The following is a 72,089-nucleotide window of genomic DNA, read 5'->3' as shown; positions in this document are numbered from 1 at the left end:
TTTTTTCTCTTTTTATTATTTGACACCATATACATGACTGTACTTAATCTCCTATACTTATAACAAAACAAAATCAATAGACAAAACTACTAACTACAAGTAGGAGTAAAAAAGTAAAATATACAACATTAATGTATACATGAATATATACTACACAACAAATATCAAAACACAAAAACACAGCAACAAAAAAGGTAGAAAAAAACTCAATTAAACACTTTAATTTAATATAAAATATAGCTTTCGTTGGCCGAGTCATTCCTCCTCGTAGAATTTAATCTAGGGCTGTAACTTAGTACACGATGTATGGTAGTACGGGACATATATATTTTATTTGATGTGGAGAATAACACGTCTGATGGTATATATTCTTTAAACGGTTCTATATATGAAAATGAATAAACCAGGAGGATCTTTAACTACATGTACACGTAGACGCCCTGATGTAGACGTTTTCTGTTTTGGGAAATCACTGGTAAGATAATAAAACTGTCGTTTTCTTTAGTTACTGTATTATCTTCTGAAAATTGACACGATCATGGCTTCCATTCTGTTTAAACTTTAAAACAGATATATTCAGTTACTTACGCTCATCTTGATCACGTAGGAAAGCACTACATCCATTACTTTTGCGTAACGTAGGTTTCAACATTGGTAAATTACGATAACCTTAACGTCAATGTCAAGCATATAAAATGGATAAATCATTCTTATCTCCATGGAAACATGATATCCCTTTTATAACTTTTAACTGAATATTGGCCTTATCGTACATTCAAGTACTTCTTTTTCAAATTTGCGTCATTTTTATCATAACATTGGTAATGTTTAAGAAGCAGACAGAAATAAAAACGTATACAATGCAGTTATATACAAACAAATGTAGATGATACGGGAAAAGTACATGAAATCCTATAGTTACCATTTTAATGTTGAGTGGGTTTCTAATAAAATGTAATCATGTTTTTATCTTTTCCTTTTTTTAATTATTATTTCTTAGGCGTCTATAAGAAACTAGATTATATTTTACTATCAGCCATAGTTGGAGAGATTCGAATTAAATGTCTTTTTTTTCGCGTGCCGTTGTATTGATATCGCGTATAATTGAAATGAGTAATACGCCCATTTAACTACGCTAGCACCGAGTGATTTTATATGTGAATTTCATGTAAAATTTGTTGCGAAAGCGTAAATTTTATAAACTATTGTTTACATGAAAAATTGACAAATAGATAAAAAGGCAAGCCATTAGCTTACCTTTTTTCAGTGGAGTCCGAGTTGCTCATTTACTTTTGATGCTTTGTACGTATTATGTTGGTTATTTGATATTCTTGGTCGTGTGTGTCTGTTTTTTCATGTCTGGACTTTGTCATTGGATTACATTCTTTTGATTTCCGCTGGAATCTTTGTTGCTTTGATTACTCTTCACATTTCAAAGCACTGTTTTTATAATGAAACTTGAAGATATCATACAGATTATGCTAGCGCTGGGAAGAATAATTATTAATACAGAAAGAAATAATGTAGCAATCTTATTAAAAACTACATTGCAGCTCTTGTTATTTGTCCCGCGTTGGAAAAATTGCAAGAGCTAGTTTTAATTAGATTGGAATTGTATTTATCGATCATTACCGACTTCTTCCGATGACAATGTAGGTAAGCCATCGAACCGATCGGCGACGGTATGATCTGCCTGGATTATTGCTGAGTCACTGCGATGACATTCAGGTTAGGGGTTGAACCGATCGGTAACAGTATGACCTGGCTGGACCATTACTGAGTCACTCCGTTGATATTCAGGTTATGAATTGAACTGATCAGTAACGGTATGATCTGACTGGAAAATTGTTGAGTCACTCCGATGACATTCATATTGGGAGTCGAAACGACTGGCGACGGTATGACCTGACACGAATTTTGCCGACTCAATCCGATGACATTTAGTTTAACGAATTTATTCAAGCATATAAGCACAAGAGAATACAGTAAGCACATTTACATACAAAGCTAATGGTAGGATTCGGGAGGAAGCTTAATTGCTGATACAAAGTTCCGTCTTATCAAGAGTAAACTTGCAAGAAAATGTTTATAAATCGAATGTTGAGTGGAATGATTTGCTAACCAAGTAATAAAAAAATATTTAATATAATAAACAGAAATTAAAAAAAATACTGAAGATATGCAGTACATGCAAGTTCTGCTTTAATAAATATTTTACTTTTGAAAATAAATTTCTGAACTTTAAGAGAAACTTTTACTCTTCGTTCAATATTTAGAAAATTTGAGCTAAACAACACTTCGTTTACAGTAATACAATATTGGTACACCAAGTGCTATAGAAAATAAGATTTCATTTCGTAATAGAGTATTAGAAAAATTAAAAGAGCAAAAAACAGGAAGATGATTCGATATGACCATAGGTGCAATTATGGGATTTACAAGATTACGATAGAACAACATAATTATGATCGTTAAGTGAAACACTGCTCATGCGCAATCTGGCATGTATTATTTGCCCTAGTCATGTACCAATATTTCATGTTAGAAGTCGAAACGACGACCGACGGAATGACTCTTTTTTTTAGTTCAAATGTGGATCCCGCAATCAGCCTCAAATGTAACTTAGATTGTATTCAGGTAAAACATAAAAAAACTATTAAAAAGTCATTTTTTTATTATTTATACATCATAAACGTTATTACATGTAAATGCAAAATAAGTCCGTTTTATTATGCATTTAATAAGAAGCTTAGCTATAACAATACAAAGTTAGTCATACAAATTATAAATTCCTGGTGCACATTCATAACTTTTGTTAACTACTTAGACAATTTTATTCTTCATGGCGTTGACGTAAATACAGTCAAGGACAAAGTGTTATTGTCGATTTTCGATCTTTTTACAATGGAAATCGTGTTTTCCCTTGGTTCATTCTGGTGCGTTGTAAAAATATTTTAATTGGTACATACTATTCTTTTTGGAAATTTGGCTGGTTTTCCTTACAAACTATAATGTAACATTAAACTGAAATGAACATTTTTGTAACTTAAATAAGTCAATCCCTCAGCTTTAAATACTTGATTTTCTTTTCCGATAAAATATGGTAACGGAATATATTTACAGATACTGACCGGGTCATTCTTGGATTAGCTTGACAATTTAAATACATGCATATTCCTATTCTTTCTTGTGCTTATACTTCGCTATAACCCATGCAGTGACTAACGTCCATTTTTTTCTAATTTATTCTTCAAACCTAGCAGACCAATCCCCTCTGAAAATAACCGCTTCCTGATTCATTACATATCACTTAGCTAGCTACATAGGCTCTGGTCTATACAGGATGTGAAAAAGATCACAATAGATGAACAATACTCATAACAAATCCGCAGAGCTACTTCTGTTATAATGCACTTATTTGCATAAAGAGGCGGGGTTAAGCACTGATTGTTACAAGAGTGTAAAGCTTTTGAATCTAATATGACGTGCATCGTACTATATAGCTCTTAAGACAACAGCCATGGTTAAAAGTGATAAATACATGACCAATATTCATGCAACTCATAGGCTGCATCTATTCAAAACTATGAAGAAACTAGTCGTATTAGAATCGAAATAAATCACAAAAGCTCCATTTCATCATTGCTTGACCCACGGGCTGACCATTTATGATGTTGTTTAACCCCTCGCTGTCGATGCGACATAAATGGCAAGCCCGTGGTAAAAACAATGGTAAAATGGATTTTCCATGATTTGTTTCTTAAATAGCGAATATACCCTACGTGCGGCAGATTAGGTTTTAACTTTTTAATAAATATTCCCTCATTCCCTAAAATTCTACAAATAATTATACTAGTAACCGTGACATGAAATTCATTTTGTGTAATGAAAATACTTGCACTTTTCTTTAACTTCAAAAGTAAGTCAACGTAATAAAACACGAGGTGCTTGTACCTTTATCTCACGGACAGTGCATTACACTCTCATTTCAGTTGTACTTAAGAACATGCACAGCCATCTCTAAGCACACTTTAAACCAGTCAAAGCTGTTAATATTTTATCAAAGTTAGCCAATATCTACCAACGAACCAACTTAATTTGTTACTAGCACCTCAATTTCAGAACTTATCTCTCCTTTGAAAAATCAATAGACTCGAGTTTAAATTGAAACTACTCTTAATGGTAAATGATAGGAAATAAAGTCGACAAAAACTTAACGTATATCGTGTTAAAAACCTTATACAATTGGAAATCTCAAGGGTTTTGTTATTGTTGGAAATTGGATTGAAGACATTTCAACAAGTCTTTAACTTGCAATTCATCAGATTACAAAGATGATATATTTTTTTCTTGTTTTTTTTTTATTATCACTTCTAGAATACCAGTCTTTGTATGAATCAGGCGGTTATGTATTAATGAAGTTTTTCTGTTGATATAATTTAAAGATGCAAAACAGATACAGCATGCAGTGTTGAAAAAATCAATTTGCATGTTATTGCGCTCGTATTCATAAATGGAAACAGATGGTCACATAATGTAGAGTGGCTGGAAAGTTGTTCTGTTCATAGTAATAAGCATTTACAAATGCGAAAATCCGAGCCACCGCTTAAAGTTTATTTAAAATTATTCCCATTTCTTGTAATATTGTTAGGTGAAATGACGAAAGTGACTAAATCGTGGCTTCGTAAGCAATAAAACTATCTTAAAAAGAATGCTGAAATTAAACGGCAGTGTCAATTTGCGTCCCTTTTGCTGGAGTATGTTGAGAATACATGTAAAGTTTCTTTGATAATAGTGAAAAAAAATGGTCGACAAGAAAAGGAGCATAATTGGGATGCCTATAAGAATACAATTAAACACGTTGGGTTCACATATTTTACATTCAAAACGATATTCGTAGTGATAATTTCTTCGTCTGTACATTTATTTATTACATTAGAATTTTACCTTACAGTTACTAAAATTTATTAAGTCTTAATAATGATGCGACTTCGTATCCCAACTTTAAAGTAGCAGTGTTAAATTGAAATTACTAGTCTTCCCTTAAGATGCAGATGAGGAAAGTACATGCATTTGAAGCGGAGAGAGAATCAAATTTAAATTTTCTGTAAGGGTTTTGTTAACGTTTTTTCGACGCAGTCGATATAGTTTTACTTTTTACCCTTTGCCCTAAAAGACGCTCTACCATGGAAACGCAAGTCACCTGATCGCAATTCTATTTCCCGATTGGCCAAATACTGATAACTTATTGGCGTTCGAAAAAATTGTATTGAAAATTATAGGTAAAAAGAACAAATTTTGCTGCGTCGGCTATCTTTTTCTCAGAGATAGTACTTGTTTTTCAAATACCTACATTAGAGGAAAAATTGAACGACGTACACTCATGACTGTGGGATACAGTTTATATCTACCCGTTATATTTGAGATATCTATGCGTAGTATACGATTCTATTCATACTGGCTTGTATACCTGCAGGAAGGAAGAAAACGACCGATTTTCTCACAAGGTTTCTATACCAATATTATATTGATGTACTGATGGTACTAAGATTCTAGACGCTGATTATTTATTTATACCTCATACAATAATAGAACACCTTAATTACAATCCATTCACAGAGCGCGATCTTGATTTAGAAGTATTAATTGTGAAATTGCATGACGGCCCTTGATCAAACGAAACTCAGCGACTTTGTTTTTTTATTTGTTAAGCCTTACATGTTTTATTGCTTATACTTCAAGGCCCATAAAGGTAGCTTAGCAGTGCTGCTTATCCGCAATAAATATAGGAACAAAAAGCTTAAAAGCTATACCAAAACGAGGCAATGAAAGACTGAAGTCGACGGTAACAAGTTCTCGATTTTCAAACCCCAATATCGTTTATTACTTAAAGCTAGGACAAATATGATATAAAAGGGGAGTATGGAATAATACGAAGGTAGAAACAAACGAGAAAACTGTGAGATAAGCTCAGTTGGTGAATCCCCCGCTCCTCTTCCCAGAGAACATTTAGGAAACCCCATAAGTAATTGAAGGTATTCAGACGAAAAAGAAAAAAAATAGAATGTGCACAATAGCATCATGTGAAAATGAATTTGTCAAAGTTTCATCAAATTCCATCCAGCGTTTTCAGAGAAGTTGCAGATTAGAACTGGGGACGGATGAACGGACGAACACCATGATCACTATATACCTCCAGCTTTTCAACAGGGGACAAAGTGAATACACACCATTCAGGAGCGAAGCAATACACATAATTTAGTACAAATGAAAAGCATTTAAAAAATTAATGAAAAAAAAATTTAAAAAAATGAATGAAAAGATAAACAAACGAAAACTTAAACTAGATAAGCTAGCAGAACTTGTAGTTCGGAAGGGTACATGTACGCAATTACTTGTTGCTTTTTTTATCTCAAGAGACACCGTAACATTTCTTTGACATGTAACATTTCTATTATAACGCGGTAAAGTATAACTAATATAACTTGTTCACCATTGTATATCATAGCTACATGTATGTCAAAACAATTGCACATCAACTGATGCACAATTCTTTTTTACGAGTCTTGAATTATCCGGAGATCATTATGATTCTTATTAGTGTTATTTATTATACCCCCTGCTTGAAAATAATCACGATGTCTGTCTGTTCTTCCGTTCCTCAGTCTGTTCCTAAGTCCGTTCGTCCGTCCCTAGTACTAATCTGCAAATCCTCTGAAACTGCTGAAAGGGAAGTTAATGAAACTAGTGGAGTCCAAGTTGCTCATTTGCTTTTGTTGCTTTGTATGTATGATTTTAGTTACTTTATGTTCTTTGTTGTGCATGTCTGTTTTCCATGTCTGGTCTTTGTCCCTGGATTGCTTTCTTTTGATACCGCTATAACCTTGGTTCCCTTGATTATTCTTTTACAGATTATTTATTTTATACTGCTTTAATTGTACACTTCCTACTTCGTTACCAATCTGAATGACTTTTGTTGTTTCCTGATGTAAAATATGGACTTTATCATTTGTCGACCCAGGATTTTGGGACCCTTCTAATCCATCAGATCCTTTATTACATGATGCCATGGTAACCTATATGCTTTCTTGGGTGAGAAGCGGAAGTATCACCAAGTGAGCTACGCTCACAGCTTTTTTCTTGTAGAAATCGAACGATGGGAGCTACTAGTATATCAAAGTCGGTTGCTTTTGTTAAATTTATCTTTCTAATATGTTTGCAACTTGTGACATCACCTACATGTATATATTTTATATAACGAGCTCTAAGATGGATATTAAGAATTAGCAAATTTTACATGTAATTGGGTTGAAATGAATTTATAATATATAATAAAGCAATTTGTTTACAAACACACATTTTCTGCAAACAAAAAAAATAAAATACTTTAACATGCATGTCAAATGTAGGATGTAAATAACTTAAGTGTAAGTGTTTGATTGTTTGTTTGTTTGTTTGTTGGGGTTTAACGTCCGAGCAGCAATATTTCAGCTATATTCAGACGATGAACATGAAAGTGATGATAAAATGAACATGAAATGATGATGAAATGGAAAAGGGATGGGACGCAAGGACAATGGGGTCGACAAATTTTGATTGCCACTGAAAATAGGGAGAGGTGGGTAGGGTCGGGCAATTTAGCCTCATGTGGCGGAGCCCTATGGTTCCTACTCCGGGAGAATACCACAGTTTTTCCCAACACGGTGCACCACTATGGTTTGCGGTCAGGTTTTCCGTATTATAGCCTGACAATCCCAGCATGTAACACGCCAGGGGTACCCCATTCCACCACCTGGGGCACACATCCCAGTTGCTCTGTGGGCAGAACGCCCTAGCCCCCGGCTAGGGTTCTGAGCACTATTTAGTCGCCTTCTACGACAAGCTTACCGCTGCTGCAGGCTTATTCTTTTAACACCCGGACCTGCACGGGGCGTAAGTGTTTGAAAGAATCAGGCAAAATGGGAAAGATCAGAAACATGCATGTCAAAACCCCACCAATGTAATATCACTCAAGGATTCTTTCTCTGTTTGAAAAGACCTTCATTTGATCTCTGCATTACTGGCTTTGTGCAGATATTTTTCGGTAGAATCTTAGAAAAATGATTTATCTGTCCTTGAAATGTTCATTTTACAGTGTATTTCAATGAAATTGTAACTCAATGGTCCAGCAAGATATGGAAAATCTTGTCTGTTTTCCTTGATTCTGATGGTGCAAATAGTCAACTAAACTGTCAAAATGGTGGATTTCACTGAGTGCCTGATTCTTACAAGGATTGACACTTAAATGTAAAGTTGATGCTGAAGTGAGTTGAATGTAAAAAATAAATAGAAATTTTGATTTTCAGAATTAATCTGTGGTCTGTTATAGAATCTAGAGCATAAAAGAATTTTGTTGTTGTCTTACACATATAAGTACCTGTCCATATAAAATTCAGGCACTGTCCATATTTAAGTGACTCATGGTGAAGAAAAACCCACCAAATAAACAATATTTTTTTTCAATCTACATATGTTGCATTTACGAGTAATAGTTTCCCTTTCCATATTTAGATCTGCACTTTTGAGAAATCATAGATTTATCTCGCACTAAAATCAACCAAATCGAACAGAATAACGGTAACTCATGCTAAATGTTAATTTCATGCACAATCTATATTAATTTTATTTGAAAAGCGTCATACCCATATGAAAAAGTATGACTGGTCATGTGGTCTGTAAAAGATTCTGAATAAAAAATATTTGTGAATTTGGTTGGATTTTGACATGCATTGATCACCTCCTGTCTAATTTTTTTTAAAGATTGCTACTTAAACCCAAGCAAGACGCTATCTGAATGCCAACCCCTGATATACAAATCACCATAATCATCAAAGGTCGTCTTTGTTTTTTTTCTAATCATTTTCCTAGCATAAAAGTGACAATACAGTCTTTTACAATGTAAGAACTTCCCAGTATTAGTAAGCTGCAGCATTTAGCGTCAGAACAGTAGGTCATTAAAGAGTATTTTTGGCATCATAATTGAATGCATTGTTTAAGTGTAATTACAAGTTGATGAGTCTTGCACGCTTTCAACTCATTACAATCAGGGAAGCCTAATGGGCTCTGAAATTAAAGCGATGCATGTAAATAAATATTACGAACATTTTACGATGAAAAGAATGTGCAAACTTTTAAGTTTCGTGACATCTACATGTACAATGTAACGGCACAAAGCAGATTATCACTTCAAGACGGGGAAGCGTTAAGCAACTATCTTTCGTCACTCCACAGATCAATACGGACCGCGCATCCACCCTTTCCGACACCCAAAGAAATAGTTGTAAAGGAACAAACAAACCATACGGATGAAGGAACTAGAATTGTGACTAATTGATATCGCGGAGTGATGTAACGCAACGTTACCCGATTGTCAAACCACGCATTATTTAAATAGTGTCCGAGAATTTCCAAAGGCTTGTCTGGCGCGCTTAGTTCCTCCGTCGTTGTGAAGTTTGAAAGTACTTTTACATGTAGCTCTCTGGTTGGTGGTTGATATTTCCTAATTATACTATCTTGAAATAAACAACAAAATGAGCTTCCATCTGGAGCATTTACATTCCAATACATCACTGTCCCACAAAAAAACTACATTTTTGAAGAAAGTAAATTCTACGTCGTAAGCAAGTCATACTGCAATTTGGATCATAGAACTTCATTGTATTATCCAGAAAATCTTAACAATGATGAATCATCTCAAAAATGTCACTGTTTGGGTTTTGTGACAATGTGCCTAAACCGTTTTAATTAAATAAGATTGACAAGGATGAAATTTTGTTTTTTTTCATGGCAGTTAAAATTAGTAAACAAGTTAGCAGGCTAATGCACTCTGAAATTCAGTCTTTTATTGCAACCCTCCCTCTTTATCAATGAACAATGCTTAAAAAGGTACATTTATAGTTATTGAAAGCCAGAATTGAAACTTCATGAAAAAGTCATAGCTTAAAGTACAGATATTCAATAAATAGAGGAAAAAATGACTATATTCTTATAAAATATCTCCCGCTTTGATAGATTATTGAACATAACAAGGAATATAATTTTTTTTGCTATTTTTTCTTACAGAATAGAAAAATGTGAGCAAGGCTCGCCTGATAATTCCTTTTTTCCTAGGAAACCCCAAAAATGGAAAAACAAAATTGGTGGTCCACAATGGCATCACAATTGCATTCAGCGGTTTTCAGAGAAGATGCAGATAAGATGGTGGTCACCCTTGTTAGACCAATGACACGGTTTATGTTTTGCACCAGGAAACCCCAAATTCATTCAGATGGAGAAAAAAATAGGAGGTGCAGAATGGCATAATGTAATAAAGAATGTGTGAAAGTTTCAGTTAATTTCGTCCGGCGTTTGACAGGATTACATGTACATGTAGGCCCACGTTAGATCTTGGGATTGATAAACGGACGGACAGATCAATATACATGTATATTTCCTTTTTTTTTTTTTTTTTTTTTTTTTTTTTTTCCTTCAAATTTTCGATACAGTAATAGTTTTTCGAACGCCATTGAATCAATAATGAAACAGAATTATCATCAGATGACCTGTGTTTCCATTTAGGAGAGTCTTTAAGGTCAAAGGGTAAAAAGCGAAACTCTACCGGCTGCCTAAAAAATCCAAAACGAAATAAACTCACACCGAATAAAAGAAGTGTACTTTCGATTTAAATGAAATCAATAATTATTAGCTTTATATTTAAATGAATTCAAATACCCTATTCCTATCCGTAATTTTATATCATTTTGTTTTATTTAGTTTTTGCATGAGTATTTACTAATTTTATGTGGAGCAAATCCTTTCATCAACTCTATTAATCAGTTACTGTACGTACTTAATTTAATATACATGACCTTTGTATTGCAAAAAAAGACGTTTGATGCAGAAAAGCGAGCTCAAAGTTTCGAAAGAATGATATTGGAAAGTGAGTTAACTCCCTTTGATGACGAAAGTGCAACCATATAAAATTTATACTTCAAATCATTGCCTCTTTAAACATGAAATGAATGCCTTTTCTTCATTTCAGAATTTCGCGTTTTTTAAATATATTTCATGGAAAGAGTTTGTGTGTGTGGCCCCGTGCAGGTCCGGGTGTTAAAAGAATAGGCCTGCAGCAGCGCTAAGCTTGTCGTATAAAGGCGACTAAATAGTGCTCAGAAACCTAGCCGGGGGCTAGGCGCTCTGCCCACAGAGCAACTGGGATGTGTGCCCCAGGTGGTGGAATGGGGTACCCCTGGCGTGTTACATTCTGGGGTTGTCAGGCTATAATACGGAAAACCTGACCGCAAACCATAGTGGTGCACCGTTTTTGGAAAGATACCACGTTCCTCACACGTTAAAGAACCCTGCTGTGGTATTCGATAGGAGTAGGAACCTTTGCGCTCCGCCACAGGAGGCTAAATTGCCCGACCTTACCCATCCCCCCTTTTTCCAGTGGCAATCAAAATTTGTCAACCCTATTATCCTTGTGACCCATCCTTTCTTTTTTTTCCATTTCATGTTCATTGTCTGAATATGGCTGAAATATTGCTGCTCGGACGTTAAACCCCAACAAACAAACAAACAAACGTGTGTGTGTGTGTGTGTGTTTTGTTTTTTTTTTTCAATATGATTCTCCAACTACTTGATAAATTCTTACAGAGAATAGCACTTGCTTATAAAACTCTGGTATCAAGATAAAACCAAACCATATAGAGGTAAAAATTATTCATTCGCGCTATGTCACTAAACACAAGTACTGACTATCCTACGTAAGTGAATTAACTCGACATTCTTGATCTGAGCACGTTGTTAAATAGGTCATGCAATTTATTAGTAATAAATCATCATTGAAACTTTCTTTCTCAGAACAGCATCGTTAGGCAATCACCAATAAAAATGATGATTCCGAATGTTATTGGAATTTTGGAATTGAATGGGAAAGGCCTTGAACCAGAGTTCATCAGTCATCACACAACAATTGGTTTTCATCTTATCACTTAAGCTTATGAAGTTAAGTCTCATCTAATTAAATAGCAGTCTTTCTGAAAATCAGACAGGGGGTGATTCATGCATGTCATAAACCCACCGAATTCACTTTTATTTATTGTTCAGAAACAGCTAAAGACCATATAACCAGTCTTAGTTTTTCGTTTGGGTGTTGCGCTTTTGAGATAAAATTTATATTATATACAAGTATATAGGCTAATTAGATTGTACATGAAATTATCACTTTGCAAAGGTTTGATTTGAATTGGTTGATTTTAGTGAGATAATGAAGTGCAGTTTTCTCAAAAGTACAGATCTTAATACAAGAAGGACTATTTTCACATAAAAATATAGTATATGTAGACCAAAAAAAAAGCATCGATTGTTTCGTGGGTCTTTCTACAGCATGAATCACCTTACCATAAGCAGTGTCTGAATTTCACATGCACTGGCACTTAAAAAGTTATTTTTTAACATTTGATGCTCAATTAAAATCATAAAATACTCATGGGTAGCAATGCGCTTCAATTGTTGCTTAATGTTTTCCCTTTCTGTCCCCTGTACTGGGATTACTGTTGCAGACATCAACACTGCACAGTAAAATGTGTCTTACATTTAGTCACTAATTCGCCTTAATTTATATTCAAAACAGGCGACACTAAGCACAGTAATTATCAAGACGAGCTTCATGTCTAAAATCTTTTAAAAGTGTAACTCAACATTTCTTCTAATGATCGAAAAACGATGACCAGAATATATTATATCATTTAGGCATTTGCTCAAATTGTAATTTAGAGGTCTTTTATAGTCAATCCCTAAAAGCCTGTGTCATTTTGATAGATATCGAGTATCACTTGGAATATATTGATGCGAAAACTACAAGATTTGGCTAATGTCATGTTTGACTTTGAAGTTGTTAAGATTTCTACTAAGAAGGTGACTCATAATTGAGTTTAACAGTGAAACCTGTCTAAACCGAACCCTGAATAAATCAGAAACCTGTGTCTAAATGTCACGTCCGGTTTGTTAGGGATTACATATTGCAGGTGCTTTAGTTTTTTATAGTTATTTTACGTGCTGTCTTATCTTCCTTAATTTTCTGTTTCATTAAAGTAATTGTATTTTATTATGTTGCTTAAAATCATTCACTTTTTTCCTAATGCGCAAGATTTTTACTTTTTTTTTTCTGAGAGGGCTGTCTGTAGCATCTAGAATGAGTTTCTAACGTCATACTGAATGTTGAAAAAAAAATAGCAGGCCCTAGCATCAGCTGATTAGGTTGACATCAATTAGTTTTGGCATTTTTGCATGCTTCAATTCCATGTCCTACATTTTTCTTATCAATTTGTTGGTCCATACTTAAGTTAAAATACTGTCTTTATTCGTTTTTAATGAACTGTAACCATTACTTGCACTTTAACCCTTCGAGGATAAGCCATATAATGCTATAACTTTTTATAACATAATTGCAAAGGAAATCTTGTTGTTTATATGTCACTGAGCATCAGCCCCTTCAACATACAATGCTCGGCGATAAAAAAAAAGTCTCTAGACACTGGTTTTAACTAAGTTACATCATTTGAATAAAAAAAACCATGTTAAATGAATTTATAGAGAAGAATTTAAAATAAATAATTTGTGTATCATGAAAATATCATTCAGACGATTTTATCAAAAGAAAAAAAATTGCTTTGATACAACAATGTAGGTTTTAGCTGTATGCAATAAAAAATGATCTCGAATACATTCTTGTATCTGTTCGTGTGTCTGTCTGTCTGTTCAATGACACTTTAGGTTTCCGGAAGGTAATTAAAGAACCACTCTCTAAAATCAAACTTACATGCACATACAAGCACAATGTCATATCACAATCATTATGATATACAAATATAATACATCCTTTGGTAATTCGATTACAATGTTTCATAAAAGTTTATTTACATTGGAATATCAAATGGGTTTTTTTCACTGTACGGATATTTGGCGATATCTTTGAAATGGAAATCAAGATAACCAGCGTTCGAACGGTAATCAAAAAGTAATATTCAATTGGTATTCAAGTAATATCAACTAGACAAAGACGATAGATACACACAATAAGGAACATGGATTAAACAAAAAAATACACGTACAAACATGTAGAAATAAAAGTAATCAGCAAACGACCTCCAATAAAACCTAGGAGCATGGGCAAGGTGCACCAGTAGGGTACCGAGCTTCTCATAAAATGTCATGCCCGGGATAGGACAAACGAAAAGTGTCTTCTCGAATTTGTTTGCATTCTTTAATCATGAGACATGTTTAGAAACCAATACGCGAGTTCTCATAACATTCAATCGTTTGAAAATCATTTCCGTTTTCTTTACAGATCGGAAAACAAGATTACAAAGGTTGGCCTACGTCTGACTTCTTTGTCTATATTGTTACTTACAATTTATTTTCCAACAGCAATTCATTATTTTCAAGTATTTTTCGTTAATTTCAATTTGTTTATACACTCCCGATATCCCGATTTATACAATATCATAGACACGATTGAAGCTTTTGGTTCTTAGCATGTTTCTAACTGTAAAAGAGGTTGAATAAGATAAATATCGCTTGAGCAACAACTTCATTATTTTTAAATGTCAGTCTCTGTAAGAATTAGGCAGTCGGTGAAACATTTTGATAGAGTAATTTAACTATTTGCACCACCAGAATCAAGCAAAACAGACAAGACTGTCCATTTCATGCTGGGCCATTGAGTTACAATTTCATTGAAATGCACTGAAAAAAGAACATTTCAACGACGGATAACTCTGTGAAAAACCTCATTTTTCTCAGATTCTATTGAAAATTTTCTCCGCAAAGTAGTGATGCAGAGATCAAATAATGGTTTTTTCAAAACGAGAAAGTATCATTGAGTGATATTATATTGTCCGATTTGTGGGGTTTTGACATGCATGTTTCTGATTTTTCCCATTTTGCCTGATTCGTACAAACACTAACAATTATGTAATTTCATTTGAAGGCAATGAGAAGATTTTAAGTAACCGATGTTCATGTGTGAGTTCTGTTTTTCCTCGTGTTCATAAAAGATGCCGAGAAAGAAAAAAAAACACATTGCCTTGTACTTTTATACAATATCATTTCATATTTATGACAAATGAATCGACTGGTAAATAAAAAAAATACGGAAAAACAATGATCATAATGCACGTGACTTTTTAACTTTACAAATGCTTAATTTGCCCATTTGTTTAGAAAAAGCAATGTATCTTTAAGAATCTATCCATGTAAGATCAGACAGATGCTATGATGTGGTTGGCACATGGTTAATTTTATCCCACGCCGCATTACAGGTTGCCGAATGGGGTTTCACTACACATACTTATGTTATTCGTTTGGGTAACCAGTCTACCTCGTCGGTTTAACTTCCTGTCAGACTGAAGCCATACTTTCAGTGCCTCTTAGGTCAAAGGTTAAATTTATATTGATTCTTCGTACTCTGCCGTGAGAAAGGTGTTATATGTACATATAAGAAGACGAAGTTGAATATACATGTGTTGAAAAATTTCTTAAAGCTATGTTTCTCCTCTTGTCCCTTTTCTGACAACCTGATGGTTCTTGTCACTTTTTTACGCTCTTTGACACTTCTTGTAGCTAATTAATAAGAGTGGTATAACTTCGGAACCAGAAAAAGTTTACTCTAAAGGCATTGTCGGAAACGAAAAAAAAAATATTTGAATCTAAATAGTTATTGAAGACCATTATAATTAACTCTTTCTAGTGAAGATTACACGAAAAACAACGAACTTTGTAAGTATGGGAAAATCTGAAAGACATGCGTTTATCTCAGACTGAAATCTGGTTCTCAGGGCTTCCAAGTTCATGACTTAAATTCGCATTAAATATCGTTATGAAGAATTGGTACTTTTATTAACATATTGTTTTAACAATCCGTTACACTTAGCGTGAGGATTTTCATGAAATGAAGTTCTTGACTTTGACTGTGCTTTAACTGTTCGAATTGCTCCAAATATGTCCCTACCAGTGCACCTGGTCCATGCTCCCAGTTTTTAATGGAGTCCGCGTTGCTCATTTGCTTTTGTTACAGTAACTTTGTACGTATTATTTCAGTCACTTTATGTTCTTTGTTGTGTATGTCTGTTTTTCATGTCTGGTCTTTGTCCCTGGATTGCATTCTTTTGATTTCCGCTAGAACATTGGTTCCCTTGATTACTCTTTAAATCAGCAATTTAATATTATCAAGGTCAAAAACCTACTTTGTTATGCATTCCTTGACGAAGATTCAAGAACCGGATGCGACATGTGACATTATTATTATATTCATGTTTCAAGCATATGACAATCAAACAAACATTTCTGTCACTCTTCGTCTACTTGCTAGTATTATGTTGTTGTCAATTTACTACGAATAAAACAAAACGTGTTTCCTGGTGCCATCAATACTCAATATCAATACTCTCCATGTTATTGTTGTGGATATGATATAATTGCATCCCTACCCTAGCGATATCAACCACATAAAGATTTGTTTCAATATTGCCGTATTTTTGCAATTAATTATAGACCAAATGGATCCGTCACCCCTTAATGGCATTCATTGACGGAAATTGGGAATTTGTGTGTCAATACTATATCAATTTCGCCATTATGAAATGGACATCGTCAATCACGTGTCTCGGTTAGTAGCTAAATTTGGTGCAAGAGACAAAAGCAAATTTTCTTTGAGACAGGCAGAAGATTGCTTAATCTTTCTGAATTACAGCTTCGTTTAGTCGAATTATGGGAAGGAAAACCAATGTTTGTCTAGAGTACGCACCGTGAATTTTCTAAACGTCTTTAGACTGACAGGTTTGGAAAGCCGGGCTATTTATACAACGTCAGGCTCAAATTAAATTCATGCTTCAGGGCACATGATTGGCTCTTTGTTTGCTTCCGGGTGGGTGCAGTTTGGCAAACTTATCTTCCGAATAAAGCTTGTAGGAGTTATAGACTATATATATTTCTGCCCTATGTTAATTCTAAAACAACGAATACAGTTCGTAAACTTGAAATAATTTTAGAACATGCCACTTTTTTTCAAGCTAAATATTTTACCCAATAAAGAAGTTACTGGTATAGTCTCTTAACAATTCCATATTGTTAACCATATAACTTCCTCTTTATTTTTATATCTTTTAACACGCACAAAATTGCTAAGTAAATACTTTCTAGTTTGACGATATAGCGCGCTTCTGTGAAGTTTTGTCATTTAATTAGAAAAATAAACGGAAGTTAAGAAACAAATTAATCAAACTTGAACATTTCGTGACATAATTTAAAATATCACGCACTTCCTGTTTTGAAAGTGTCAATACTTCCGTTTCCTCGGTGCGAAATGTATACCCCAAAATGACATAATGTTAACTTTCATTCGACTACGTCATTTCCGTGTGTTCTAGATTCTACCACGCAATTAGTTTAATATGAAATATAAATTAAATTTCAATCAGCTATCAAGCAATTTCTAAACTATTTTTTTTTGCATATGAATTAATTGATTAATTAACGACAAATCTCCCGAAAGATTACTATAAAATTCATATATCACTGCTCGAATCATGGTTCCCTTGATTAACCCTTCAGTACTTCCTTGGCAATGCATTATGATACTGCATTTTTCTTCATCGAATTAGAATATAGAATGTATTGCAGGTTACATCTCTTATTATAAGGAAAACTTGAAGTAAAAGATAAAAAAAAGTCCTTAATACGACTGGCAGATGATTTTGTATGGGATATTTTTTTAAATGTAGTTTTTTTTTTTTGTTTTTTCTTTGTTTTTTTGTATTGTTTGGAAGTACTTCTCCGTCTGAGAATCGGGCAAAATGTGAATAAGGTGTGGCACATGACGTTAAAAATATAACACAGAGTATTTATACCAGATAACCTCCAAAAATAACCATAAAACCATTTGTAAAATTTACCTTTTTAAGATAATTATAGGTTTTTCAGGCAAAAAAGTCCAAATTGAGAATCATAATTAGCCACCAATTGCCTGATTCTCACACAGAATAGTACATGCGGTGACGGATCCGGGGAGTTCCGGCATTGGGCCCCTTTTTGTTGAAAAATTTTGTTAGTCTTGTGCAAAATTTTGGCATATTAGTAAAAATATTTCTAGAAACCAGCTTTTCAAAAACTCGGGATCCGCTAACTCCTGGTAACTGTTGGACTCTTTCTAATAAAATGAAAATTGATTTAACTGAGTAAAAGGGAAATAAAGAAACCTGACACAATACACTGTATTTAAATTTGTTACATCGACGACCTCCCTGTTTGTATAGTCCTCAAACATATTGTAAAGAGTGCCTTCACAAATGCTCAGTCTGAAACTGAAAATAAGTCCGCTTTTTAATTTTAAGAAGTACATATTTTCATATGTACTAAACGCAATAAATCAGTTTAAGATTTTCAATAATCGCGTGTTTCATGTAGACAGTACGTAACACATTCGCCACGAAACCACACACGTCGTATTATATAACATTGTCAGCGTCTTAAAAACCATTACTGACAAATAAATTGCTACACTTACAAAGTATAATAAAGCTATTAACGAAGATCGGAAAATCAATGTGTATACATAACGGTCTAAATTTAATAACAATACAAAACAAACAAAAAACTACAAGCAACAACAACAACAACCCCTCCCCTACCCCCCCTCCCAAAAAAAAAAATAAAAATAAAAAAAATAAAAAAAGTTTCTCTGAGAATAACCAACATGCACAAAAACGAATCCAGTCATTTTAGAAGTCCGGGATTTTACTGGTTATATTTGGCACAGAAATGCAAGACTTCAAATAAAGGGGAATGGTTCCAACAACCAGACCGCCCGCCTTCCTTTTACATGCAAACCCGCTATCGCTGCACGTCATTGTATTACTAACGTGACACATGGAAACACACATTGTTTTGGATAACTTGATACATTATCAGTATATGTAATTAATAAGCGAATGAGCTCATAACATAACAGACAGTGCCTCTTAACGCCTATGCAATGCCCCAGTTAACATAATGATGCATGTTCGATATCGATATAATCACGGAATTCCGAATAGTATAGACAACCTTGATTTGTGTTCTTAGAAACTTCTTTCAAAAGAATAATATTCAAGTATAAAGTCTAGATAGAAAATAAACATACACAACACAGAGCATGACATAACCAAAATAACACGTACAAAAAAAAAAAAAAAATACAATGGATACAATGCTCACCCAGTCTATAATTTGACGTAATTACATGTATAAGGACACAAAATTACCAATAATTTATATCGCAAATTTCGAGGAGTAATATCTCATCAGCAGCATTAGAATTTAATATAAAGTGTGATTTAAATCCAACACGCGACCATTGAAAAAGAATGACGTTTTTAGGAAATTTAAAATTTGTAATACTGCAAATTTTAATAAATATGATAAACAGAATCTGATATACTTCGAGGTAAGACAAGGCTGACTATTGGATTGGTAAATACCCTTGTGGACCTTGGCACCACCAGCAATGACATCGACCCAATGGTTTATCGATGTATCCATCTGCACCATGAAAACTGGTTTTTTTCAGCATGTCAAGGTTTTCCATTTCTATTTCGTCTACCCTCGACTTGACTTTTTATGATGAACTCAGCGGAAGTTTCTGCAGAAACAGAGGACACTTACCCTACCGGTGCACCTGGTCCATGCTCCCAGTTTTTAGTGGAATCCGAGTTGCTCATTTACTTTTGTATGTATTATTTTAGTTATTTTATGTTCTTTGTTGTGTGTGTGTCTGTTTTCAATTTCTGGTCTTGATTTCCGCTAGAATGTGGGTTCCCTTGGTTACTCATTTAAATACAAAAATACAAATCATATGCATTGCAAATTACGATTACCCTTGTTTCAAGGAGTAACATCTCGATGAGATATGAATCCAAACTGAAGAGCAGCTTCCGTACCGTTGATGTTCCTACATTAAAGAGTTAAATGTTCTGGAGTTTGAATGAAAACATTACCTGGCATTATGGGTGACACTGTCTTCATTTATGAGAGAAAGAAAAACTTTTTTGGGACACAGTAAAAATGATACTTAACTACAGAACCTGTGAAAACGTTCCAGGCTCTGTATATACATGTACTCTGCCTGGAACTCTGTATATTTGTTTGAAGCCAGTATAGGTACCAAAACATCTACATGTACATGAACTTTCGAAGACTTCCCGATTTGCGAATTTTCATATCATGGGTTTTTACTTCCATTTAGAGTGAAATCAAACGCATGTCAAGATTTAATTTCTTACCATTGTCAAAACTGGCTTTTGCTAATCGGGGCCAACACAAATCGGCTTATAGTGTATGATGTAGTACGTATTTTTTTTACGACAACCATAAACGGAAATATTAACCTTCATAATTTTTCATAAATTTTATGCCACATGTAAGTACGCCATAAAGCTAATGATTTGGTTATAAATAATAAGACCAACTTAGAGGCCATTATATACTTGTACAAAAATAATTTGTTATTTTGTAGACAGAACACTCTAAATGCACAGGAGTTGTCCCGCTTCCTCTGTAATATCACATAAATACTTGGCGTTGTATCACTGAATTACAGCACATTAAAAACTGTTCTCTAAAACATCAATTTCCCCACAAGATCTTTGTACTTGCATTTTACGGCAGTTTTACTTCCAATAGAACCCATGACGCCTGTAAGTGCAAGCACAGTACTTATATATTGTATAAAATGAAATTACTTCTTTTATTAGAAAATGTATGCTTTAGTCAAAAACGCACACCGAATGATTTTTTACATTTCCTGCTTAATATTTGAAATGTTCATGATATTAATAACCAGTTTATTTAAGTAGCACACAAGCTAAGAATCGTGCAATATGTGATTCATGGGTAAAAAGCCTACATATTTTTATTTTTTGAAATTTTGTTTGAATTGGCATAGTAAACAGAAATAAACATTCAGTTTTTCATACAACCCGTGTTCTTAGGAGATAAAAATAATAAAGAATGCACTGTAGATTTCAAATTTGAGGGAAATAACTCTGTAAATGACACCCAAATACAATAGAATCTATTGGATTTTCAATGTTTATTATCTCCTGAGAGCAGGCAGATTTGAATGAATAATTACTCATTTCATAATATAGATCCATAAAACAACTTAATTACAAAAATTAAAAATATGTAGCCGTTTTTTTTTTTTTTTGTTTTTGTTTTTTTTTTTTTGGGGGGGGGGGGTGTATCACTTTTTCAGGTTTTGCATGATTCTTACAAAGACAGCTACTTAAAAACTATTCGTATTTTTTTTAAGTACCAGTCCATATAAAATACATGCACTGCCAATGGTACAGGAAAAACACACGGAACAAACGATGCGTTTTTCGATCTACATACGCCATACTTTCACCTTTCTTTGCACCTCTTACGTAATTTAACGAAATATAGTACGATAACTCTCGCATAGTACCTATGTTATGTACAATCTTCATTTTTTATATCAAAGGTAAAACGACTGAATGACAAACGAAAATCGGTTATGTGGTCTGTAACTTTTTCTGTATTAGAAATAACAGTTAATTTTGTGGGTTTTTGGTATGACTTGTATGAGTTACCTTCTGTCTGAAATTTATAATGACTGACACTCAAGATATCAAGATGACGATGTATCTGGTCGAAAGAGTTATCAATAGAACCAAGATTCTAGCGGTAATCAAAAGAATGTAATCCATGGAAGACCAGGCATGGAAGAATAATTAAGGGAACCAAGGTTATAGCGGTAATCAAAGAATGTAATCCAGGGATAAAGACCAGACATGGAAGACAGACATACACAATAAAGAACATGAAGTAACTAAAGCCATACGTACAAAGCTACCAAAGCAAATGAGCAACTCGGACTCCACTAAAACTGGGAGCATGGACCAGGTGCACCGGGAGGGTAAGCGTCAACTGCTTTTCTAGAAACACCCGCCGAGTTGCTCATAAATGTCAAGTCCGGGGTAGACGAAAGAGGAAAGGAAAACTATGACACGTTGAATAAATAAGTTTTCATGGCGCTGATGGATACACCATAACGATCCAAGAGTTCATGATGTCGACCAGAAAACACCTGTAGTGATGACTTCAATCTTGTAGCAACATAACCCTGTTCCAGAAGCCTATTTGTTAGAATTCTAGCGCGATACAAAAAGTCTGTGTAGTTTCGGCAAGCTCTGGCATAAGGTATGAGATGTTTTATGAAAAATCCATACGCGGGTGCTGAAGGGATGTTGCTACAGATGAAAGGAAAGTTAACAATTCTGAATGAAAGGTCATCACGTTTATCGTAAAGTTTGGTCAATAGTTTTCCTTTACCATCGATTTCTAAGTGTAGATCAAGATATGAGGCTTACTTCACAGTTTCTGTAGTATCCTTTATCTCAAGTTCTTTTACTCCATAAAAGCATATTTTGCAACCGTTTTAATCATATTGATTATAAAATCGCTTGTATGTTTCTTTCTTTTTATTTTTTTGTTGAACTGACCGGGTACGCCACCATATACGTGATTATAAAATTAAGGAGATACAACATTTCTATGTGAATATTTAGCAAATCTTACATGGTTAAATTTCGCCCCGTATGAATCCGCGCCTGATTTAAACAAATAACTTTTACACGATTCTTTGTAAGACTTGTACAAAATAAAATAATCACTGACGCATTACGGTTAATTATTTTTACACTAGTTAAATGCAAAACATACGAAGAAAAGCTAAGTAATCAAAATGTTTCATTTCCGATTGATCGAATAAGAATTAAATTACCTCATTAATCATAACTAATTAACAATGATATCATCGAATTATCCCTTGATATTCCGATATAAAATACTTCTTGGTGTTTCAAGACATCATTTGTATGCATATGTACTATTAGTAGCACTTCATGTCGTTACGGTCAGTGCTTGACTTTGTTTATTTTGGTGTGATTGTATCAATTTGATTGTCTTGAAATTCTCTCTATGATGAGATTGTACAAAAATGCTATACGTGCTCACCGTTCATGTGCGGTGAGTAGCTACCGGAAAGAATCAGTGCAACTTTCGGAACAAATGGGCAGGCTAAAAAGGAAAAGCATACTTCGCACCTTGATGAATGGATAACTTACGACTGGTCATTTTACAATAGTAACTTACAAACAGTAATGCAGTATCATAAATATCAATATACATATATTCAACAGTCATATCTGAGATGCTTACGCTATCGGATGATGAAGGACAGCTAGTTCCATTTTCAGTGCATAACCTACACAACTTATGAAATATTAACAGCCATTTGTATTTGAGAAATAATGTGTGATATGTTTGCATTGTAATTCATTTTCATCAAAGCCTGGGAAGCTTTCATTTGAAACAGATTGAAATCAATCCAAGTTACAATGATGGTTATATGAGATTAATGTAAAATGCTGAAAACAAACATTCCGACGATGTGTAAGTTGTGTGAGTTACCCTAGGTCTACCTCCTTAAAGAATACATCTAAGTCTACATTTTTAAGTACGAACTAATTAAGTAAATAGATAGAAATATGAATAAGATATTTGCTATACAGAGGAAGATGTTTACAAAATGCTGGAATTTTTAAGCGACAACATATTTGTCCAGTGTGGTGGACATGTTTTTCAACAAACGGTCGGCATTCCAATGGGAACAAATTGTGCTCTTTTACTTGCTGACCTATTTCTTCACTCTTACGAGGCTGTCTTTATTGCTGATTTGATCCGAAAGAAAGAATATCATTTGGCTAGATTCTTTAATATCAGTTTCCGCTATATAGATGATGTATTATCTTTAAATAATCCTAATTTATGGGATTCGATACATCGCATCTACCCCCAAAGAACTTGAGATATAGGATACTACAGACACTGTAAGGTCAGCCTTATATCTTGACATACACTTAGAAATCGATGGTAAAGAAAAAATATTGACCAAACTTTACGACAAACGTGATGACTTTTCATTCAGAATTGTCAACTTTCCTTTCATCTGTGGCAACACCCCTTCAGCACCTGCATATGGAATGTTCATATCACAACTCATACGTTATGCCAGAGCTTGCCGAAACTACTCAGACTTTTTGTATTGCGCTAGAACTCTTAACAAATATGCTTCTGGAACAGGGGTATGTTGCTACAAGAAGTCATCACTACAGGTGTTTTATGGTCGTCATCATGAACTCGTGGATCTTTATGGTGTATCCATTTGCACCATGAAAACTTATTTACTGATGGGTTCATAGTTTTCCTTTCTTCGTTTGTCTGCCCCGGACTTGAGTTTAAGAGCAACTCGGCGGATGTTTCTAGAAAAGCAGAAGGCGCTTACCCTACCGGTGCACCTGGTCCATGCTCCTAATTTTTAGTGGAGTCTTAGTTGCTCATTTGCTTTTGTTACTTTGTATGTACGATTTTAGCTACTTTATGTTATTTGTTGTGTATGTCTGTTTTCCATGTCTGGTCTTTGTCCCTGGATTGCATTCTTTTGATTACCGCTATAACCTTGGTTCCCTTGATTACTCTTCATTATAAAAGGAGCAATTATCAAACCGACCTGGCATTTATACAAATTTAAAATCAGGAAAAAAGAAACGTTTAGGATAGCACATGTAAATGTAAAAACACATTGTTCTTTATGATAACAAGAAAAGAACCAACAATGGTATAAACAAACGCTACGAATATACTGCATAAATGAATATAATTTGTATCTAATTCATCATTTTCTTTAAACTGTTGTCCGTCATCTGTTTAAGTTCACATAAAATTCAGACACTACCAATGGTAAAATGATTCATGGTAAAGAAAACCCCACCACACAAACAATGCGTTTTCAGTCTACATATGCTATACTTTCACAAACCAACAATATTTTCTGCATTCAGATCTGCAATTTTAATAAATCATACATTCATCTCCCACTGAAATCAGCCATATGAAGCCAAATCAAGAACGATAACTCTTCAAAAGTGCAATTTTCATGTACAATCTATATGGTTTTTATCTCAGAAGCGCAACAACCTAATTAAAAATTAAGACTGATTATGTGATCAGTAACTGTTTCTGAAAAAGAAATAAGACTGAATTTGGTGGATTTTTAACATGCATGAATCACCTTCTGTCTGATTTTAGAAAGACTGGTACTTAAGTAACGACGCACTCGTCGTCTCTTCCTCTTGCTACATGTATTGTCTGTTATTTGTTTTATAGAATAAATATAGTTCGTGTTAATTGTATCATTCGTTCTTCCGATGATAAACTATTCCATAAACTCACTAAACTATATTTATTGTTTTTATTATGCTATGATATTAGTATAATATTCATATGACAACCACATTATACTCAATACCTTACAACTGTATAGAATTACAGATTATTGCATGTTATTCATTTGATTAATAAATTGCAGTTTTACATCGTATGGAATATAGTTCATGGATTTCAGGACCAGAACATCTTTGACCGTATCGACCATGCTTTTGATTAGTTCCACACTATGAGCCAGCTCTTTATTGCGCTTACTCAGTTGAGCAACTACCCACATATTCGAACAATATTCTGATTCTGAGCCAACCAGTCGTCACTCTATCTCCAATGGGACTCATGGCTGGAGGAGAAGCATTGAATTTGATTGTATTGGGTAACTTGGCGAGTGAACAAACCCAAAACTTTCTTCACTCCAGACAAGCACACTACATATGCACATTAAAGCCACCATCTCATTTGATTGACGAGGTATCTGAAACTTTTATGACGTAAAGGACTTTTTTTCAACGCTCAGACACTATACAGCGTAACGCCCGATCGATTATAAGGATTTTTCTGAAAGAAAGAGCTATTAAGATGTGACTAGTATAGTAAACCAATAATATTGATGATAACATCTAATTTGGGGTCAGCTTTAGCCTTCCTTGTGGTATGAGGATTACTTCATCGTTCATGGAAGAACAATGGGTGGCCTTGGGCTGACATTTCAATTCCGGTAGGGTTGTTGCTTCTTTGACTTATACACCATTACCTATTCTCGTTAATATATTAATGATAACATTGGAACATTTATAAGTAATGTTTTGATAAAAACAAAAACAAAAACAAACATCTGGCAACAATATACACGAAAACTTGCATTCAATATTCAACCATAAAATCATATTTTACACTGATCTAAAGCACAAGAATTTACGCTAGTAGATGTATGGGAACCACGAACCAAGTAGGTTTAACGACGAATTACATTCTACACACTGCCAGCTCATGAGAGGATGTCAGTTTAAAAAACAAGGCAGCGGGTTGCACATGACAAATTTAGTTTAAAAAAAACAATCACCCATTCTGTATAAAAAATGCATCCTTTCTCAAAGTGGAATGTTGGTTTTTTAATGCACTGCAACCATTAAAGAGAAATAAATTACGTAGTCTTTAATATTATCATATTGCGTGCGGAGTGAATATTTCCTCTTTTTTCATCTTTTCAAAGATACTACAAATGCATGTTCTGCATCAGTTGTTTACTTACACAAGTATGGTAAAAGGGAGATAATACAGGTTGAAATAAATGTAAGAAATCGTAATATGATCCAAAAACGATCGATGAAAGATAGAATCAAAATGCCATGGTGTTGAAACTGGGAGGTCATGAGATATGTGTAGGTATTTTAAAATCTTTATAATCCGCTGATTGTAATTTGTTCTTTCTGTAATGCCAAAAAGATTAATTATTTACAACGGGAACAGCGCTTTCACCGCTACTAGAACTACACATCCACACAATATTAATGCTGATGATTCAAAATTTCAAATTAAATTTCGTATTCCTTGCTTTTCTTCTTTTTTTTTTCTTTTTTTTTTTTTTTTTTGGTTTCGTTTCATTCCGTTTTTATTTTTTTTTCTTAGTGTGTAATCTTGACAACCTATTTTTAGTTTTAAATGTAGTTAAATACGTTGAATCCATACATGGATATCAAAGGCATTGATACATGTAAAATGTAGACCATTGAATTAAAATTTCGTTGAAATGCACTGTAAATGAATGTATCAAGGGCAGATAACTCAGTCAAAAACCTCAATTTTCAAAGATTCTATTGAAAAAATTCTGAGCAAATCCAATGATGCAGAGATCAAATTATGGTCTTTTCAAATAGAGAAAGCATCCTTGAGTAATATTTTATTGTTAGATCAGTGGGATTTTGATATGCATGTTTCTGATTTTTCCCATTTTGCCTGATTCTTACAAATACTTACACTTAATGTTTTCTACTAGTACAATGAGGTATTGAGTTGTTTTGCCCCAATTAAATGTTCAACCGAGTTGATTTTTGATAGATTGGTTCGCCCCTATTTATTCAATAAAGATTATACACTATGTTGCACAATTCAACAATTTTAATAAACAGTTGATAAACAGTAGTTAATCAGTGTCAATTTTTTTTATAGTCCCATTAAAAAAATACTATTTCATTACAATGTAAGTAACATTATTGGGAAAGATGGACGAAATTTTTCATAATAATTAAAAACAAAGTACTCTTTTCACAGTCAAATAAGGGGAAAATACTTGATGCAAACAGGAATAGGGAGGAAACAAACCGGGGCAAACAGGGTGTGCGGCAAAACAACCCTCACTACAAAAAATACCATAATGCTTTATTATTTTTTTCAAGAATAGATTTGAAACATCATTAAAACAAAGATTTATTGGATATACAGCCTCAAAGCCAGGTCATACTAACTAAAAGGCAAGTGGAAATGTCTGGGGTGAAAAACCAAACCATTCACAAAGCTCTATTTTTAATACCTGCTTCTTTAAAGACATATATACAGATCTTCCTGCTAAAATTGGGACATCATTTTTGTAAGGATTTTATCTTGAATATTTACAAAATTCTATCTCCCGCTATTTCATTGACTCTGCATTCAACCCATAACCTGAAATCCTGGGTCTGCCCTAGCATTGTTGTTATCATCATCTGTGGGATGAGTCTTGTTACAGTTCTATCAAAGTATACATGCCTCTTATACTACACCCGTACCAGTTTTCTCTTCGATTTGGAACAATATTTCAAAGAAACAATAGAATAAGAACTATTTATTTTATTTACAATTCAGAAGTAATTGAATAACAACTAACAAACTGGATCCAGACAAGACATGAAATAATTCCAAAAATAAAACAAATTAAAAAAGTAGACAAGGTCGGGACGAGCGTGAAAATTGGATCCATCTGGGCTGAGAATCTAGGAGTTTTTCATTCATGGTAACAAATTAATTTAATATTGTGGCCTAAGTTCTAGTCGGCCAATGTCACTATTTCAAGTGAAAAGTCATGGTTTTAATTCAAATGTTTCTATGATCGTACTGTATAAGCTTTGTGGTTTATTTTTTTTTAAATCTGCATTGCTTTTTTATTTATATTTTGACCAGAAAAAAAAACCAGCGCTTTTTACTCTAGTCTGACGCCCCCGGACGCTTTTTAGTATGACCGCTCTATTCGATAAGGAAACACTAGTCTAACAAAAGATAAAAAAAATAATGTCATACCTATATTTCGATAAAGCTATGCATCCTGTACTCGTTATCTCAAACCTACATGCTCTACGCCAATCTAGAATTTATTAGCGATGTGTGAAAACACTTGGAACTTAAACACGCATTTATTGGTCATTCGGTTCAGGAACAAGATGACTCGGCCTTGTGTCAAGTCGGCCTAACTTTATAAAGTACTTTATCAAGTCTTCGTTTCCCAGAACACAAGAAACTTACTCTTTCCAGCCACAATTCCCCACAAAACGGGGTAGTGTAAAGTGCAACAACCCCGAATAACATCGTAGATTTACATGTTCCCAGTGACAAAACATGTAAAAAATATAACGACTATATATTTTATTTCATATACCAAATGAACATTTAAAGCGTGTTAATATTTTTCTGCTTAAAAAAGCGGGACAGACGAAGCAGGAGATAATAAATACTTTAGTTCAGCTCTCCGAATACAGATGTAACACCCGATTTGATTGGTCAAACTGTTATCAATGAATTAATTACGTTATCTATGAATTGACTTCGGTATTCTATAGTTAACACTTGCTAACCCTTAGATAACGCTAATTTCGTAAATTAATTCATATATAACAGTGTTTTAAATGAAATTAATCTAATTAATTATCAACAGCAAACGGTAATGGTAATTAATTTCCGTTATCTATGGGTTAGCAAGCGTTATCTATGGGTTAGCGAGCGTTATCTATGGGTTAACAGGTTGCTAACCAAATAGATAGCAGAATTTAATTATCGATATAGGTGATATTGAGAGTTACAGTCGGCTTACCCATGGATATCGGGGTTTTGGTTAATTTCGCGTGCCATATATATGTATATGAATTTTTCTTTGACAATTAATCAATGTATTCATACGAAATAATCAGTTTGATACATTTTGATATTTATCCTCCAGATCTCTTTCGCGGTGGAAGTACTTTTAAGGCAGTTATCAACCGGAAGTCCTTTTGATTAAAATCCTATGGTTTTACATGCAAGACTCAGAAGTCACATAACTTCCTAGTAAAAATCATAGAATTAAAATGGGCAAAGCGACTTATACTTGTATACGAATCATTTGTGGGCATAGGAAATTACCGGACCACCCCTTTTTTATCTCTCTCTCTCTCTCTCGCTCTCTCTCTCGTTTGCTAATTTGTTGATTAGTAATTGTTCTCAGTATATAGTTTTACTGTTATAGGAAAATTTCAATTTTCCTTCCAAACTGCGTGCATAGCATGCACATTCCCTGTACCGTGCAACGCGTACTGCTTTGATGGATGAAATAATAACTCAAGTTAAATTGAAAGTGGTACCTGTATGGTGCATCAAATTTGATTAAAGTGCAAAGTAATATGCTATGACTTGTAAGTTAATACTTGCTTCTTTAAAGACTTATCTATATAAAACCTGAATTATAAGTATCTGAAATGTTGAATTACAGAAAAATACTGCACGCCAACAATTTAAGCGAATCAGATTTCTTTCAAAAATCAATTGCTTACTTGCAAATGTATTGAAACTTATGATTGCTCTTGATTCCTTTGGTGGTATCAAGACTTTAAAAAGAAAAAAGTATTACTAATAGTGGAGTGTTAGATACAAAGTTCATAAAGTCATTATATGAAGAACGAAGAAGAATACAATTCACGGAATTCGCCGAGTTTTAGGGGGTATGTGCGACAATTTCAGTTGTAAGGGGGGTGGTGGGGGCGTAAGAAGTATATTTATAAGCCAAATGAAGCGAGACGAGAATGACTTGGTGAAAAATCAAGAGTGAATGCAATATATAAATCTGTGTCTGATTTGTGATTACGTACATGTATATTGTATACTTATAGGAATAGTGTCAATAATTTACATACATTATATTGAATAAAGAATCAAAGGTAAATGTTTACAGGTATACAGTTTCGTAATAAACATGTAAACAATTGTTTACATGGGTAATAATGTTTTACAGGGTGTCCAAAATTGTGTACAACAAAAACATAGACCTCAAATACAGTAATAGACAACGTTGCACATGTTTGTATGGGGCAAACATGACGGCTATGATTAATTAATGGACGTGTGTGGTTTTGTGTTAAGAAATCGGTTTATTCGACAAAAACAAGTATAAAAATCCGAAACTACACCGACAGGTACAAATACCATAATCATTCATCAATTGTATGATTGGTACAATAAAATACTTTAAACTTTGAACTTGTAACTCATTGTTCGGTGTAAGGAACGTAGATGTACATTTGTACACTTAACATGTCATCGGAAAATAAAATGACGAATTTATCGGAGTTTCTTCTTTTCGAAACGTTTGTTAGAGTAATCAAGACAAATTCAAACCAGAATTCAGCGGTAATACATGTAAATGTACTATATTCCCGGGATGAAGACTAGACAGGTAAAATAGACACACACAACAGAGAGTATGAAATAAAAAATAACACATATAAAGAATCAAAAGTAAATGAGCAAACCGTACTCCAATAAAAGATGGGAACATAACCTGATGCACTGGTAGAGTAAGCGAACTCTGCCTTTTTGAAACACTTGCTGAGACACCGTGTGCCATGGTAGGCGAAAGAGGGAAGATATTGTCATGATGCAGATGAAAATATAATAACAATCATTGAGTTCATGATGACGACCATAAAAGGTTATAATTCTGCATTTTATAATGTCAACACCAAACAATTAAAAAAATGTGTGGAAATACATTTTTGTAAGATATCATTATTTTGAAGTGGCAACCATTTGAATATATGTAGGGTTGATTTCCAATTAAAGTTCTGTATAAGATTTAGGGGACAGAGAAAGTTTGACAATTACTAAATAACAGAACCCACAAGGAAGGATGAGAAAATTTAGAATAAAATATATAAATTTGCAATTTGCTTGAAAAGAATTCAAATCTAATTAGCATATAACCGTTTCTTCCATTATGATTGGTTGGGTACCTTTTACAGTCTCCACGATGCAGTTTTCGCTATATAAATGTACAGTGTAATTTTGTTGACATATCGTAAATAAAACATGGCTACCGACAAAAATACAGGAAACGGCATTTCTTGCTATATTCCTGTCAATTTCGACATAATTTTTTAGAACAACAGGCTTAAAAGAATATAATAATCAGCAGGTACTTTTCACATATTTTGAAATTGGACTTAAAACTGTGTTTCTTCAAAATTTATGAATGTGTAAGGCACGAATTTTGACTAACAGAACTGATATGAAAGTTCTTCGTGTAATATTTGACAAGGGAATCTGCCAGAGAATGAATCACAAGCTACGGAAGCCTGATAAAAGCTTTGTATGTTATTCAATATTTGAGAATAAAAAAAAATAATTGACTTCTTTTAATGTCCAGGATCTTTTGTTTGAGATGCGAAACTACTCACACAATGTGAAACCTGACTCTATTTACAATCGAATCACGTGCAAAGTATCCTGGTTACCGAGGTGTCATTCTCTACTACTTAAGCTAATGGCCACTTGCACGTGGTGATCAGTCTAGCCACATGGGTCTTCATACTTCTGCTTATGCGCAAATGATGTTTTTTTTTTTCGCTTCCCAGAAAACTGCAACCAAACTAAATGATTTTTAAGTAAAATCTTTGAATTCATATAGATTACTGTTTTGAGGACTTTTACAAAAAAATATCAATATAATATAATATTTTATAATTTTATTGAATTAAACTTAAAATATGTTCATTTTCAATCATACGAGAGCACGCATTAATCGAAAGAAGGTTTCAGACATCACAAACCATGTTTCAGATTTTTATTATCTTTAATCAGCGATAACTATTAATAACCAGATGCACCTAATCCAGTTTTTAGTGCAATCCGGGTTGCTCATTCCTTTTTGTTTCTTAACGTGTGTGTTATTTTGGTTTATTGTTGTTCTTTGTTGTGTCTATTTTTCTTGTCTATTTTTTTCATCCTTGGAATTTATTCTTTTGTTAACAGCTCAAATCTTGGTTTCTTTGACGATTCTTTGTACATATATGTATTAACTATACAGATCTTAATGAAAATTGATTAATAGATATGAAATCAAAGTACTTTAAGGTTTAAAGTCAAAATCTAGGACCTTAATTGTCAAGATAATTTTAGTCAAGATGTTAAGAAAGCAATTATTACGTTCCTGAAAACTTTTCTTAATGCTTCTTTATACATTATTCTACATATATGCATGCTTACTTTCTTCACAAACATGCTACTACAGCCATATTTTGCTAAAAACAAAAGTGTAAAAATCAAACTTCAAAATAAATGTACAGATTTACCAGAACAGATTGTTGCACGGAAATGCAACTATGTTGTAGCCTAGATATCTATAGCTAGTGCAGTGCAAGCTAGCAATAGTTTGTGACAAATTGCCAGATTTGAATGAAAATTTTAATATTCTATGGTTATTAGTGTTGGTATTTAGCTGGATTTGCTGGATTATGGTATAAAATATATCAGTTCCTTTTTTTTCAAGAAAGTTAATGCTAGCTTGCACTGCATAATACATTAAGGAATAGGACTAAGTGAATTTCAGACTTCAAATCTTGTTTTTGACAGATGTAGGTTTATTCTAAAATATGTAGTTCACACTTTTGTTTTTTATGTTATATAGAAGTTATAAAACATTTGTTTTCTAGTTTGACTTGTGCTTGTGTGTTAAATAATACAAAGATGCATTTAGCATGTTTCAGTGCTAAATTTAATGTATTAGAACTATGAATGAAAACATGCTATTAAAGAATGTGCTGAATACTGTCTTCAGTTGAACATAAACCACATAAATGGTGTGCATGGATATTTGTTTTGTTTTAATTCTTAGCTTTCTGAAATTAATACGAAAACAGTTTTCAATTACATGTATCTCTAACTTCTCTTCTAAAGGAGCCCAGTTCATACACATTTAAGGATTCATGAATAATGTACTTAAAAGTTCGATCAGAACATATTTTTTCTCTGTTCCCTTGATATTTATGATTTATAATTATTGTTATATTTGATATTTCGCAAAGTCATGTAATTCGCACTTATCACTCTTTCATTCATTGAGATCATAAACACGATACAGAAATTCGAACGTGTCATGTACTTAAATAAATTGTACTACACATTTCAGGCTATAAGTTAAACGGAGCGACATCAGTAATAAAACTGAATGACAAGTATTAGTTAGAGTCGCACTAAATGTGTCTTTAAATGTCCAAAAACTTAAATGAAGCGGAAGTTCACATGCAGAAAAATCGTACTACGCATGATTATTTATAATGCCCGGATGAAATAAAATCAACTTCAAAGTGCTTTGTTATTTGTCTTTTATTTATGGTATTGTGTACGTATTGCACTAGAAAGGTAAACACTAGTGCATTGTAAGCTTCAATAGTCATTTGACGATAACACATTATAATCATTTTGTGAACTGACCCTGGCAATTTACATAAAACAATTTTTTTTACATTTTGTTTTGGGAAATTAGGGAAAAAATAGTGGTTGATTATTTTTTTTTTATTTTGATGTAAATGGTATGTGACCGATAAAACTACTTTTGATGAATACAAGTTTCGACTGCAACCTCAATGATCTCGTTTTCTTTCTAGTTTATGACGCATTAAACTTTACTCGAAAGTGTGAAAATTGTTGACTGCAGCAGACACTGATCTATTTGTCTTTCTAGTCATTATATACTTAAAACTTAATTCATACAAAATTCAAAACATGTTAAACATATACACATTACAGAAATACCTAACGAATAAAACAATATTTTTATTGGTCTACACACGCCGTTTGAATACTCAGCTATAATCATTAAAGTAAAAAGATCAGTAAAGTTTGAGGTTTTAATTTTTCATCGCATGAATCATTTCCTGCCTGAGATTTAAAAATAAAACTGCTTCTTCAAATATTTATTTTGTTCCATAAAATCTCTCAAAGGCCATAAATAAATATACCAATGTTTCTGGTTGTTATGTTAAAGCCAAATTAGGATTTAACAGTGATATTATATATCAGGTGGTCAATAGTTCATGCTCTTTTTGGAAACAAATTGAATTTAATAATTAACGTTTCATAATGTGTTGTTCTTGTCAACGTACTGTAAGACGTTAAAACCACAGAATTGAAAAGTGGTGTTTTGAGATGTTTTTTTTTTTCATATTGCTTTGTTTTTAATGAGTAATCAAGGGAACCGAAATTCGAGCGAAATCAAAAGAATATATTCAAAGGATAAAGATTAAACAGGGAAAACAGACACAAAACAAGGAACATGCAATAACCAAAACAACAAATACAAAGCACCAAAAGAAAATCAACCAAGAACTGAGATCATGGACCAGGTGCTCTACATTTCTTGAAACATCCACCGAGTTACTCATAAAATGTTAATGCATCAACAAGACACATCGATGCTACTCACAAATGTTTTACTATATAACCACATTTATGTAAATAATAATGTTTTGATCAATATACAAACAAATTGTTGCAAGTAAAATCACTTTTATTTCAACTGAAGTTCACATGTATCGCACGTGCAGTACGATATTTACAGTTATATGATAGTGCTACTTTGAAACCTTCCTCTGCTACATGTGATTCCCTTCATGGGTATAATCGACTCATGCTCTGAACAGCGTCTGATGTTCGAAATTCACTCTAGACGCTGCAGCCAGCCCTCACAGAAAAAGCAAGAATCTTGCAAAGTCGAAAAAAGTAAATGCTTTTGCGCGACTTTATCCGATTGTCAAACCAAAGGAGGTTTGAATTGAACAATGTCCGAGAATTTCGACAGGTTTGTCTGTAGCGGTTAGTAAGAGAGAAAACGAACGTCTGCCGCTGCGTGGATCTTGTAGTCGACTGTGCACATCTGCTTTTTTACTTTGTATGTATGATTTCATTTAATTTATGTTCTTTGTTGTGTATGTCTGTTTTCCATGTCTAGTCTTTGTCCCTGGATTGAATTCTTTTGATTACCGCTATAACCTTGGTTCCCATGATTACTCTTTCAACCAACAAAACCTTCTCCAATATCAAGCATTATTATTAATTTTAGGCAGATTATATTTCTATATAAAAGGACACCAACAACCTTATATCAAAACATTGACACCAACAAGTATTTCAGAAACTAATGGTCGTTTAATGGGGATTGTCAACATTTCCCTTTGATCAAAAAAGGCAATCAAGTTTCAGCAACCTGTTACATCACGTAGACAAAACACCAAGACCTTGACACCATGCATTTATCCCTATATGGGCCTCATTGGGGGGAATCCCCACCATTACAAACATATATACATTCCCTGTTCTCCGCTTTGAGTGATATTTATAGGAATTCGTGGTCTCCAGTGATCAAATATTGTCACGCTTGAGTGCACAATCACAAATGGTTTATGACAAGGGTTCTATGTGTCTTTACCTTTGTCGAATAATGGTGTCTTAAAGCACATTGGATTTTATTTAGAACCGGTAAGAACTTAGAATTAAGTCATGCTGTTTTTCAGACTAATTCGTCTGTCTGTCTGTCTGTCTGTCTGAATACACACATTTATTTGTTTTGACTTAGTCCGGTATTAGAACAAAGATCGGATAAGGTGAAATGCAACAAATACACTAGCGTTCAACCTGAAAACAAATTGAAAATACAATCGTTAACTTCGCTTATTGTGCTTGTTGTTTACATATCTTCTTCTTCGTTTCTAAAAATTTAAAGACAGTCTTCTATTCTTACTGTGTTATATTTCTCATTTGACCTCCTAAGTGCAATTGAGTGCAAGATACAGTACAACCTTTTTAAACCAAACCCATTTTGAACTTTTGGTTCGCTTTAAATAGGCGTTTGGTTGATCAATGTGGAAAATACATTTAACTTGATAGAGACTGTAAACAGGATTTCGGATTAATCAGGGTTTGATTTAGACAAGTGTTATTGGACCCTTTAATGTTTTACGAAAATAATAACATTGGTATCAGTACACTTAAAGAGATTTTGAAAGATTTTCTTCACGATATTAAATTACTTATTTGACATACATGTAACAGTGGCATATAGCCATGAAATATGTAAACCTTTAATTAATTCTTCCCCGGACGTGACATTTTATGAGCAACTGGACGGGTGCTTCTAGAAAAGCAGAAGACTATACCTTATCGTTGCACCTAGTCTATGTTTCCTTTTTTCAGTAGGGCCGATTGATCATTTATCCTTTGATATACCACTTTTAATAAACGTTCGAATCCTGGTTCTATTGATGTTCGTTACATAAACGATGGCACAACTAATGGCATGACGTCGTTTCTATTTTACGTTTATGCGGACTCATACTTTTATTTTAATTAATAGTTAAGATTTTTAATCAATTATGAAAAAAACAACAATACAAAAACAAAACAAAGCAAAAACAAACAAAATAAAACAATAAAACAAAACAATAAAAGAAAACAAGTTGAAGTTGAATAAAATCAGCAAACAAGATGCAGATAAGAGAAAATAATTCAAATGATTAGTTTGTTGGCTAACCATAATTGTCGCTTTTGTGTTAGTTTTATTTTTTTATTTGTACAAATTGTATTTGTGACATGTTTCCGACGACTTTAGCTGGAAGTACTTCAATGTTTTTAAACTACTAAATGTATGCCATTTGTCCAGTTTACTCGTAAAGAAGGATAATAACAAAATTACGGAACTTATAAACTCTTGGTAATAGTCAAAAGGATTTTTGAAAGTATACTGTGTATAACAAAAATATAAAAAATAAATTAATAAAAAGCGGAGGACGCTTACCCTACCGGTGCACCTGGTCAATGCTCCCAGTTTTTAGTGGAGTCCTAGTTGCTCATTTGTTTTTGTTATTTTGTATGTATGATTTTAGTTACTTTATGTTTTTGTTGTGTATGTCTGTTTTCCATGTCTTTGTCCCTGGATCACATTCTTTTGATTACTGCTATAACCTTTGTTCCCTTGATCACTCTTTGAAATAGAAGAATAAAAACAGGAAGGTTGGAAAGAACTGCATAGAAATTGTAGGTTACACAAGATTTTAAAGTGCGTTATACCTCCCGCTTTCGTTTCGGTAATTATTTTCAGTATATTTCAACACAAAACATAAAATTGCCAACGGTCAAAATTGGTAAAATCTGAAGTCAAATGAATGCAGAAGATATGAACATAAATAAATGAAATCGAAACGAAATCCTTAAATTTGAAACTACGAAATACCAAAATAGCTGTTTTATTTAAACTCCTTATTGATAATTATAAATATATATTTTTATGTATTTTATTTCAGATTCGTATGATTACACTATGAATTAAATACTTTTTTAGTGTTTATGTATACAAAATATATGAATTGAAATTCATATTTAAGTTTGTTAATTTTTCTTCCGCGAAATATTCACAATGTTCCCAGTATACCTATCCTTTTCAGATTTATTTGATTTTAGGACCGGGATTCCCAGTAAATAAATATTGATTTATTTTATATCTAAGTCGTTGCAGATTCCCACATATATTATGAAATGACTTGTGTGCAATAGCGTCTTATATTCATTATCTTTCGTGGAAATGTCAGATTTTTGTAATAAACTTTACAAAGAAAATCAAAAGTTGAACAGCAAATAAGTCAATTTATGACGTTTTTCATTTTCTGTTATTTTAATGCCAAAATCTTGCTGTTTTGACATTATGGCGTCATATTACGAGACTTCCTGTCTAATTAAGATATGGCATCGATAGTAACAACCCTAGTATATAGTTCCACATTTCTCTGATTTTGTGTTATCAATATTATGCATAAACTGTAGCAGAAAAACGATCCATGCTTATGATTTCTTCTCATCAGAATAAGAAGCAACAAGGAAAGAAAAAACATACATACAGCCATTAAAATAATTTGCTTTAAAAACTTGAACAAAGTGTTAACAGTTGAAATTTAATTTAGTACATCTTGTATATAAAGTATTTTGTATCTCGATCTGCATGTACCTCTGTATTTGAATATTATGCTGCCATTTGTACTTACGTTCATCCACAAATGCAGAAAAAATGATAAACGACTTGTACATGTATTAGCGTAATATCTACCTTCAAAAATGTTTTAGACCTGACAAAACAAAATGTGAACATTCTATAGAACGTTTGACTTTCTCTAGGTCTTGATTATATTAACATTAATTATGAGAATTTAATATTCTCTAATAATTCATTTTATCACTATCTGACTGACAGTTTGATGTGTTTGTATGTAAAGTTATTGATGACCTGTTTCGACGGATTGTTTTATTAATGGGATGTCTAGGAAACTACTGCGAATCCAAAATATATTAATTTAACATAAGATGAACTATATTTTTGTCTGACCTGGATTTTATTGGTGGCCAAACACAAAACTTAGAAACGTTTTATTTGTTATCCGTAATATTTTGAAAAAAACGTAAACTAAGCAGATATAGAATAAAACTGGAGTAATGAACAACAAAAGGCTTTCATATAGATTTGATCATATCGTAATAGACAGTTTTTGATCAATTTACTGTTATTAGGACCATAGATTTGAATAGAGTAAATTATAATAAAAATATGTGCCTATTTTTTTAAAATAAAAATGCGCAAAAACATTGTCCAAAGCATTTTTGTATTTGCTAGTAGGCTATAATCAGTTGTCGGAAGTTGTCGGAAAAGATATGTTCGTTCCGAAATTGACACAAACACTATTGCATTGTTGTTAAGTGTGATACCGATTATCCAAGAATACATAGTTACTAATTAAAATTAATATCGATAAGTTTTAATGATACGGTTGACGGGAAAAAATCGGGACTGAGATTTATATTGTACTTGCTAAATTGTAACTTTGATCGATACTCGATGCAGTGAATATGAAATATTGCGTGGTATACATATAAAGATATTTAAATGTTATTGATTACTTTACAATTAAAGGGTTATTGCTTTCATATCAGTAAAGAAAGCTCATTCAACTTTATATCCGTTTGGGAGAGTAGTGTCCAATACAAATGCTTTAAACAAAAAATGTCAAATTGAATAGAAGTCAGAATATATTTACAGCTACAATTTAGTTGAATCCAACCAATAAAGAGTACTGGGATTTATTTTGCCAATGTATGTACATGTACTACTTTTTGTAGTATTCCCGACTTGCGGACCAACATTTTGTCAACATTTATCTCCCTTTGGAGCATTTGTCTATTCGGAACACGTAAGGTTTTCCATCCGATATCGACGATAGAAAATCTCGAAAGTCAAAAGGGAATTACTCGTTCTGCTAACCCTGCCATAAATTGTCTTTACCCGGGATACAAATGAAAATCGTCCTTATGTAACCTACCAACAAAATGAAACACCCTGTAAATTTTAGAAACACCGTTGTGTTTGTCTGCTGGGGATTCCATTTTCATTCGAGTTACCTCTTTTTTCTGCACCCGAATTCGAACATCGATTAGACAGACTTCGAAATTACATCTGCTCTTACGGGAGGTAACTCTGCAAAAACAGGATAAAATATGGCTGCATCCCGAGCCCCGCAAGTAGGGAATAAATTGTCAAATATGTCAAATACAGTATTTCCTGAGATACGAATATTTCAAGGATTATTTTTTCCAGCATAACACGTGCATGAGCACATACTTTCTGTTTTAGAATGATTAAAAAAATTTTTTTAAAAATAATCCCAGAACAACTTAAGGTGTAAACATTTTATGGTGAAGAAAACATCTATAATATATTATTCAATTATTGCACTTCTTCTTAACAAATATTGCGTTAACAATGCGTCAAAAACTTCCTTCTAATAACTACAAGACACAAGCTTCGAGTGATGTTCAGTAATCTTGTTTAACAATAGTTTTAGGCGTAGTACATCCTGTTTGATCTTCACATCGACATGTACTTGGCTTAACGGTTCATATCATCACCACAGTTGTTATATTTTTTTTTTGCAGTTATACAGTTTTTTTTATAAGAACGTTATTATTTAGTATTGTGTAAAGGATTTTAAATATTATCATGCATCGAGTTCGAGTCATATTAGGAAAAATTGTACTTGTACTGGAGTAAAGTGAGTTTTGCTGGGACTTTGACACTAGTTCGAGTTATACGAGATTTTGACTCTACCGAGTTCGACACATCGAGGTTCGACTGTATAATATTACTGCTTTAAAACCTGTCTTTTATATACATCCTTTGTAAGCATAAGATTATTATACAGATTATTTAGTAGCTAATATTCAGTATTATAATTTCCTTACTTAAACATTCTAGTACACTCTCCCAGTCAAACACGTTATTTTATTTTCATTTGATGATCCGCACAAGTTGCATGTTTGATTCAGAATTTGTATGGCAGTTGCATGCACTTTTTGTGATATTTTGAAAGAATAAAAGAAAGCTACTTATTTTCTAAAAACGCTACAGATGCTTCGTTCTATACGTATTAAATAGCAGTATTATAAAAGTCAGACAGGAGGCGATTCTTTCATGTCCTATTCAGAAACAGGTACATACTACATAACACGTCTTAGTTTTTCATTGATTTATCGCATTTTGTAACATAAAAATTATACAAATTTTACACGAAAATTTCAGTTTGCATGAGTTATCATTCTTGTTTTGATTTGATTTGGTTCAATTGGGTGATAAATTTATGGTTTTCTGAATAAAATTTGAATCTGAATACAGACGCCCTATCGTTACGTGAAAATATAGCATATGTAGAACAAAAAAGCATGGTTTATTTGGAGAGGTATGAATCATCTCAGCCATTAGCACTGTGTTTATTTATTTATTTATTTTTTTTTTTTTTTTTTTGGCTGGTACTTAAACTCAGCATTATAATCAGTGACTAAATCTAATTCAAAATTACGTTTTAGATATTGAAATTAATCTCGTCTCATTTACAACGACTGTTGATAAAGGAGTGTGTAGTCAGTTATCTACACAGGGGAATTTAGGACAACATCAAGAAAAATTATGACCGAGGTAAACTTGCTCCGAAAATTCATTTTTTCTCAGTCACTAATCCAACCACGAACTTTTACGCTGACAATTTGGAATGAATGATTATACATTTCATCATATAAATGTATAAAGCAACGTATTAACAAAAAATAAAAATGCATAGCAGGTTAATTATGACACAATATCATTCCTTTATTGTTTTCCTTTGAAGACTCAGTTGGAAGGAGAAGGTAAGGGACAATCCAGTAATAGTAATAGTAACAAGAAGTAACTGATTTATCAAGAAATAATCATAATACCGACTCGGTTTGCCTACCTTTGTTTGTACTGAAATGAACACATTGTATTGCATTAAGAACAGAGGGATTGGACAAAAAACTTGAAACTTTGTTTAATAATATGTATTACGTGATTCCTCATGCGTTTATTGTAAACGTACTTACTATTTTTGTACCAACTAGATAAATGCGATCATTGTGTGGATTGCGTTTTTCCTGGAAGTACAGTTCGAATTGTAAGCATGTATGATAAATATGATATGTCAAATGAAAAGCACTCGTCTTCAATCCTTTTGAATATTTATTAAAAATAATCAGATAATATTAAAACAGTAATCTTTATTTTACATGGAAGCCATTGAGTACTTAATCGTTTGTTTATCCCGGACTTTTTATGAGCAACTCGGCGGGTGTTTCTAGAAAAGCAGATGACGCTTACCCTACCGGTGCACTTGGTCAATGCTCCCACTTTTTAGTGGAGTCCGAGATGCTCATTTACTTTTGTTACTTTGTATGTATGATTTTAGTTACTTTATGTTCTTTGTTGTGTATGTCTGTTTTCCATGTCTGGTCTTTGTCCCTTGATTACAATCTTTTGATTACCGCTATAACATTGGTTCCCTTGATTACTCTTAATAATGTCCACCAATTCAATTTGCAATGTGTCGGTAATTGATTGAATTAAAGATTGATTAATTGATGGATTATTCTATTAATCTATTCATTTATTGATTGATTGATTTGTTGTCGTTACATGTCATATGGTCGACATGTTATGCATTTACGGACTACGATGTTTGATCAATCAAAAAGACCCTGTTTGCATATAGGCATATCAACATCTTGGAGTCAATAATCTTTCTACGAGGCAATCGGTCAGAACTATCTCATATAAACTGCGTGCTTGGTATAAAAACATTAACACATTTAAATAGCTTTGGTAGTACCCGATAGATGATCAATCCCACGACCTACTGCACTCTAGATATACGTGCAATCACATGGCCAAGGAGGTGAAATGTATCTGTAGAGTGAATCTTATGCATTTTCCGCCCGATTATGTAAAACTATCTATTTTTTTTACCTGGTTGAGAAAAAAGGTAATGTTACCAACATCCGCTTATTAATAAGCTTGATATTACATGTAAAGATACATTGATTTAATGACTATCAAGTATAAGTTATTACAACGCTATGGAAATACAAAAGAGTCTAATCGCACTTTATAAAATCATAACGAGCTTGCATTGGAGAGAGTATTTTTGACCCTAATATATGTAAGGTTCATATCAATGATCTGGATTTTGACAGCTATAGATTTCTATTGATTTTCTGTCTACACTATTATTTTTTGGCTAAACAAAAGTACCAAAGATAAATCTTCTTTCCAATGAAAAATGCTTATCTGTTGTTTGGAGCAATAGTATCAACAGCCGCAATTGTGTTCAGAGTTATATATATATATATGAAAGTCTGAAAAATTCCTAACGATGTTAGAACTGTCAAATTTGCGATGCAAATTTTTTGTCGTTCCCTCCGCGGGACTCGAACTCGTACTGCTGTGACATCTATGGCAACACCGCCTGCACAAAGTCCAGCGCCCTAGACCACTCGGCCAGCTAGGCTATATAAAAAATATAGCTTTCGCTGGCCGGGTCATTCCTCCTCGTAGGATTAATCTAGGGCTGTAACTTAGTACACGATGTATGGGGGTACGGGACAGCTCATTTAGATGTTAAGATGTTGATAGAGGATCAAATTAATGATGCATGTCACAACAAATCAATATTATTCAACGTCTCAGAGTGTGACGACTCTATTTGCTACACTGCTCCATCGGATCCAATTGATGCAGGGACGATATATAAACGTATAGAAAGGTCTGAAAAATTCCCAACGATGTTAGAACTGTCAAATTTGCGATGCAATTTTTTTGTCGTTCCCTCCGCCGGACTCGAACTCGTACTGCTGTGACATCTATGGCAACACCGCCTGCACAAAGTCCAGCGCCCTAGACCACTATAAATATATATAATGCATTCGTAAAACATGTGGTATGGTTACGTTCTAGATTTTGACTTGTATTGGACTTTTAAAGTATTTAGAGAAACGAGGCAGAAGGGATGAACGTAATAAAAACGTCCTTACAAATTTATAGGACGATGGAATAAGTGGAAGATTAAGACTATTGATAAAAACAGTCGGTGGGATGTATATCTAGGTCCATTTACATGATTTATATGCCATTGTAAGTTTACAATGACACTTGCTTATTGCGTTAAGTACCATTTTGTATTAGAATCAGGCAATAGGTGGCACATCACTTTTTTCTCTATTTGATTTTTTTATGCCTCAAATGCATTCAATAAATTAAAAAAAACACAACCGCAAAGTTATCTAAATGTATCCTGAAGCATCTATGACTGATGCATTTTCTGACTGCTTATAAAGGGGAATGTGCTGGAAAAATTGCCAACCATATTTCCAAAGTTCATTTCAACTAAATTTGACTTCCCAATATCTTAAAAGGGCAAACTTCATAAACACTTTGATGGCTGTTTCTGGATGTTTTCATGTATAAAGACTTCGATAATGACATAAAATATCTGCTTGTTTTTTCTTCATGTGTGACACCGAATACACCATTTGCCTGTTTCTTTAAAGGAACTACTTAAATCCAATTTAATGATATAGATTAAAATGTTTACAGTTGCACCACGCAGTCAGTATAAAAATTAAAGATGGTACCTTGCAATAAATGAAACATATAATGCATGTAGACAAGTTAAATAAAAGCTTAAAAATATAAGTATGCAAACAATGTCTATGACATTTTCAAACTATAGACAGTTGACAGAATGATTTGTATTTGCTTTTATAGAATCATATGTTTTCTTGGTCCTTTGACACGCAAAGTCTTTTTCTATTACATGTTTAAACTTTAAAATGCCAAGTAGGTCCCATAACAATTATACATATGTTTTTTTTATAACGATAGAATAGCCCTGAAATGTGTAAACTCGCCTTCCGCAATATTAAACCTATGGAATGATATAGAACTTCGCAATATAAAATTTATTGCAATGAAATATTTGACTTTATTCTCAATATAATGACTTTTGTAAGCCTTTATAGTTATTGTATAAACCGGATGTGACGTACATTACGAACTGACGATGCCAACTAACAGGGCTCAATTCATTTTTGAAGACGTGATTATTGCTTAAAGGAACATTATACGACCAACTACTGGAGGTACATTTTTGGTTTTAAGACGTATTATATCATTAAAGGAAACATTATACCGGCTTTTGTCGTTACGTAACAGGCGGTCGGAAAACCGCAAAAACTAATAAAACAAGCGCACAGGATTAACAGACATTTGAAAAATGCTACATTATTTAAAAAGCCGATTGTGTCTAGGAAATCATTGTGCAAGATTTACAATATAAGCTACAAGTTGACAGCAGTTGGGAATATATGCAGTACTTCCAGATATTGTAAAGTAAATCTTTGAGGTAATTATAAACTTATTATGCATAATATTTTATATATATATTCTCCTCAAGAACGAGAATTTAAATGAACAAGACTTTATTATTAAACTGATGAATGCTCTGTTTGGTCGGATGCAAAAATGTATTTGTTAAAAACGCAATTATGTATGAAAATGTCTAAAGTACTTTTATCTTATCTAAAAGGGGTGAGTAATCTAGCAGTTATTTTAAGCAATGTTTGGTACAAGCCTAAATTATAAATTTTTACTTGAGGCCATTTTCCCAGTCTCTAGTATATAGACAAGACCACAGGAGTTCGTGTGATAATTAGGGTCATTTAAATCGATTGAATTTTTCATGATTGCTTAATGATATGTTATTACAAGTAATTTTAATCAAAGCAATCGTCCTTGAAACGAAAGACAAAAATATTATTTAGAATCGAAAATGTAATTCAACAATTTGAAATTTTGTACATCGAAAACAACAGTTTTGTTACATTTGTCGCAATTAAAACAACATTGGATAAATTAGAGTCTTTGGCATATTGCCACAAAATCACCGGCATAAAAGCGACTGTGTTTTGTGTGTGTTTTTTTTTCTTCTCTTAAACAAAGAAAAAATTGTGACTTTGCGATACTGAGGACTTTTTACCCGATCTGTGTGATCATAATTAGGATCCTTCATCGGTCAGCGATTTGTCGATCAGTCAAACAAACAGAATAAATCCATGATCGTTCCCGTTTACATCACAATCGGGTCCGTTTCCATAAAAATTCTGAAATTTACATTAACCACTCAACAGCCTTTTTAATAAGAAAACCGGCAATGGACCAACTATTGGTCATCGGTCCGTCAGCGATCGTTCAATCGTCGGTTTTTGATCTGCCAAATAGTTGTGCGGATCGGTTCAGGGACTGTAAAAGCTGCTTAAATCTATGAAATGCTGGCAACATTAGCTAAATTTAAATTTATTTTATAGTGACTATAGTTAGATTGTAATAGAATTTTGATCTTCCTTTATATTTGGCTCTAAACCTGCTAATGAGAGATTATTCCTTGAAAGTCATGCGTGTTCACCATACAAATTTTTTTCTTACTTAAATAGAATTGTATTTTTGTAGTAAAAAACGTCCAAAAGCAAATATACCTGTAAAATTCTGCCTGTTCAGGTAACATGATTACAAAGATTTCTCCTTTATCAGTTTATAATCACTTGCAATATGACGGATGTTGCGGGCGGTGCAGGACAACTTTGTCCTTCCGGAGTAACTGGTCTCACTGTAATATTTTTGTTGAACATTTTATTGCTTGTGCTTTAGTTTTTGTTCGTTTGTTTGCTTATATTTGATTTTTTACGCCTTTTGTCCTTGCCGTCAGTTTTTATATGTACACAATTTTATTCGGTTCGATATATACATAATGTAGAGATAATGTATGTTTTTTGCCCATATTAACACACAACGTATTTTAAGAGCCTTATAAAATGCACAATCTGAACATTTCAATCCACTATATGTTATTTTAAGTGCATTAATATTCAAAGTAAAATATTATACAGCGTGATTATTAATATTGTATACAAATTGTTGAACTTCAAATAAAAAATATGGAACATCACGAAGATCATGTCGATTTAATGTCATAAGAAATATAAGGTCACGCATTGACCATAATTGTCTTGTAAGTATCTGTCCTCTTAAAAATCATGCAGGGAGTGATTTATAGGTTGAACAGTTACATTATGTTTTCTAATATATTATTTTGTACGCTTCAGGATATTGTAATCGGTTTTTTATGCTCAGTTCAAACTATAACTATAAGAAAAATTTATTGAATTTGTATCCTTTTGTATAACCCGGAATTTGCTAATACATTACATTAAAACTTCCATCTTCAATATATTAATTATAATACTTCGTTTGAAATATACGCATTTTATCAATTGTAAAATCGAAAAGTAGATTAAGCTATTTTGATTATTGAAAGTAAACTATTTCTCACACAAAAAAATGGGAAAAATGGGTATGAAAAATACATATCTAACAATATAATATGAAAGTTTTGGCACATTTTTAATTCAACATGAAATCAAATCTTGGAAGTTAGTACGTCAGATAAAATGATATATCATAATTAAAGCAAATAAAATTTCGGAAAATCATATAGATGGCTTTTATTTTTGTAATGTTTCCAGAAATTAGATTTTTTTTCTTTCCGTTCTGGAATCGGTTTTGGTCTAGTATGTGTTTTCCTTTTCCTGAATCATTTGTCTTGGTTTACGGTTCATTATTGCCGCTATATTTCAGCACATATGTGCAGCATAAAATTGCCACCAGTCAAAATCGGTAAATGTTAATTAGTCTTGTTTTATTTTTATTTCATCGTACGTCATTGCATAAATTTAACTCACACCAATATCTTCAAATCTTTCAAGTCAAGACTGACCAGAAAGTTTTATTTTTCGATTACTATTTTTTGTTTAGTAAATTGCGTTCAGTTCGTCATTCCCTCCAAAAGTTGAATGATGTCAAACGTGATATTATTTCACTTGATTTCCGTTCTCTTTTTGTGAACATATTGTTTAGTAATGAGATTATTTTTCGGAACTATACAAGTTCAAAATCGATCACATTTATACGAATCACATGTTATTTTTCTAACTGCTTACACGTGTTACATGTACAACGAAAATGTTAAGGCCTTTCTCTTGGTAAAACATATATGTTTTCAATATTCCTACAATCTTTACATGGTTTATTTCACCTAAAACACATGTTATTTTGACATAAGTAATTTATCACATTAAAACGGTGGTCGGAAATACAACAATTTTAAAAGCACGTACAGTTGTTCTACACAAATGCAGGAGCGGATCAAGAAATTTCAAAAATGGTTCCTAACCCCGAAACCGCCTTGTGGCTTTTGACTTCTGTTAATCGCAATGGCCTTATGATAGACAAATAAAAGTAAAAACTACAGGAAATTGAATCTTCTTGTGAGTAGCAAAGTTGGACTTTTCAGGTTTTGGTTTATTCAACGTTTTTTTATTTTTTTTATTTTATTTTATTTTTTTTTTAGAAAACTTTAATTCATTTTTTTTTTGTTTATATGATTAACTTTATATATGATATTGCTTTTCAAAAATAATTTTGATTAAACCATATTGTTTATTTATTTAAAATGCGGGAGTACCAATTTACGTTGCTTTTTCCTTATTTTGGTTTCTTTCGTTTTTTTTCGTTTTTGTTTTATTTGGTCTTTTTATTAGTTTTTGTTGTTTGTTGTTTTGTTTTATTTTGTTTATGTTTCTTTTATTATTATTTTTCTTTTTTGTTTCTTTCTTTTCTTTGTTTTATCAGGTACAAAGTATTAAAATTGATTTAAGGTTGATATTATTAAGTTACTGTGAGAAAACTAACACAATTTAGCGGACGTGTATGGGTACTGAAATATCGATTTCTGTCAGTTTTTAATTGATTTTAATTCTAATTGAATAAAACGCTATGAATGGAGATGGGTTTAAAGACCGCATAATAATTACAAAGTATAAGCGTGTTCCAAGTAGACTTGCGTGTTCCATGTAAACCTTTCCACATAATATCCAAATAAATTTCCTGTCAAAAGTCAAAAATACAATACATTGTTCCGTTATTGTTCTAAACACATGTACTTGTGGGAGTCTATTATAGGTATATGTTGTGACTAGCTCAGAATAACAATTAATTACTGGTAATTAATAGTTAACTAATGACAAACAATACGTCATTGTATTATAAGCTACAACTCTTTATGTGTCATAGCTTCATATGTTCAATTTGTATGACGAATTGTAAAAAGCAAAAAAGACATGTTTTGCTCTACATGACTGTGTAAATTAAAGGTAAACAAATAGTTGTTAATTGGTGTGATTTACAGAATGTGAAGATCGAACGTACGTTACCTTTTCTACTACCAGCTATATCTATATATTTATTTTATGAATATTTTTACAACTTCTTCCAGTTGGGACAAAATGCAAAAAAAAAAAAAAAAAAAAAAAAAATTTAAAACTAAAGTTCTACAACGTATGATCTTTGATTTTAAATTTTAAAGTAAAATAAAAAGTCACGTGAATGTAAGGCAGTCCTTTATTAGTTTGTACGTGGCGAATGTGCTTCGGTGTCATGTCATCCTAGTAAAATGGAACTAAAAATGACATTTTACAACTGTTCACTAGATTATCTCTGTCATTCGGGGTTATAATGTGTTCCAGGCGTAATGTGGAACTTATCAAAATGTCAAGGTCAAAGATACACTATTTTTTTATCATTGTATTAATAACAGGTCATTCAAATTTAAAAAAATGAATTCATTTTAAAATTCTTTCAAGCAGCCCCACCGCCATTAAATGGTCATCACCTTAAGTCGTGAAAAGAAAATAATTATGATATGAGTTTGAACATACAAACATGAACAACTTAGCTAGCTGCTAATAGTAACCTTAAGTGAAGGTATCCGACGAGAAGATTTGTGCACAGTTTTAGAATTGTGTACGGAAGCATAAGGTAGTAATTTTCAACTTCGCATAAATAGTGTCTTCTATCGGTGAAATAAAAATAAAACTCATCAACCTCCGTCAAAAACTGTGATTAAAGTTCAATCATTCCGTTAATGACTTATTACTTTACGAGTTAAAATTATGACAGCTGTCGTACAAAGGGGGATAATTAAAAAATAAATATCAATAAATTTTGATATTGTCTCTATAAATCATGTAATGCTTGAAGGTTACGAAGATAGATAAGTACAGAACTTCATTACTGTCAATCAATATATTGCAAAAATGAATGAAAACAGTACAATTATCATTTTACAAAACCAATTTTAATCAAATTTCAAATTAACGACTTATATTCATACAATATGGGTATGTAAATCTATATGATTGTGTATTAAACACATAAATCTATTTTTTATTTCTTAAAAGACATACTTTTTATTAACATTGCTTCAAGGTAGGTTGGTACTATTTGGTATTATAATTTGATAAAGAAATGCTTAAATTTATCCATAATATAAGCAACCTAATTTTTTGAGGACTGTGATGGTTTTTAGGAAATTACGTTCTTGAAGTTGTCCACCCACCACCATATTCTTAAAAAGGTGTAAAGTTTAATAATTTTGATTAGGCTGAATTATTTAAATTTGAAATTCAATTCTGAAAGTATATGTGTTCACACGCAGAAATAAAAGACTGAGTATTAAGAGAAGCAAATTTATAAGGTATAAATTTTCGCTTTAACGTAAACGTGAGTATATAAATTTGATTTTTACTTTACTTTTATACGTCAATGATAATTATTTCAAGAGTAATCAAGGGAACCAAGATTATAGCGGTAATCAAAAGAATGTAATCCAGGGACAAAGACCAGACATGGAAAACAGACATACACAACAAACAACATAAAGTAACTTAAATCATACATACAAAGTAACAAAAGTAAATGAGCAACTCGGACTCCACTAAAAACTGGGAGCATGGACAAGGCGCACCGATAGGGTAAGCGTCCTCTGCTTTTCTAGAAACACCCGCTCATAAAAATCAAGTCCGGGGTAGACTCTTATTGTTATTTCTTTCATGATTTGGAATAGTTTTTGTTCTAATCCTAAGTCAAACTATATGAAATAAAAAAAATAGATGAAAAATTTAATCAAGAGTTGACATCAAAATGCTCTGCATGAAAATTTGCGAAACGTGTGTAGATCTTTCAGACTTTTTATTCAAATAAATATACATGTATTGAATATTAGTTTTATGGTCGTCTTCGTTAACTTGTGGAGTGTCTTTACCATGATATCTATTTGTTTACCGTGCCTTAGTTTACCCTTCCTCTTCCATTTAAACGGACGTCAGATTTTATGAGCAACCCGACGGGTGTTTCTAGAAAAGGAAAGGACTCTGTCCCTACTGGTGCACCTGTTCCATGCTTCCAGATTAAGTGCCGTCTGGGTTGCTAATTTACATTTGTTTTTTTTTTTTTGTTTTTTTTTTTGTTTTTTGTTTTTTTGTGTGTGTTTATGTTTTAAGTGTTAATTTGATTATTGATTGTTCTTTTTGTGTGTGTGTCTAACTTGACTTTTTAGTGGTCATCATCAAATTAAACTCTGTTGACAAACGTTCGAATCCAGGTTCAAATAAAGGAAAGCAAACAAATCTATTTAGATATTAGTTTTTGCGGAACATTCCAAGTTTGGAAAAATGCATTTTAAAAAATGATTTTAAATTTACTTGTAACGACATTTCAGTTAAACTTTAAATTTGGTATGGGGGGTACGGATGGTAAAGGAAACATTGATATCTTTATTATTCAATAACGTATTCTTCCAATGCAAAAACACATTGATTCTTGTATAATTAGTTTATATACTGTGCATGTTTCTCTATATTTTAATCATTTAAATATGACATATATATTTCTATTGAAAGTAGGCTATATTCGTAAATCAAATATTGCACTACAGAAAAGTATAGTCTTCAACTTATATTACAAGGTCATACTTCATCAGTATGCTGTACATGTCTTCAAACATAAGGAAAAAACATGAGAACTATATGTGTGTTATGATAGGGTAAATAGATAGTAGGGATTTACCGAATATTTCTTCTGTAAAAATGTTTGATAATTCATACTGTAAAATAAATTCTGCAATATTACTGTCGGACTTTCTCCCGCTGCCAAAACTTTGCAAAACACGAATTTCTATCCGCCGTTCGCAAAATAAAAAATATATTTTGAAAATACGAATAATGGAGGAAATCTATATCATAAATAGGATAATAAATAGGTTAGCGTGAATTACCAAAATATGATCACTAGTGCCAATAACGGATTTAACTCATGCGCGGAACACGTTCCACACAGGCGTTATTCGGGTCTCATTATCATGTCTTGGTTTTTTACTCTTTCCAATTATGTTGTTTATCCTTTTATTATTCAGTGTGATACTGTAAATGAATTGTGGACTAATGTAATGTATTAGATATAATTACTTACGTACTTTAAACCTGTATTTTAACTCGTGGATCGTTATAGTGTATCCATCTGCACCATGAAAACTGATCTATTCAACGGGTCATAGTTTTCCTTTCCTCGTTTGTCTCGTTACCCTACCGATGCACCTGGTCCATGCTCCCAGTTTTTTAGTAGAGTCCGAGTCGCTCATTTGCTTTTGTTATTTTGTATGTATGATTTTAGTTACTTTATGTTCTTTGTTGTGTATATCTGTTTTCCATGTCTGGTCTCTGTCCCTGGATTGCATTCTTTTGATTACCGCTATAATCTTGGTTCCCCTGATTTCTCTTTAGCAAAAATTAAGTGTAAGTCTTTGTAAAAATCAGACAAAATTGACAAAAATCAGAAACATGCATGTAAAACCCCACCAATCTGAAAATATATCACAAAAGGATATTTTTCCAATTTGAAAAGACCATTTGATCCCGGCATCACTGGATTTGCTCAGAATTTTTTTCAATAGAATGTTAGAAAAAACAGGTTTTCGACAGTTTTCTACCATTGAAATGTTCATTTTCAATGCGTATTAGTGATATTATAACTCGGTTTATCAAAGTGATATAGAAAATCGTATTTTTTTCCCTTGATTCTGATGCTCAAATAGAGAGACAATTTAAACGTCAAAATGGTGAGTTTTTTATACCTTGTTTCACCAACTGCTGGATAATTACAGAGACTCACACGTAATTACTGTAATGCTCATTTTTCAGTCGTTTGTTTTCGCGATTTTTACAGTAACAGAAATATTGCAATAGATATTATTGTGTTTACGCCGAAGATGTTCGTGAGCATTATATATAAATTTCCCCGAGGGTATAATTCTTTTGTTCTAACCTAAGACTTACCACACGACGGAAGTATTGGTATGCTCGTCGAAAAATCCGCAATTAACACAAAAGGGTCTATAATTTCTAAATTTAAAGTACATACACATTGTCTAAGCATGGAAAATTGAAATTGTACAATGATTTTCGAAATTAGGACAAACATATGTGGGTTTTCCTCTGTAGAAAATTCCGTAAAAAAGTCAATTTGCTTTTAATGCAAACCCTTCTTTTAAGTTATGGTCCTTGGAAATAAACCTTCAGAAATCAAAAAAGTTGTATGCGTTACTCTTTGTGGTTCATAAGCCTAGTTTTTTTTTTTTTTTTTTTTTTTTTTTTTTTGTTTTTTTTTTTTGTTTTTGTTTTTGTTTTTATTTATAAAACATTAGGACATACGGTATTTTATTTGGCCGTTGCTATGGCTTGTTTACACACTATGTAAAAATGTGATAAATGTTTTGCCTACCCCCCATTATTGTTTGAAGTGTTGATTAAGCAAATCTGAAATACAAAATGAAGAACTGGCATATTTTGAAGTGCAAAAATAAAATATCTTCTAAATCATATTAAATTGAAAATATTCAATCCCATGGCCAGTGATCGTCACTTCGTCACCAATTTTTCTCCCTAAACGGGGGCGGTCCTTGTGACGTAATGCATATGTACTGTATATTACATGTAAAGAAAAATGATGGACGAGGAAATGTATGTTAACAGTGCATTGTGATCAAAATACAGTAAAACAGGTTGTACACCGTAATGTTTAACACTTCTATTGTCTTGTACAATGTAGTACAAGCACTATAAGCTGAAAACCAGACTTCATACAACAAAAGTAGTCGCCTATTGAGAGTCCTGTAAGGAGTACGTTATTGGTTAAAAGATAACATTCTTTCTTTCTCTATGTTACCGGAATGCCTTAGAGTATTTAAAGAGTAATCAAAGGAACCAAGGTTATAGCAGTAATCAAAAGAATGTAACCTAAGGACAAAGACCAGACATGGAAAACAGATATACATCAAGTAACTAAAATCATATATACAAAGTAACAACAGCAAATGAGCAACTCGGACTCCACTAAAATCTAGGAGCATGGATGAAACTCGACAATGGAATCAGGTACTTTTTTCGAACGGTATGTAGGAATGTCCAGGGAAGGCATTAATTATATTAAGACGGTTAGAAGCAGTCTCTATAGATGTAAATAAAGCTAAGTAGAAATGTTCACTCTTTTGCTGCATGAGGTAATTACTATACAAAAGGAAAAGGAACAGGTTAATCTTTCAGAAACTACGATTAGTCTTTGGTCTACTCTTTGAAATTGAAACAAAAATATATTTTTTTGCAGAAAGGTTAAGCTTCTACATGTACCTCTTTATCTACCGGAACATACATGTATAATGGCAATAGTCACTCTGCAAACGTTTATTAATTTTAAAACGGACGGAGTGTTTACGACGTTCCTAATATGTAAGTGCTTATACATGTATATGCTTTCATTTTTAAATTGTCATTACCAAGTCCGTATCATTGCAATGGTTGTTAACTTTCCGGTTTTTATCCTGTTATCGCTCTGTTGCTATGCGGATTTTCCATTTGGATATTCGTTTTGTCTTCTGCCTTTATGTTATCAATTCGGCAATTTTGTTATTACGAATTCCTGACGTTTTGCACATTCCAGATTGCCCGAGACATCAGCGATAAAACAAAATAGCGATGCATTATTAACAAAGAGTCGTGCTTTTTTTCTGTGCAAATAGCTCCATCCCTCATAGGGAAAGCCTAAAATCAAATTAATCTTTAATGATACATGTAACAATGTTTATACGTGTATTTTGGATTATTCATCTAATTCCTGTACAAACAAGTCGAATGGTACGACTTCAGCAAAACCGAATTGTGGGTTTTGTGAACAAGAAATACAATTCAATTTTTAGCGTAATTTTATCTTTAGGAAAAGGTCGCTGGTAAGTAAATTAACCGCAGTCGATTATAAATTCAAACACTGTTGACTCTTGTATATCGACTGATAACTAAACATTTGTTTATAATTGAATTTTCTATGCAACAAAGACATTTCAAATTGTTTTTAAATGCGTGTTTGAAAAACCACATAATTTGTAAAAGTCGGGAACACTAATGTAATATTTACAATATATATTGTATTCATTTCACATTATGATAGATGGTATATCGGTTGTAAATCTTACACCTTATTGTTTATCTTTACAGTTTTATGGCCAAAATTCCCAATATCTGACTAAGGAAGTGCTTTAGGAACAAAGGACTAAATTTCCAATAAAAAATATGGCTGGCTGTCATATTATCCGTATCGTAAGTACTAGATTAGCGCTTTAATGTAGGCAAGTTGGTCAAACATGGCACACTAGCACGGAATCGATACTTTGAATTCTGTATATTTTTTATTATTTTTTTGCAATCATGTAAATACCACTTTTAGAGTTTCGTCTTCCGGTGTTCTCTTACTTGTTTTTTTTTTCAAAATTTAGTGCAAAAGTAATGAATAAGCCTCCAAGAAGTTATAATTTCTATATTTTTTTTAGGAATTGCGCAATTTAGCAACCGCAAAAAGTACATTTGGTCTACATGACATAGTCGATTAAATGTTGCCTCATGAAAATACATTGAAGATAACTTTACGAGGATATAAATTTTGATTACACATTATACTCTACCAAGATTTTGAGTAAATGTTAAGCAGTGCATCGTAAATCCCTTTTATACGCGATAAAATGAGAACAAAGTTCGCATAATATTTGAATTGAAAGTGATTATATTTACAAAATAGAATAGTAGAAATACATATTATATAAATAGTCTATATTTTTGTATTGTATTGTATTGAAACGATCGTCAGCGACGTCGTATACATGTATGGGGTGTGTCTGAAACAAGAATGGCGAATTGTCGTGATATAAGAAATGAAGTGGTTTGTTTGAAAGTTGTAATGAAGGCGTAGAGAGGGTTTTCAAAAAGTCTCGCAAAATCCCGTTGGTCAAAACATTACTCATAACAACATGACCGTGCATCATCGACAAAGTAATTATTCGAATAGAAAAAGCTCCAACTCTCCTATTGAAAGCCTAAAATCGTAATATGAGTTAGGCACAACCTACAGTCGAGCATCACTCTTAAACAGTTATCTTACATTTATTAAGTCAATGAAAAAGTGACGATATCTGAAAGGGGCGAGGAAAGATAGGTATAGGGTTGAAACGGTTGTCTATTTACAAAAAAAAAAAATAATTAAGCGTACCGGATCAAAATACTGAAAATAGATTTTCTTTTTTTTTCTTCTTTCTTTGTTCATGAACTGCTTATTTTCAATTTTAAATCAATTTAAATGCTACTTTCGCTCTGAATTCACTTCCTTGACCCATTTTTATGGAACCATCTGATACCTATTCCGCTAGGCAGGGCGTATATCGTTAGCTTTGCATGCGATGCTCGGTATTATTATAAGATTTTTTTTGCTTTTGGTAAAATATCTCTTTTGCCAAAGAAAGACTTTGCAGTGTGCATTTCCTCAGGGTTGCATTTGTGACTCACCGTCTGTGCAGAAAAAAATCGATCGTGTTTCTGTTTCTTTTGTAACAAGCTGTTACCTATCGCAATATTAGCTGACTAAATCGACAATGAAACTCTGTTAATTGTTGTTAAGTATAGTTATTTATAAGTACCATTCTTAAAAAAACGAGTTTGCATTGAGATAAGCACGAACAATAATAACCCTGATGCTTACCTAAATATGGATCTGGGCATCTTGAGGATTATATAGAAGGCATTATGAAGGGAGATAAATCTTAACTTACAGAAAAAAAAAAGTATCTAGCTATTAATATATCAAAACACTCTTTTTATTTTCAAAACTGACAGCAGCTATATATAAATATAACAGTATAATTAGACAATTTAATGATGAAAAATAAATGTCTAGGATATTTTCTCTGTTTTGGGCATTCCTGACTCTTTAAAATATCTGTACCTATTAAACTTCACAAATAGACAAATGTGGATATTTTCCCACATTGGCCAGAGGGGAAGGTTGTGATCACGCCAAAGTATCTTAACTCCGCCGCACTTTTTGTGCCTGTCTCAGGCCAAGACTTTTTTGCCTCTGTATGTCTTGTTTAGTTTTCGTTTCGTCTTGTTTCTTGTTTACTTTACTGGGGTCTATAGGGGCAGCTATCTCCCTTTACCAGTGTATAATGTTGTGCTGGCACGGGTTGTAGCATGTCCTGTGGTGTGTGGGTTTCCTAGTTGTTTATTGATGACTCATAGGTGGCCTGGATCTAACCTTTTTCATCCCGATAGGTTGTTCTTTCTTTGTCATATTCGCCATACCATTCTCCTTATATATATATGCAAACGAGTTTTATATCACATATTCAAGAGGAATCACTTCAATGTCTGTTTATTTTACATACCTTGGCATTCTATATAAGGAATTTTTTACTTGTTATCGAACAATGACATGTATATTATATTTAACAGATAAAAGTATGAACGCAACAAATTCCTAAAATTCAATAGAAACCTTGAAATTCATATTCATTAAATAAAGAATCACAGAAAACTGTCTGGAAATCTATATCTTTAGTTTATTCATCAAACTATATTCCTTTAAAAAACTGTAAAGAGACACTATATTCAGTTCAACACCAAATTATAATATCAAATAAGGAACATGAAAAATTCAATGAATACTAGTGTACTGTAAATGTATCGGTTTTCGTAGTTAATTTTCGCGGACTCTGTTCAGTAAACATATATTTTAACAGGTATCAATTTTCGCAGTTAAAATATTGTTATTTTATAAAGTGCTAAAATCAATTGCGTGTATACAATTCTTTGCGCTTTTCTGTACACCGCGAAAAATTGTACGTTTATATTTTTAAATTTTTGTTGATCGATTTTAACAATTACCAAGGATGTTCTGCTTTTGTTCTCATGACCTTTCAGAACTTGCTTTAACGTGTGTTTACTCGCACCTGTTGAATACCTTCAGATGCTTTTGTTGCCTTTCACCATATCCGTTCTTTTCTTTATTGAACAAAAGATAGTAAATCCAAGACGTCAAAAATATAAATTTTCGCACAGAACAACCTCTGGAACTCATGCAGCAAATGAAATAAAGTTAATGTAATTGATGAATTATAAATTCATCTTAGTATACAACTCTTTGCAAAAATAGAAACAAGATGTCTTTTGCAACATTTGTTGCACTGCTGGCCTGCATTTTGAAGTAGCTGTCTTAGTAAGAATCATGCACAATCTGAAATATGTGATACACCCCAAAAAAAGTTACATATTTTTAGTTTTGTAATTAAGTTGTTTTATAGGTCTATATTATGAAATGTGTTATTATACATTCAAATCTGCCTGCTCTTAGGAGATAATTAACATTGAAAATCCAATAGATTCTATTGTATTTGAGTGTCATTTACAGAGTTATCTCCTTTCTTTGGAATTCTACAGTGCATTCTATACAATTTTTATCTCCTATGAGCACGGGTTATATGAAAAACCAAATGCTAATTTCTGTTTACTAAAGCATTTTAAACAAGATATCAAATATAAAAACATGTAGGCTCTCCAACCATATATCACATTTTGCACGATTCTTATGTGGAGTACTACTTAAGTAACCACTTGTTTAACCTATTTTGTCTAAATTGTCCGTTATATTTCAAGAAATGTATTATTTATATTGATGCTTAAAGTGCATCAATACTGAATTAAGTTAAACAATGAATAAGTTTGTGAACCTATTCAGGAATTGAGATCTTAAGATCGGCTGGTTAAATGCACTGGTTTAGGTAAAAGACAATTAATATGCTGAAAGGGAAATTTTATGACAATACGGAAACACGTTAGAGAAAATTACATTGATAGAACGTTTAGAAAGAAAGTTATGCCCTTGTGTACCAATAAATCATACATGTACAATATAGTTCACATGAAGGTCTATTTTTGATAATTAAATTTTATATGAAATTAGCCTAATGGTGGGTTTCTTTAGGCAACATGCGATATTAGTATAAGATTTTTTGTAACGTCATTAACGACTTCTTCACAGTCCGCGATTCAAATTATTCAGAACTAAAGACCGTATTAAGTAGTAGTCCAGCTAGGAATGCAAAATGTGATTCATGGGTGAATATTTTGATATTTTGTTGAAATGTCATAGTAAACAGAAATTAACATTCGGTGTTTCATATAACTCATGCTCTTAGGAGATACAAATTATATAGAATGCTCTGTAGATTCCAAAATTAAGGGAGATAACTCTGTAAATGAGACTCAAATACAATAGAATCTATTAGATTTTCAATGTTGATTATGTCAGAGTAGCAGGCAGATTTGAATGAATAATTGCATATTTCATAATATAAACCTAAAAATTAACTTCATATAAAAATAAGAAAATATATAGACTTTTTTAGATGTATCACATTTTACAGAGTTTGCATGATTCTTACAAAGACTAATACTTAATTAAAGAACAAATCTTATATCAGGAATCGAATAAAAGTTAAATTGTGAAGGTTGTATCCTATTTTGATAAAGGAAAAATCGCATAATCGATTCTAGAAAAATGTACACTTAATGTGGTTAACGAAGCCACGTCACTACTTATGAAATCATTTATCCTTCATCGGTGTTTACGAAGGTATATATCATACATGTATATCTCATACATGTATATCTGTTAGAGGAATTGGAGGAAAATCGTCAATATCTTCAACTTCGTTATTGGTGTATATGCAATACATGTAGATTTTAATCCAATTTTAAAACAACGTAAGTGCTTTTATACTACTAGTTTTTAAAACCTTGTAATGATGTTTTTTCTTTTTTTTTTTTTTTTTTTTTTTTTTTTTTCTTTTTTTTTTTTTTTTTAATAGCCTTAACTTTTGACGGTTTGTTGAAGGATGTCGACATTAGAAATATTTGTAGGTGTCATGAGCGTGCCATTCACGTCAAATAGTCCCCATTTATGAAAATATATTTCAATTTTATTCTCTCTACAAGCGTTTTATCCTGTTTATTTGTAACTGCTTTTCGGTGATGTATTTTTGTCAAAGCTAACTTTCCTTTATAACATATTCAATCTCTTTTTATATAAAATTTGTTTTAAAAAAATACCATAGTTTAAAGATGTAATGTTACAAGATGATTAATGTTGAAGGGAGATCTTTTTGTCAAGTATGATCAGTATGCCACAACATTTAAGTAGTACTCCAGTTAAGAATCATGCAAAATGTGATATATGGTTGGAATGCCTACATATTTTTATTTTTGATATCTTGTTTAAAGTGCCTTAGTAAACAGAAATTAACATGTGGTTTTTCATATAATCCGTGCTCATAGGAGATAAAAAAATTGTATAGAATGCACTGTAGATTTCAAAATTAAGGGAGATACTCTGTAAATGACACTCAAATACAATAGCGTCTATTGGATTTTCAATGTTGATTATCTCGACCCTTAAAACAACTTAATTTCAAAAATAAAAATATGTAGCCTTTTTGGGGGTGTATCACATTTTTCAGATTGTGCATGATTCTTACAAAGACAGCTACTTAACAAGATGTGGATCTGAGATTTGAAGTAGGGAGGTTAACATTACTAAACGAGAAACTTGCGTATTTTCAAGGTGAAATAACGATTTAATGCTATACTTGCCAATATTATTCGACACGATCCTTTGAAATTCTCTCCGTTAAAAGCGTACTAAGTGTTTTTTTGTCCCATTCCTCGTCGTTCCCAAACCTTTTCCCATTTTAGCCATTGTACAGTATGAACTTCATTGTTGTATCTTAAGAATCTTCAACATTTCAAATATTTTTCGTCTTGTTGGTTTCTTGTTTTGTTTTGTTTTTTGTGGGTAAATAAATTGTACTCCGCTTTAATGAATACTTTTTTAAACCGAATCATCCATTTTTCTCGTTCAAAATAATAATTAAAACAACAAAGAAATTTTATGACTTAGTTAACTTAGCAATGTCATAAAATTTCTTGGTTTTAAACATATAATGATAAGATAATCTTATGCGAATCGAGCTTTTGTAGGTGAATTTCCATTAAAACGCCACATGAAAATCCTACGAATTCCATTGAAAACTACCTCACACGTATTGCATGTAAGCATGCATGATGGCGCTTACTTCCCCTAGGAATGAGAGTATCAGACTATTATAAAGCAGGATCTGTTCGATTGTCCAAACTTCTTGTCATGACATTTGTATTATAATACCTGCTATAGAACATCAAGACATAATTAATCAACCAATCCTAGTTTTAGTCTGTATAACTGTTTTTGAATTAACAGTAAGTCCCATTACGGTAGATATCAGTTTAGTCAAAACTCTTACATAGTATTCCATGTCATTGTTCCAATATGTAATAATTTGTTTTTTTTTCATATTACAGTTGACAATCACATTTATTTTTGTAATATCAACACAAGGAGTGACACATTTTAACCAGTTGTGGAAAAAATTATTGTAAGTATACAAATAGTAACTTTTCACAAACTTAAGTATTAACATAAAATATAATTCAATTTTGTCAGAAAACTGCTTAGACTCATTTTTTGCCAAACCTAATTACTGGAAATATGACATAGCAGACAAAATGTGCGAAGGTAAAATGATTTGCATCAATAGACGAATCACCTTTTGGAAATATTGTACCCATTCTATGTACATAGTGTTCCCAGTGCGTTTATATTTAACTTGGCACAAATATTGTGTCCTTTTATTGATTAAAATACACAAATGTATTTTTTTGCGTATAGTTTTATTTTATTTTTTTTTCGCACATATGTCATCGTCATCAAAGTTTTACCACGGCTGTAGTCTAAAACCCTTTGATGCACGTTATATTAGAAAACAAGCTTAAGTTCCGTTTAATGAAGGAAACTAATGATGAGGTTGCAAATATGATTGGTTTATGAAATGGAAATTTGCTGTCGATTTCTTGTAAAATGTGTGCATTTCATATCTGTCAATATGAGCAATCAAGAAAATAATAAAAAAAAATTAAAAATCATATTTTAGTACATATTTAAGATTTACAATAAGGGGGTTAATTTCCTTTGTGTGAATACTCTAACACGTTATCTTTTTTTCTGTTTTATACTGAGTTGCAAAATACTTATATGTGCATTAATATTATACCTATAGGATTGTGTGTAGCATTACGAATCATTTTGAAATTTTACATGCACAGTGGTTGTTGAGAAATAAAAAGACCGTTATTTTCATTTTCAGAACTAGCAGGAAATTTACAACCATTACACCAGAAAATTTAGAAAAATATTTTCCAGGATATTTTAGGAATCCGAAACAGCAGCTTGAATATGAACGTTTGATTTTATACGGATCAAAAAACAAAATTCCGGTGACGACACAAAGTGTTGCCCCATATAACTACCATTGTAACGTGGACTGCAGGAGAAGATATGGACCCTTCCATAATATGAGATTCAAGCGTCAGGCACCAACAAATAACGATGATTTTATGCACGCTTGCTGTGTAACGTACGTAACACTGTAATCTGATTATTACCAGGACTGCAGTACATATTGGATAAGAATACCGTGTAACGGGTTATTTTCACAAATTTATTCTTTGAATTTGGTTATTAAATGTTCGTGGTCTTTATTCTTACGTCTTTAGAATATATGAGTTGGTAATAACATGAAAAACTAAAACTTGGCAAACTATTATATTGTGCTATTTTCCAATCCTCGCTTAAACTTGAAGAGGATATTCATTATGTTGAAACTAAACATACTGTGTCACAGAATTGAAATTTGTTTGAATAAAATGTCTACAATGTAAATTATTTGCCATGATCTCAATTTTTAAACTCATTTTGAAAAGGTTTCACCCATATACATCGTCGATATAAAAAATGTATCTCAGGGATCCTTCTCAGCATAATTGATTGATGTATTGTTGTTGATGATCAGGTAACATTCGACATTTATCGGAATAACATTACCGAAAATAGATTAGTCCTGCTTTTAAATCGAAAATTATAGAACTAAAATGGACTACACTATAAACAATGCATTTATTGCGTTGCATTATAATACTTTTTCATTTCTAAATGATCATGGATGGTTAAATGTTAATGTTTATGTTATAGCTATAGTTTGAAACAGAGTATTTGTTACCCTAAATTCGCTTCATATTCTTTTAAATTTTAACCGAAGAGTAAACGTAATAGAAAACTTTGTTAATATTTTATTGCAGAAATGTATTTTTTGAAACTCCGGATTTAAAACCAAGCGTAAACGGTGACAACCGAAATTTACTCCATTTACCAGGGATGCGACAGGTTTTTAAAGTTGAAAACTGCAGGTAAGATCGACAATTCCATAAACATTTTTAATAAAAAAAAAATGTATCTTCATTGCAAGAGGTATTGGTCTGTACTGCGTGTTTTCTGTACAGCATTATTTTAACGTTCTTTCGTTGATTAAAACTTTGTTAAATGAATAATGAAAGAATACATATTAAAACGACCAAACAGTAGTTATTGCTACTACGTAATTAACTTAATGTGAATTTTCAATCATATTGATTATTGAAATATATAGACGACTTCCAGAAACATTAATACCTGTGATTTTCAAAACATTATTCCGTCTCTTGATACTAAAGAAACCTTATTTCAATGCATTTCAAATCCTAAAACATTTATATTAAAACTTAAAGCTTGTTGTGTTATCCTAAATCTGTTTTGTCGCTTATATGTACTTATATGGCAAAGAAGGTGCTTGCTTAAATTTTGAGCTTTACCATAAAAGCACATTTATGAGCATGTTATGTTTATATATTGCTTAAAAAGGAAATCATTTATGTGTATTTCATGCACAAACGACCAGAGTGTTTGAGTATAATCTCTCCATCCAATATGTTAAAATTACAACATAAATGGGAAAAATGAAATGGCGCATCTTTTTCATATCGTTGTCATCTGAAACCTTTCACGGAATAGTATGTGGCAACCTTCGAAATGTAAATACTTTAAAACATTACTAGAATGCTTATCACATTTATACCCTTCAAAGAACTTCATTTCAATCTACAAACGATATACACGTCTCGTGAGATAGCTCAAGTTATTAATCTATACTATATGACTTCCCCTATCTTCTCTATTTCGAATTTATCATTCATTTTTGGTGATGGACACATGTATTTGTAATTTCGAACCCCCTTCCTAAATCTTACTACGTTCATGTACATCTTCTTTTTTGGAACTGTGTTTCCTTATACAACCGGCCATTTAGTCTCACGCGTCCATTGAGTTCTGCTTTTATGTTTATTTCAGCCAAGCAGCCGGTTGCACAGGATGCAGATGTATGCATGAACAAGCACTTGCTTCAGCAGTTGTCATCAAACAACATATCCCGCCATCTTTGGCTGATCAAATGGACGACCTGGAAATTGACCTTTTCTATTTCAATGGCTGTTGTAAATGCGTCAACTACGGTTGAGACGCATCGTCGTAACTTTGATGCATAATTCAAAATGTTTCTTCGAGGTCTAAAATTTCAGGGTTTAAGGGTTAGGATAGAAAAACTTACGTTTTGATGGGGAAGTTTGAATTAACAGTTGACTTGAACATATTGTTTTCTATATGAAAACATGTGAACTTTCTGCCATAATCGAATATAACATATAGAAATCACCACGAGAGACTACTACTTCTTTTGTTACCAAATAAATTTATCGATGTATTTTTTTAAAGGATTATCAAATGTGTATATATTTATTACATTTTTTAATTTATTATCATATACTTACATATCATTTGTGTATTTCAAACTCCCGACTATCATTTTAAGTACCACTCCAGCTAAAAATCATGTAAAATTTGAGTAAGGTGTGGCACAAGAAGAAAACATCGAGAGTTATCACATTTATCCAATTATTTATACCTCATACCATCAAAGTGTTGGTGAAGTTTGTAATTTTAACATACTGATAGGTCAATTTGAATTGAAATGCCCTATGGACTAATGGCGGGAAAATTTCCCAGCACTTTTCCCTGTATAACCTGTCATATCTACACCAAAGAATATTTAAGATACATTTCATTAGCCTTTTGTTTGTTTTCTAAATTTATTGAATATATTTGAGGCAAAAAAAACACTGAACAAATTGAGAACAATTATGTGCATTCCATTGCCTGATTCTTATACAGAATGGTACTTAAACTTTTTGAAAATCAAAATCACAATTCACAATTTTTATTCTGCTTTTTTCTGTCTTCTCTCGTTAATGCAATAATAACATGCAAGCTCTATGCAGCGGCAGACGTTCGTGTTTCCTCTCTTACTAACCGCTGCAGACAGACCTTTTGAAAATCTTGGACATAATACAAATCGAACGCCTTTATACCATTGGATAACATCGCGTAAAAATAATTCACTTTCCCAAAGCAAGATTCTTGTATTTTCTAAGTGGGTTGGCTGTAGCGTCTAATGTTACATCAGAACGTCAGACGCAGTTCTGAGCTTGCAATAACATGGTGTTGTTTTCTTAATTGCTCTAACTAAATATATTCATCAATTCCGAATTTAACAATCATATTTCATAAACCGCCTTGTAATGAAATGAGTACAAAGCTTGTGTAACATTTCGTATTGCAACTGTGTACACTTATAACCTGGTGTCAGTTTCACAAAAAGTCGTAAGTATAAAATTGATCGTAAGTAATGACGTCATAAACTTAAATAGCATTGTGACGTCATGATTTACGATCAATTCCACACTTACGACTTTTTGTGAAACCGACGCCTGGTCATCATAAGCTCTGTCTTTATTTGTTTTCTATATTTGTTTTCTGTTTGTATTTACATGTATACTAACTGTATAAAATTTTTAAACTAGTATTGTAAAACCATAATAAGTTTTGATATTATTGGAAAAAAGAGACAACATAGTTTTCTTGTATGTTTTAACTACGTAATATTCAAAGACCTACATGCTGAGCCCGTTTTAGGCGTTAAAATGTTTAGTTAGCCAAATCAAACGCTACTTTGATCAGTAGGAATATGCTATTTACCTGGTTTTGTTGTGTTAATAGGTATGAAACAAATTTTACTAACTCTCGGTTTTTCTGATTCGTCACTTGTGACGAGTTTTATAAACACGGACCACTCAAGGAACACAAATATGTGGATCGTTTTGAAAAAAAAAAACTGCATCAAAGAAAGGACACGTGTATTCTTTTGTAAATTGAGTTGTTTTTACGATGTTTCAGCTTTTGGCGCAAATTATCATTCATAAGATTTATTGGCGCCATGATTAATTGATTCTTAACAATTTATATTTTCTGATTACTGATTGATTACTTAATAAAAAACGTATCTTTCATCAATTTCCTACTCAACGAGTGGATGGTATACTTGAATTACTTTGTCCGCCTGTTCATCCGTCCGAATTTCGTCGCAGTTTTCTCGGCTCTCAAAGAATGGATTGATTTAAAATTTAGTGCGTAGAGTCATCTAATTTTCTCTACTCTACAATATCCATTTCCTGTTTGAGGGTTTGCCTAGAACAACAACATGTGCAACTTCCCGTTTTGGTTTATTTTCGGTCGATAAAGAATGTACATCCATAAATATTTTTAAAACGGTTATTGTTTAATTTTCTAAAGAACGATGGAAATTGTTAAGTATTTACTAAACATGAGATTATTTCATAAATACGCTCATATAGATACATAATTTGATCTTATTTTGTATCAAGTTGTGTAAACATAGTTTATTTTCTCCATATGCAGTCTGAATAAGTTAGAAATTGAATTTTTATTTGTCTTTTAAGATTAGATTTGTAAGCGAGAGTAAAAATAAATAACTATTAAAACTACCATCTAAAGTTTTATTTTAAAAAAAAATACGTGTGGATTAATAATAGATTTAAAAAAAACAAATACTAAACTTTTTCTTCAAAAGCATATGTGCATTAAATAGGGTATGTAAGTCTCGTTCTAGTTTCATTTTCCTTACCGGAATTTCTGATGTAGAACGTATTGAAATCTGAAGACCAGTCTGCATTTTATTGTTTACATCCGGGATCCCGAAACGCTGTATTACAATGGAAAATCTTCTATTTTACGCGTTTTCTTAACATTTTTATTATGTGGAAATATATATTTGTCATATTTATAGGCATATGTACACAAAAATATTTTTTTGCTTTTATATACAGAACCCAACGCTCTGAAAATGACAAATCCCTATGCATTTGAATAGTATAATAGGCCCCATTTTCGTGAAACCACAGAGTCAAATGACGAGACTTACAAACCTTTTACTGACAAAACATAGTGTACATAGTATGACTAACCTAAAAATGACATACCTATTTAAATATGTTACAGTAAAATATTGTACATATGAAAAAATAGCATTTTAAATTTTTTTATATACACAAGCTAAAAAATATTTATAAATTAGCTTTTTTACGAATCAGGTACAGCTTATACATGTTTTTTTATTATTATTATTTTAATTTTCATTGACATTTAAAGTATACGTGACTCCAAACTATTATATTGGAATTTATTTTTATTTTTTTTTTTTTATTTGTTAAATGCTATAAATTAAAAATCTTACTTTATTTGAATAAACTGTTAATTAACGAATTTAGGTGCTTATATCTTCTAAGGACTGGGAAAAGATAGTTAGAATGAGATCACATTACGTTTAAAGGGGGATAACACTGATATGTCATCATATTCTATTCATAACTTTCATCTTAATTACCATTTAAGGCTTCATATGAAAACATTATTGTCCATTCAATAAATCAATGCTTAGGGCTACCTTTCAAGGGCGGGACCGGATAATTTGATAAGGATGTTCAAGAGCAGTATCAGCAAGAAAAGGGAATTAAATGCCATTATTTGCCTGTTGTTTCCCAAATTTGTTTGAAGCTAACAAAATTTATCAGCAAAAGGCAGGTTTCAAACACCAGACCTCGGACCTCCAACCCTGGATCCTCCGCAGAACTTTATATCACAAATAAAATATCTACCCTTGTAACATTGTTACAAATAATCACCAAATTATTATTCTGCATGCTTCTGAGATTGGTAACTACTTCAGAAAGCCGAAAATTTTCAACAACCGCAATATCTTATGAAAATTGTGGGTTACACCTACTTAGCCTCCCCCTTACATTACCGTTCGTTAAACCATCGGGTTTGTAAATACAGTTAATCAAATATTATGCGTATTTTTCGATTCTGATCAATTAAATAGCGGATTTTTATAAAACAAAAAAACAGGAGGTTATTCATGCATGTCAAAAAACACCAATTTCATTTCTTATTTCTTGTTCAGCATCAGTTACAGACTATATAACCAGTCATAGTTATTCATTTGGGTGTTGCATTTTTATATTTATATAGAATGTACATGAAATAAGCTCTTTGCAAGAGTTATCGTTCTTGATTTTGTTTGATTTGGTCGAATTTAGTGGGAGATAAATATATGATAGTTCTGAATATGGAAAGGACAACTGTTAGCATATGTAGATTGAAAAAGTATTTTAAGTTGGTGAGTTTTTCTTTACAATGAATCACATGAGTGACAGTGTTTCTGAATTATATATGGGCTGGTACTTCAAATGGTTATCAATGGTCGTACTTCGAATTCAAATTTTCCATAAAGTTGCATTTCATACTAGGAGTTACTCGGTAAATATGCTAAAGAAACCGATTCACATTATTACAACTCCAATAAAGGATCGATGTACCGATTCAACATGCATGGGTATATTTTATACTTACTCTGAATGTAAATACTGTTAAATACTCGTTACATCTTTTCATATTGAGTTGTCAATGATATATATACTAAAGTGGAGAGAGTCTGTTTTGAATTGCAATTTCTGTCCTTCTTTCTGTCCTTCTTAATGGGAACACAACACCAAAGGGAGAAAACTTTATTTTGTTATATTCTGATTACAAACTCAAAGCATTTTAGTGGTCCGAAGTTTGATCTTGATGAGTCTACTATATGATCATTGAAATTATTCCCATGAAACATGTGGTTAAAACTTCTTGAAATCTATACCACTGAATAATTTTTTTTAGAAATTTTAAGGGGCCAAAAAATATTAAAGAAGATGTTGAAAATGTCTTTTTAATTGCACTTTTTATATTAACATGTCGTAATAATAGTTTCAATTAATTGAATCAATTGAAAATATAATGTATTACAATTATTTGAAAATTTCCTTGCTAATGGCGATTTCAATTCACCAATAAACTACTTCAATTCACCAATAAAAAGCTGTGGTGGAACCAATCGGAACTACTCGGCCATTTCATTCCGCTACACTAAAAAACAACCTCGGAAGCAAAAAGGATAATTTCGTCTAAAATAGTTGCCGGGATTGTAGTCATACGCGAATCAGAGTAGTTCTATCCACCAGGTGGCACCAGAAAAGTTAGATATCACTAGAAATAAGGAACAATAACTTTCATCAAGAATTTTGGCGCGAAGCGAGGAGCTTATAAAAAAGTAATGGTAAAAAATTCTTCAAGTTGAACTATAATATTATAATCGGATCGGTAAAATTCCGGGCAGATTATTCTGTTAAGTGCCTCCGATGTTTTTCTTTTGAGTAACGAAAAAGACCAAGGAGTTTGAATTAGCACACTAGAGGGACCCGAGAATCACGTAAGGGAAGCCACCAGGATCGTGAATGGTTTTACGACAGGGTCTTGAAAATACGTTATTTCCATGGCATGCATTTTGCAAATTGATGAGTGTCGTGGGAGTGCCCCCATTTTGGATACCTATCCACCTTTGAAATATTCCTTTACTTTCATAATTTATTCTTATGTTTTGTTTTTCAGCCAATCTACTGGATGCAGTGGGTGTAGATGTATGCATGAACAATCTTTAGCCTCCGCTGTCGTCATCAAACAAACAATTCCCCCGTCTCTTGCAGACGACATCGATGATCTTGAAATTGAACTATTCTATTTCAATGGTTGTTGCAAATGCGTTAACAATGGACCTTAGATAGAGCAGGTTAATGGTGTAAAGAAATTAACTTATTAAAAACGTATACGCACGCCCTATGTGTCTTTTTAGTCCAAATAAAACAACAACTTTTCGGGCACTAGATATTTACTTTTAATTTTAACTTTCTCCCGAGAGCTATATTTCTCTTCTCGGAAATATAGGAAAGAATATATACTTTCAAAAGTTATCAAATGATAGCACAGTGTAAAAGTTTTATACTCCACTACAGTATTCTTCATTGTAGATGTTCCGGAAACAAGAGACTGTGCACCTTAACTTCTATTATAAATTAGTAAACAAAAAGCACATTTTCTAAAAAGGGCTCTCTAAATTTATTACTACGTTACATTCTGATGTACGGAGTTTTACTCAATTAGATGTTGAATTCGTATGTTTCAAAAATCATTCTCGGTATTTACAAACATACAAAATATATCCACCGCATGTATCGACAAACTCGTTTTTATTCATAACTGAGAAGTGTTATTTCAGAAATGATTGAGTGCATTCAATTTTACAATTTTGTCATGTAAATTTAAACAAATCCGGTATTTCCTTTTGCGACAATAAGAGAAAAGACCCAACATCAGTAATGTTTAATGTAACGAAATCAAGTCAGTCACAATGTTTGCAATGGTAAAAACATCACCATAATTTCAAAATTCACAATATATATATATATATATGCCTACAGAAAGATATCTATCATATGCATCGACTAACACGTTTTTACTCGTATGCATTTAAATGATTCCGCAGTCCGTATAGGTTTGCTTTTTACCTTTTGACCTTAAAGATGCTCTTCCATGGAAATGCTAGTCATCTGATCGCAATTCTGTTTCCCTAATTGCCAAATACTGATAACAAAGTTCGAAAAACACTCTATTGAAAATTGAAATTGCATGTCATGTGTTATTTCCTGAATGAAATGTAGAAAATTATAAGTAAAAAGAATAAAATTTTACGGTAATTTTTTTTTCTTATAGATAGTACTTGTTTTTCTTGTAATGTAACAAAAGACGTTCACAGAAATATACACAGAAATTATTTTATATTAAAAAAGCAAATAACAATTTGCAATAAAATATATATGAAAAAAGTATACTTTACAATGCCGGTTAAGTATATATCTTTGAGGGTTTAAACATTATTATTTTTTTAATGTTTACTTTTAGTTTTGAAATTCTATACCTTATCGAATGTGAGATGTCAAGTCATTTGCTGAAAGCATAATTGTAGTACTGTCTATATTAAAGTCCTTGTTATAGGTATTAGCTAGTACGTATGAAAGAGTAATCAAGGGAACCAAGGTTCTAGCGGTAATCAAGGAGTAATCAAGGGAACCAAGGTTATAGCGGTAATCAAGGAGTAATCAAGGGGACCAAGGTTCTAGCGGTAATCAAAAGAATGTAATCCAGGAACAATGACCAGGCATGAAAAACAGACATACACAACAAAGAACACAAAGAAAGTAAAAAAAATACATACAAAGTAACAAAAGCAAATGAGCAACTAAAAACTGGGAGGATTGACCAGGTGCACCGGTAGGGTAAGCGTCCTCTACTTTTCTAGAAACATCCACCGAGTTGCTCATAAAAGTCAAGTCCGGGGTAGACGAAAGAGGAAAGGAAAACCATGACACGTTAAACAACGCAGTTTTTATGGCGCAGATAAATACACAGTAACGATCCACAAGTTCATGATGACGACCATAAAACT

The 72,089-nt window shown here is 32.4% G+C and overlaps 1 protein-coding gene across 7 annotated transcripts; it reads left to right on the top strand.

Annotated features, from left to right (window-relative positions):
- Positions 1–35,988: 35,988 nt before the first annotated feature.
- On the top strand, positions 35,989–70,422 carry LOC148599771 (uncharacterized). Of its 7 annotated transcripts, none has more exons than XM_088558458.1 (6): positions 35,989–36,114; positions 55,510–55,611; positions 61,735–61,808; positions 62,577–62,846; positions 63,568–63,675; positions 70,199–70,422. In XM_088558458.1, exons 2-6 carry the CDS (start codon positions 55,585–55,587, stop codon positions 70,365–70,367), a joined length of 648 nt encoding a protein of 215 aa, XP_088414584.1. In that variant the 5' UTR covers positions 35,989–36,114; positions 55,510–55,584; the 3' UTR covers positions 70,368–70,422. The 7 variants fall into 7 exon arrangements, with proteins under 7 accessions (XP_088414584.1, XP_088414587.1, XP_088414586.1 ...); XM_088558461.1 differs by lacking the exon at positions 35,989–36,114 and adding an exon at positions 40,592–40,798; XM_088558460.1 differs by lacking the exon at positions 35,989–36,114 and adding an exon at positions 40,829–40,851.
- Positions 70,423–72,089: the final 1,667 nt, after the last annotated feature.

This window comes from Perna viridis, chromosome 13, assembly GCF_037379345.1.
Source record: "Perna viridis isolate PV_CMFRI_1.1 ecotype Kerala chromosome 13, ASM3737934v1, whole genome shotgun sequence".
Lineage (NCBI taxonomy): Eukaryota > Metazoa > Mollusca > Bivalvia > Mytilida > Mytilidae > Perna > Perna viridis.
This window is presented reverse-complemented; position numbering and strand designations above follow the sequence as displayed.

Bases quoted from the DNA above. Each gene is read 5' to 3' on its own strand.
- LOC148599771 (XM_088558458.1), top strand. From the start codon at position 55,585: ATGGCTGGCTGTCATATTATCCGTATC. The intron at 55,612-61,734 runs GTAAGTACTAGA...TTCATATTACAG, and splicing joins GCTGTCATATTATCCGTATC to TTGACAATCACATTTATTTT. The intron at 61,809-62,576 runs GTAAGTATACAA...TTTCATTTTCAG, and splicing joins CAGTTGTGGAAAAAATTATT to AACTAGCAGGAAATTTACAA.